At 46.0% G+C, this 60,948-nt stretch overlaps 2 long non-coding RNA genes, 1 other non-coding gene and 1 pseudogene across 5 annotated transcripts; 3 read left to right on the top strand and 1 right to left on the bottom strand.

Annotated features, from left to right (window-relative positions):
* Positions 1-254: 254 nt before the first annotated feature.
* LOC136503638 (uncharacterized) lies at positions 255-2,743 on the top strand (annotated as a pseudogene).
* Positions 2,744-16,208: 13,465 nt separating this feature from the next.
* LOC136506290 (small nucleolar RNA R66) lies at positions 16,209-16,282 on the bottom strand. Its single transcript, XR_010771505.1, has one exon. It is a non-coding gene; the product is annotated as a small nucleolar RNA R66 (small nucleolar RNA).
* Positions 16,283-31,345: 15,063 nt separating this feature from the next.
* Positions 31,346-33,371, top strand: LOC136505393 (uncharacterized). 3 transcript variants are annotated; one of them, XR_010771193.1, is made up of 5 exons: positions 31,346-31,416; positions 31,621-31,705; positions 32,288-32,608; positions 32,866-32,928; positions 33,026-33,371. It is a non-coding gene; the product is annotated as an uncharacterized lncRNA (long non-coding RNA). The 3 variants fall into 3 exon arrangements; XR_010771192.1 differs by lacking the exon at positions 31,346-31,416 and having other exon boundaries at positions 31,455-31,705; XR_010771194.1 differs by lacking the exon at positions 31,346-31,416 and having other exon boundaries at positions 31,455-31,981.
* Positions 33,372-33,753: 382 nt separating this feature from the next.
* LOC136502830 (uncharacterized) lies at positions 33,754-34,456 on the top strand. The gene is made up of 3 exons (XR_010770721.1): positions 33,754-34,118; positions 34,205-34,282; positions 34,373-34,456. It is a non-coding gene; the product is annotated as an uncharacterized lncRNA (long non-coding RNA).
* Positions 34,457-60,948: the final 26,492 nt, after the last annotated feature.

Here is a 60,948-nt window from a genome sequence, read left to right as displayed (position 1 = left end):
TTCGACATGATTCCGTCTTACCAGGAGATGATGTCTATATTGTGGCCCAATAGGCCACGTAAGTTTATTATCTCCCATATGCGTGTCAAACCATAAGGCATCTTAAGGGTTGGGATATTGTGCATAGGGTATCGCCACGTGGTAAAGTGCCTGTCCCAAACGATGAAGATTACAACTTAGACCCAAACACATATGATGGAGAGTTCTTTCAAGAAGAGGGACTAGAAGGGAGGTTTGACATAGACTTAACCGAAATGATCGGAATGAAAGTAGACAATGAAATGGTTATTGAAGAGGATGCTGGAGATGAGGTGCAAAATTTGAAGGACTTACAAATGCTTGAGCGATTACATTTAGACAATGACAACATTACTCATTCGGATAGTGTAGATTATTTCGACATGATTGATAGCGATGATGAGACTTGTGATCCAGCTAATCCCGATCATGAAGATTATTTCTAATACATGTAATACTATGTTATTTTGTAATTACATTTTGTTTATTTTGCATCTATTTCTAAGTACTTCTTGTTTATCTGTGCTTATTGGTTTACTCTTTTTAATTGCAGGTGATGGAACAAAGATGGTGGGCGATGGGATGAGGAAGCTAACGTCCTTGTACCGAAGGACAAGGACCGCTGCACCGAGGGAGAGTAGGAGGAGGAGCAGCCACAGGAGGGAGTCGTCGCCTGCTACCCCGTCGCGTGAGGAGTAGGAGGAGGAGGAGCTGGTGCCCCAGGAGGATGCCGAGGAGGCATAGGAGGATGCGTAGGAGGACGACGAGGAGGCATAGGAGGACGCGCAGGAGGAAGAGGTGGAGGCGTAGGAGGACGCACAGGAGGACGACGAGGACGAGGCGACAGCGGGAGGTTCCGTTTCCTCTAGTTCGTCGAGTGTCTACTTGCGAGGTCCCACAAGCCTCCCTCGGCGACCGATACCTCGTGAGAGACGCCCGCTGATTTGACCCGAGGGGGAAAAGTAAGTAACTATAGATGTTATCACTACTTTATATGATATGTTGAAAATCAAAATAGAAATTAATAATTTTTCTTAATCACTTGGGCAGAAACTGGACGATTGTGGCGAGTGGAGGTGGTCACACACGCCAAGTCAATGGCATCCTCGGTCTTCTGTGCAAGGAGCACTTCCCTAGCCTGGTTAAGTACACCGGAGTGACGGGGCCGGCCTACTCGTTTGACCACTACGCCACCGCCCCCAATGCTGCATATCGGGCCATAGGGTATTCAACAACAAGGCGGAGCGGGTGAAGCAAGAGCTTTGGGTAAGTTTTCCTCGCACTACATTGCTCAATACATTCTTAAAATAACAAATGGATACATCATGTTTGTATGCAGGATTTCTTTAGATGTCAGGACGGACTTGAGGCCAGGGCGGATGCGGTGGCTACCAAATGCTGCAAAAAACTCATCGTGGACATGCATTACGAGACGCGTATCCAGGCCATCGTAACTTACCACGGGACCGTCCTTGGAACGAAGGTCACCAAAAGGGACACAAGATCCATGACGCTGACCCAGGACTAGTACCTGCAGGTAAATACAGAACATTAACACTGATTCCTTTTGAGATTAAGTAGGCTTAATTTCATCTTCTGATATGTCATGTACTTGATGGCGTGTAGATGATTCCTTATTGGTGCGCCGTGCATCCCTAGTGCTGGGAACAGATGTTGGATAGGTGGTGCTCACACGAGTGGGAGGAGACGCACAACTTGTGTCGGGAGCGGCGTTTGATGATGCCAGGTGTAGCACACCATCAAGGCATCCATAGCCTTAGCGGATACGCAGAAACATGGGTATGCAAATTTATTTATTTATTCTAACGCTCAATTCTGCATGATTTCTAATCATCTTGCATTTTTTTCTCACAGTCGGCGTCACATGGTGGCCAGCCTTGCTCCATCTTCAAGGCATTTGCTATGGCCCACAAGGGCAAGGCGACGTCCGACATCAACTACAACCCAGAGGACAGGCCCGAGGCGTACAACAATGCAACCGTCCATTACCACCTCAGTGAGTACACATCGATGGCAAGGGAGGTCCATGGGTCAGAGTATGATCCGAGCACCGAGGACCTTGATGGAGAAGTCGTCATGAGGGTGGGCAGAGTCAAGAAGCATGAGCGGTACTGGATTGGCGACGGCGCAATCGACTTGGCCGCTACTCCCAGTCTCTCCTAGATTCGATCAAGCAGCACGAGCAGGAGCCCGCCCATATGACCTCGGTAGGACACTTCACACCACCGGGTGGAGGTACTCGAGGTTATTCCTGGTTTATTCGTCGTTCATTGGTTTTTTCATACCTTTCCTTTGCATTATTGTAACATTGGGGTGAATATATTGTAGGCCCAGCTGGAACAAAAGAGGAGGATACGGGAGCAGATGTAGGCGAAGATGGAGAGGGTGGAGGCCGAGCGGGAGGCCGAGCAGCGGAGGATGGCGGAGATTCTTCAGTATATGCAAAGTCTTGGCGCCGCTATGGGTGTAGCTCCGCCACCTTCGCTATTCGCTCCACCTCCTCACTATTCTACTACTGTGAGTATAAATGTTTTAGTTTGTATGTTCATGCTTATGGTCAAACCTAGTGGTGTATGAAAGTTTTATTCATGTATGGTATATATTTATCTTGTTTCACACATGCAATCTCTTCTCCTTTGTGCAGAATCAATCGGCGGCATCGAACAATCCTCATGCTCCAGCGAATCCTTCACCAAATCAGTGATGATACTTGTGGTTGTTAATGATACTTCTATTTGCAATTATGGTTGACGATAATGGAGCACTTGGATTACTTGTGAACTTATTTGTGATATATTGTGAGACATGTGATGTTTGTGATATGTATGTGGTGTTGGTGATATATATGTGATGTTGATGATATATATGTGATGTTGGTGATGTTTGTTATATATATCTTCTGTTTGTTTGGATGAGATGTAAAAAACAAATAAAAAAGTCTATTTTCAATCACTTTGCCGAGTGCAATGGCCATGACACTCGGCAAAACTGACCATCTGGGAAATACCTGGAAACATGCTTTGCCGAGTGCAATGGCCATTGCACTCGGCAAACATCATAGGTTTGCCGAGTGCCGCTGACAAGACACTCGGCAAAGGTGGCCACTTTGCCGAGTGTCTTGTCAGCGACACTCGGTAAAGTGGCCACCTTTGCCGAGTGTCTTGTCGGCGACACTCGGCAAAGTGGCCACCTTTGTCGAGTGTCTAAGCCAACGGCGCTCGGCAAATCGGGTACCTTTGCCGAGTGCTTGACCTTGACACTCGGCAAAGCTGCCGTCACGGTGGCGCTCGCCGTCATGGTGGCGCTCGCCGTCACGGTGGTGCTCGCCGTCATGGCTACTTTTCTTTGCCGAGTGTCAGATTGGCACTCGGCAAAGCCTTTGCCGAGTGCCTGATAAAGTGCACTCGGCAAAAAGGTCTTTGTCGATAAAATGTTTACCGAGCGCCCTTTGCCGAGTGTATATCGGCCTTTGCCGAGTGCCTCAGGCACTCGGCAAAGAAGTTGAATCCGGTAGTGGTGAGAGGGTTGGAAGAAAAGGCGAACGAACCACCAACGATCTCCTGGGCGTTGAACCTGCTTGGAACCCCAAGAAGCTCAAATCAAATGGCGAACCTCACTATCTTGAGTAGTTGAGTCCTAGTGTCACTGCATCAGGCTGCGCTCACTGTACTGCGCCCTCAAGGTATATGGAAATCGTCATGCCATATACCTCCTGGCTACTGTCTTTTTACACTAGCATAATAATGCTAGAATGTTTGCGGGTTAAGAGAACATGGATAACACACAGAGTACACGCGCTGGGTGCTTCTTTATCATCAGAGATGGATCAAAGATACTAACAAGATTTATTATTTTGTTTTATCTGTTACCAATTGATCAAATCAAGGTAGAACAATAGGATTATATATTTTGACAGGGACCAGTGGAGCGATAGATGCTCTAATTTCCGTATACTTTAAGGAGAAAATTAATAAATGAAAATTTCTGAAGGAAAAAATGGTCACCACAGGCCATGCTGGCCAAAAGATTAATGAAAACATCAATCACATGACCTACCAAGTCATAAAAAATCGAGTTCAAATAGAGCATGCCATATATCAAATATTCTGTCCTCAACTGGATAATCAGCGAACAATTATGTCTATGCTCTTTTGTGTAGACCTGAAGTGAACAAGATATTATGTTGGAATGTACTCCGTCTCAATTCCAAAATATAAAGACTTTTAACAACCTAGGGGACCAACCTTGTCACTTTATAAATTAATCCAACGCCGCCCCACCTTATCTACTTCATGTATCCCCACCTTGTCTTTATAACCGGTTTATAACCCCTTCATTTAAATGGATGACGTTTGATGATTACTTGTATTGACACTGATGACATATCAAAGTACATTTGTTCTGCACATATTATTTTGAGGCGAGGTACTGATTTATAGAATTGACAACCTACAATAGTGGGACTCATCTTATCCTCCCCAAACCTCCCTCTCCCTGTTGGTGTTTACAATTTATTAGGGGCATCTTTAGATCAGCTAAAACTACAATAATAAGCTCCTGATAGAAGTTGTACGTAGCAGATCTAAACAGGTCAACTTATTTCTCAACTAATAAAAAACAAACAATCTAATTAGCAATGATCTATTAGCTGCCTCCAAGCTAATTAACAATAATCCTATGATGGTTATGTTCCAAGACTATTTTCTTAGCACCCATGCTAATTACGGTATGTTTGGATCTGCCCCAACTTTTTATTAGCCAACTTATTAATTGCTAGATGTATCCTTTCAAAATGAACGTGAACCATTGAGAATCATTGAATCCATGAAAGGCAGAAACAGCAACTCGGGGCAGTTCTTTTTTGTATATATGGAAGTGGTTATCCTGGTCAACTGGAGCAGTTGAATGGCTAGGAATGATGTCATCTGCAGAAATCAATAGCCAACTAAAACTTCTTGTTTATCTTTCTTTAAGCTTGAATTTTCCTAAGTTATATAGAGCAAAAAATATATCTCTTTGATTCTAAACTAGTAAAATTCTTTGTTGAAACTCTTTTTCTTTTTAATATATTTTCAGTGGATTACACTCAGAAGTTCCCCCAGAAGGTTCCTACAGTACAATCAGCAATTAAAACAAGGTGGTTGACTCATTAGTTAACAAAATTGCAAGGCAGGGGCGAGCTTCGGGTACCCACTGAATATGACAGCATTACTGAATCCCTGGTGATTGATCGACAAAAGCAGATTTAATTTGCTTGAAGGCAACCAGAGGCTAGCTTCAGTAGTAGCCTTCAAGGAAATTACACCCGATTAAGTAGTATATTTCCACACCCATCATTGTCTGCATAATTTATACTGATGGTTACACATCCGTGCACTCCAGTGGTAGGTGCATAGTTTAGCTCGAGTGGACCCCCTGAATTTACACGCAATTAAGTGGGTAAACTCATCATTGTGACATCTTCCATTCTGTCTATAAAAAGAGGAGGTGAAACTGTGAAAGGCAGAGGAACATGTTCTCCAAGGTTAACATAAGAGGTATAGATGAACTAAAAATTCTATGACTTTGTCATGAGGTACATAGGCCTAGGAGGCATTGGGAACTCATGTAGGGAAATATTTGGTGGACACTGGTTCCAAATGGCGAGCTGTGGAACTCAGAACCCAATGCGCAGAACAATATTATCTGGTGGCTCCAATTGCACATCCTCTCGGATCTGCTCTCCTTGCCCCCCAATGTGTGGCCCTCTGTCTTACATGGTGGTGCAGACGACCTCTCGCAGGGCCAATGGCAAATGAAGTGGAGGATTGGACAAAGTCGATAGGAGTAGACTAAGTACAAGGGACATGATGAGAAGGAGAAGAATGCATTCGGATGACTATCACTGTGTGCTTTGTCAGCAACCACCGGAGGAAACAGTTATGCATCTCCTGTTCTTCTGCCCCTTTGCCAAGGATTGCTGGGGAATGCTAAACTTTCAGTTTGATGATGACCTCACAATTCCTCAAATCTTTCAAGCATGGATGGCCCTCCTGAATGTTCCTTTTGCTCTGGACATCTTCATTCTTCTTTGCTGGGCCATCTGGATGGTGAGGAACGATGTTATTTTCAGAAACACGAACCCATCTGTGGAAGACTGTAGAAGATATCTTACAGTGGAATCCCTCCTGCTGCTGCACAAGTCGAAAGTTAAATTTACCCTTATGTTAGAATCATGGATACAATCTCAGTTGTAATCTTTTTTATCTTCTTCGTTAAATTTACCTTTCTTCTCTTAGCTTTGTTTAGCATTGTACTTTGCCTGGGTTCCTAGTTTGGAGCTCCTTTTATTTTAAATATATTCCAATAGGAGCCTTTGGATCCTCCTGATTCTTCAAAAAAAAGTGAATGCTGGTGTAGTTCTCAGGTGTGCTGACTTTTTGCCAGCCAACATGGCTGAAAGGTGGGCACTGATGAAGTGGGCATTGAATTGGTAGGGAACTAGGGATGCATGCCCACCAGACTAGATGGGGGCCAAGGTCACCCTGCTCTACTCCAACAACAGCAGCGCTGATCTCAGCAAGATGCCTGTGCTCTTCCTAATCGTCAAACCACCAGTCTGTGAAAGCACCAACTGAAGTCGTTGGAGTGCACACCTCGATACCAACCTTATAGCAACAGATTAATGCAAACTCCGTCACTGTCCAGCATCAATAGGTCAGGATTCGATCAGATTGGTATGTGATGCTTCAGTCTGAACAAACTATGTCATTGGGATGATCATTTTAGACTCCAGTGTAGAATTGGATCATCCTGATCGTGTGTTGCTAGTGTTTAAGTAGTAATCTTATCATAAACATGTAGATCAAACATGTGAACATATGATTTTATTCTTAGCCTAACAAATGATTATTGTTTAATACATAAGTGTGGATAACTAAGTAGATGCCGAACCTGAGTTTGACAAAGATATCAGTGCCTTTAGTGTTGATGTAAAGATTGGCATAATTTGATGTCCTTACTAGTTCTAGCTTTACCAATTTGACCTCTTGAAGCCATCTATTTATCAAGAATATACAGCCAATATTGGCACTAGCTTAGATGGGATGTCATGACAACCTTTATAAGCGCTTCAACGCAATAGTAGATCGGTTAGGGGTTAGTGTCAATCTTATAACAATCTTATATGTTGGCTTGATGCCTAACGCGTGGACCATAAATTATGCATCAATACCATCTCTGCGATTAGACGAGATCACATTTAAACATTACCCCACTTGATTGGTGTATAACTACCGGATACAGGAGCTTTGCCGAGTGCCGACAAAGCCCCAAAAACACTCGTTTGCCGAGTGTTACACTCGGCAAAGCGTTTGCCGAGTGTTACACTCGGCAAAGATTTTATCGACAAAGAGCTAATTGCCGAGTGTCAAACGTCGGGCACTCTGCAAAGACTATGCCGAGTCCAAAAAAAACACTCGGCAAACATTTTTCGGAAAAAAATAAAGAAAAAAACAAGTCCCGCTGCTGCCACCACCACCACCACCACCACAACGCCACGCCACTGGCCACCACCACGCCACCCACTGGCCCGCTCCTCCCTGCCAGATCCGCCATCAGAGGGCACCTCCCCACAGGATCTGCCGCCTCCACGCTGCTGCTCCCCGTCGGATCCACCCGCCGCCGCCATGGATCTGATCACCGGCGAGGGAGAGAGTGAGGGAGATGAAGAGAGGAAAAGAGAGGGAGATGGGGAGAGCTGACCTACCTCGGACCCACGCCGGCCGCTGCAACCTCATCGTCGCCGGATCCAAGCCCCAGTAGCCGCGGATCCGCCACCGTGGAGCTCCCCTTGGCCCTCCTCGCCGGATCCAATGCCACCAGAGCTCGGACCACCCGCCGCGGATCCGTCGGCCTGGAGCTCGCCTTGGCCCTCCACGCCAGCGGGGGAAGAAGGGAGGGAAGGGGCGCCCGCTGGGGAAGAAGAAGGGGGAGGGGAGGGACGCCTGCCGGGGAAGAAGAAGGGGGAGGGGCGGGCCCCGGTGGGGGAAGAAGGGGAGGGGCGGGCCGCCTGCGGGGGAAGAAGGGAGGGGAGGGGCGCCCGCCGAGGAAGAAGAAGGGGGAGGGGAGGGCCGCCCGCCAGGGAAGAAGAAGGGGGAGGGGGAGGGGGAGGGGCGGGCCGCCGGCGGGGGAAGAAGGGAGGGGAGGGGGCGGGCCGCCGGCGGGGGAAGAAGGGAAGGGAGGGGCGCCCACCGGGGAAGAAGAAGGGGGATGGGCGGGCCGCCCACCGGGGAAGATGAAGGGAGGGGAGGGGGCGGGCTGCCAGCGGGGGAAGAAGGGAGGGGAGGGGGCGGGCCGCCAGCGGGGGAAGAAGGGGAGGGGGCGGGCCGCCTGCGGGGGAATCAAGAAGGGGGAGGGGGAGGGGCGTCCGCTGGGCCCGGTTAAAAAAAGGATTTTTTTTTCCTTTGCTGAGTGTCCTAGATCTGGGCACTCGGCAAAGTTTTTTTATTTTTTTTCTTCTCCTTCTTTCCTAGAAAAAAGATTTTTTTTTCTTTGCCGAGTGTCCTAGATCTGGGCACTCGACAAAGTTTTTTTTTCATTTTTCTTTTTCTTCTTCTTTCCCAGAAAAAGATTTTATTGATTTGCCGAATGTAAAAAAAACACTCGGCAAACCCCCTCTTTGCCGAGTGTTTTTTTTTTTGACACTCGGCAAACCTCATCTTTACCGAGTGTTTTTTTTTTTGCCGAGTGTTTTTAGTGCAGCCCACTCGACAAAGAACTTGTTTGCCGAGTGTCCGAGAGAATACACTCGGCAAACATAAAAACACTCGGCAAATTTGACGTTTCCGGTACGTACTTATGTTTTCCTTAGATTTATATTCACACTCTGCACAACAGTAACACTAGATCAATGTGTCATATATACTCGAGGAAATTTTAAGACTAGGTAGATCAATAGTACAGTTGCTTCGTATAGTTTTGATGATACAATCAAAGGTTCTGTTCAAAGCATGCTGTAGGCGAGCTATGCATTGTAGTGTGCCGAGCAAGAAAAGCAGATTGAGTGCAGAACTAGCCGAGGGGCCATAGCCTTCCCTCACGTAAGAACTAGGGATTTCAGGTTGCACGAACACGCATGAGGTACCTTGAAATAGCAACTTCAATCATCCTATTGTAACGCACGGAGATGTTTGCTAGTTAAAACTAAAATGAACTTTGGTTTGTCAGGTTATTGGTGCAGACAGTTCAGTTCAGCCAGAAGTCTTTGTGTTGTGTACCACTGCACATGTACAAATAAAGTGTTAGCATGATCCTTTGTAGTAGTGAAAACATACGTGAATTGGCATGGTGGCTTCCTAACATCTACCACCTCCATCCATGATACTCCACTGAGTCGAGTAGCCAGAGTGATCGCTCCTTTACTATTTCACTAAAATCTAAGCCTCCTCGGCGAGGACCTTCAAGTTCCATGACTGTCGCGATGGTCACCTCTGAACTCTGATCGAAGCCCCATACTAAAAACCATGCATTCATATTTTTTCTCTGGATCTGTCCAAACTATATATAATATATTATACATCCATACACTTCAATGGTAGGTACATTATTTTCTCAATTGTACCCACTGAATAAACTACACGCAGTAAGTAGTACTTCCTCATCCCATCATTCATATGATACAATCTTCCATTATGTCCATAAAAGGAGCAGCTAAAACGCATCAGAACCAGTTCCGCAAGATGTTGGAGATATGGATGGACAAAACTAATAATTATGTGATTTCGCTGTGGGATACATAGGGCTGTGAGGCATTGGGAACTCGTGTGCAAAAATATTTGTGGCATGCCGGCTCCAAATGGCTGGCTCTGGAACTCAATATTCTCTGCTCATGCATGAAACATGTCCACTCTGCTAAGGATGAGATGGGTCATGCTATCTGGTCAGCTCTCCTTACACGCAACATCTTGAGTATGTGGCTTAGCTGCTTCTTTTGCTGCTGCAATCATCATCATCATCACCCATGTGTATGGCAGCACAAGAGAAGACTGTCAGCAGCAGCAGCAGCAGCACGGTGGTGTAGCTCACAAACAGGCCGCCTACTGGAAGGACAACAGAGGTGTTCTGTGGCAGCTGTTGCCAAAGTGTGCACGAAGATGGTGGTGGTCTCATGGTGCGCATGTGTAAGGCAGGGGCCAAGCTTACGATGCTTTACTCCCACAACTAAAACAAAACTAGCCTCAGGCAGATGTATGAACAGAGTGAGGTATTCGTCGAGCTCAGCAGGCACCTCGACCTCAACCACAACCTCATGGGGTATGCATCCATGGTTCACTCCACGCCTACTACATCTCTCTCCACTAAGATTAAGTTGGGATTAAATTCAGAATGGGATTTAATGCTTCAGTCGTCATAATTCTGTGCCCTTGTGAGATGATGATTTCATACTCCACTGATCTTTCTGATCGTGCTGTTGGATCAGATTCTGAGCTACAATAATCTTATCTGAAATCAGAGTGCAGCTCGTGTGAATTTAAGGAAATGTTGGGAAGTTGTGGGCATTTCAGTTATATATTTTTCTTCCTTTAATTTGATTTGATGATAGAATCAAGGTTCTATTGAAATTTGAAAACATGATGTTCAGTTGAATGGGTGAGTAGTAAGTCGAGGTGAGTGTAGCTTTTTTCGCAGAGAAATGTCAGGCCAGGAGCCATAGTCGCATATTCACATGAACATGCATGCATGCAGCTCCGCTTGCACGCAGGCTGCATCGAAGTTTTCTTTCACTCTCTTGTGGCACGTCATGGATCCTTGATGAACATTTTTAACTTGAAGGCAACCAGCCCTTCAAAGTAAACTATGTCCAAGTAATAAGTTGAGATGCCAGTGGGCTAGCACCTTGGTGATGAGCGATTGACAACACGGTGTGCGTGTGACGTGTCTCTTGGCAGGTTGTGGTTGCAGGTGACAGGTGGAGACAAGGTACATGCGGCGACGAGTGAAGAACGAAGATAGGATGCCGCGTCGAAAAACCGCGGGGGCGGAGAAGGGCGGATCGAGGCTTGCGTTCGAGGGACAGGCGATCGTGCGGTGTACGTCTACTGTACCTGGCTACATGGCGGGAGGACGTCGAGGGAGGTTTTCGGATTATGCCACAAAATCCGGGGTTCGCTGGTTGAGCCACAAAGCCATGCATCGTACCGGGACGCCCGTGCGGCAGGCGTTGGCCGAAGATGGAAAATTCTGGCGATCGCGATACGATTTCGGATGGTCGTGCGGAGACATCGCGAGGATCACATCGCGGAGATGGAGGGATCGCGGACATCGCGGAATTTGCCATGGAGGACGTAATTGGAATTTACGCCCCTACGTTGGATTTATTTAGCGTAGGGGGTTATGTGAAAATAGCTCGTGCCACCCTTTGGAGATATAAATATGTGGCACCTAGGGTTGAGAAGGGTGCGGAACGTTTTGGACTCTCGGCGAGTTACTATTCATGTGTGAACAGTACCCGTGAACAGTACTCATGCCCCGGGGTTCCACGGTTCAGTTTTCCTCTCTCCGGTCTAGCCTAGGATTTGAATTCTAGTGAGAGGTTTTTGTTGATCTCTCCGATTAAGAGAGGGAGGATGTTCGGGCGGAGGCTAGATGCACTTTTGTAAGTTCAATTACTCAATTTAATCTTTCATCTATAATGATTGATCTTGTGCATCTCGATTGGTTCTTTACAATTCTCGTCAGCATCTGACATAGTCTGCTTGTTTTATTTTTATCTCAAGATCCGTAAGTCCGATTGACGTGATTCCAGTTGGGTTAGTTTCGTAATTTCATCTAGTTTAATCTGACAAATTTTTAGGTCGATCGGAGTTACGGATTTTCGTCCACATCAGGTTTACTAGGTACACAGAGTTCTGGCCAGATTTGAAAAACGTGATTTAATCAGGTTTTGTGTTTAGGGGAAGGGTTAGAAATTATTTTTGGCTTCCGCGACCATTCACCCCCCCTCTGGTCGCCCGTTTCGATCCTTCATAAGTACTAGTATATATCCTCCTCACCCATCATTGTCTATAGAATTTAGAGAGATGGCTACATTCACATATCCATGCACTCCGCTGGTAGGTGAGGTGCATGAATGTACCCACTGATGAATAAATTACACACAATTAAAGTAGTATGTCCTCAACCATCGTTGTGTTATGGAATCTTCCATTCTATCTATAAAAAGAGAAGATGAAAGGCATAGGAACTAGTCCAGCCCTGAGGTCTACATAGGAGGTATAGATGTGTACTAAAAATTATATGACTTGCTATGTGGTACATGGGCTTGCGAAGCATCGGAAACTAATATGCAGATCTCCATGCATTACTACAGAATGCATGGATGGCACTACTACAGAATGTTACCCTGCTGCCCTGCACCGGAGATGGTCTGGTCAAGGCGAAGGTGCTTGCTTATCATGCCGTGAGAATTCCACCCCTGGATCATTTGCCGAGAGAAAGATAATGCCTGCATATTGCCTGTTAGTGCTGTGGAAAATAGTCTGGAATTTCTATTCCTTGGCCACAAGCTCTCGTGTAAAGATTCTAGCCGAATGCATGAAAAGTCAGGAATTATATATTTATTAGCCCCAAGATCCTCCATACAGTCTCACATCATTTTTCTCAGCAGTTCTTTGACTCAGTGCCATCCTTCCCACGACAGTAATTTCTATGATGTCCTGAGGCCCACCCCATCTTTGACCAACATTGAAAGTGATATTACAGCAAAATCTCCCTCCATCATGGACATTGATTGTCACATGATTAATTCCATGAGCTCCAAGAAACAAGAGTGTATAATGTAGCCACCTAATTGTCTCAATTATCTACTATAAATTATAAAAATGTGTTAGGATGTAAAATAAATCTATGTTAAATTGAGTGTAAGATAAGAATACTTACTATGGTTGAAAATGGGAATTGTGCCGGCTCTGAACTTGGCCTGAATATGGTATAATCCGGGGGACAAATTCTGGTGCCTTAGGGGGAGGTCGGGGACCCTGATGACAGATCATGTATATATAAGTTTCACATGGAATTTGTTGTAGATACATAACGATCAGGAGGCCGATAAGGACATGTTGTGTATTGACATAATCAATGCAATTCTAGGAATGGGTTGTAGATAAATACTAGATCAGGACAATACAAAGGCGTATATTATATCATATCCATATGTCCAAAATAAAACCTTAATTAGGCAAGCCATATCATATGCACCAATCTCAGAAAACATCTTCACTGTAAAGTATTACAATTTAGTGTAAGTTGAAGGAGAATGTAGGTTGGGTGTCTCACGTTAAGCGCGTGAGAAGGAGAGGATGCAGAAGGGTCCGGGCCAGGGACGGCGCTTGGTGGATTTTTACCGAGCCACCTCTACTAAAGTTCTAACGAATGCCACCATTGCTAAAAATTATTTATGTAGTAGTGTTTTTACTCGTGTATGAATGTAAATATTTAAGTGGAAATTTACCTTTTTTTGCAAGACATAATATAGATGTAGACACTCATGTACATGAGCGTATACTCACCCCTATGAACGCATGTATGCAGACCCTACCTCTACAAGAACATCCGAAAAACTGAGTTGGACAGGCAAATATCAAGATTGACAAAATCATAACAGACACCTCATTGTCTACGGGCACATTGCTTACCACTGAAAAATAGTGCCCTTACGCCATTAAATCCCGCAAGAAATCTAGTAAAATGTGAGCATCCGTGTCAAGTAGAGGACTTAAACCACTAGAAACCCAACAGCAGAACCATGCTCAGTTCATGACCAAATTATGGCATCATAATGTTCCATTAGTACCTGATGTTGTAGTAACTGAAGAACCACTACATGGACAGCCATTTTCGTATTTTGTTGTCCCTTCCTCTAGAAGAGTAAAGACTTCTATGATTCAAATTTTTACCATAAAATCAAGGACTTCAAAACCAATACAATGAACGGTCATTACACTACAGGATAAAATAGATTTGCCGAGTGCCCCTAGCACTCGGCAAAGGCCCAAAAACACTCGGCAAACGCTTTGCTGAGTGTAACACTCGGCATACAGCACACGACATTAATTTGTCGGCAAACAGTAGTTTGTTGAGTGTTTTTTATCGGGCAATCCCAAACAGTTTGCCGAGTGTCAATAAACACTCGGTAAAAATAAACTCTCGGCAAAAAAAAATTGACGAGATGGAACGGTGACGTCGATTTTGCCGAGTGCACGACGAAAAAACACTCGGCAAAGTTTCTCAAGTTTGCCGAGTGTCAGGACGAAAACACTCGGCAAATTTTCTCAAATTTACCGAATGTCAACACGAAAACACTCGGCAAAGTTTCTCAAGTTTGCCGAGTGTCCAGACGAAAACACTCGGCAAAGTGAGTGTCAACATGAAAACACTCGGCAAAGTTTCTCAAGTTTGCCGAGTGTCCAGACGAAAACACTCGGCAAAGTGAGTGTCAACACAAAAACACTCGACAAAGTTTCTCAAGTTTGCCGAGTGTCCAGACGAAAACACTCGGCAAAGTTTAGACACTGTGCCGAGTGCCACGCCTAAAACACTCGGCAAACAAGCGAGCAACGGTCAGATTTTATGGTCACTTTGCCGTGTGTCCATTGGAATACACTCGGCAAAGCCAAAATACTCGGCAAAGAAGGTTCCCAGAATGACAGAAAATGGTCTCTTTGCCGAGTGTTTTGCCTTGACACTCGGCAACTCCTCTCTTTGTCGAGTGTTACACTCGGCAAAGAGACCAAGGCTCCCCTTTTTTACTAATCTGTCATATATAACGGACCCCTCTCAATTCACAAAAAACCATGACAATTCACAATAAAACATCATCACAGGCATAATTATATGTCATAGGTAATAAACCATCATCATAATTCACAATAAACCATCATCACATGTCACAATAAACCATCATCACAATTTACAATAAACCATCATCACAAGTCACAACTAAGTCACAATAAGCCACAAATGCAAACACAATCACTGCGGAGGCCCTTGGAACCTCTGCGACAAACACAATAATCATGATCGGGATTAGCTGGATTATAAGTCTCATCATCACTACCACGCGTGTCGATATAATCATCATGATCGGGAATGTCGTCATCACTGTCATTGCCTAAATGTAATCGCTGAAGTAATTCTAAGTCCTTCACATTCTGAACCTTGTCTCCAGCGTCCTCGTCAGCAACCCTTTCATTGTCTACTTCTATTCCGATCGCTTCAGTTAAGTCTATCTCAAAACTCCCTTCAAGCCCATCTTCTTCGAAGAACTCTCCGTCATATGTGTTGGGGTCTATGTTATAATCTTCATTGTTTGGTACAGGTAGTTTACCGTGTGGCGATACCTTGTACACAACATCCCAACCCTTAAGACGGTCATCGGTTTGGCACGGGTATGAGAGATAATAAACTTGCGTGGCCTATTGAGCCACAATATAGACATCGTCTCCTAGTAAGACGGATGATTGTCGAATTTCGACTAGCCCAAGATTAGGGGTCCGTCTCACTACTGATGGATCAAACCAATGGCATTTAAATATGACTGGATTAAGAGGTTTGCAACCATGAAACATGAGTTCATATATTTCTTCAATTCTTCCGTAGTACTCGACCCCATCTAATCCTGGCGTAAAAACTCCAGTATTTGTGGTTCTTCGATTGGGTCGACTCTGCTCGTGGCTTGTTGTGTGAAAGCGATAGCCATTCACGTCATAACCGGTAAACGACTTGACCCTATAGGCACAGCTATCGACAACCTGTCCCTGCGAGCTCTACAGTAAACTAAAACTGAGAGCTCCTGCACAATCTACAGACCAAGATATCCCATGAATTATCTTTTTTTCCTTAGTGTTCTATGGAATAAACATCCCCAGAGTCTGAGGGGTTTAAAGCAGTTTACTGTTCAGCATTATAGTCACTACATGTTCTTCACCCAACAAAAGTTCATATTTATCTCTCCCAGAAAGCAAATAAAGGATCATAGCTCCTCAGCTGAGCAATACAACTGACTCTAGCCACGGCAATGCAGTAGAATTTCACTGCTCGGAGCCCAGTGCATTTCATCATCCACAACCAGATCAATTGAAACTAGGCTCTAAATACAAAAGCGTAAGAAAAGGTGATCGATCTCATCTGTGGCCCTCAGGAATCATGCTTTTGATATTCATCAAGGAAGAAAATCTCAGGTCTCAAAGATTGTGCCATCATGGGGCTCACACAACCGGATCGAGCACAAAAAACAAAACAAAACAAAACAAAAATAAACGAACAGAAATCTGGAAGAACTTTTTTGCGGGCAAATTTGGGAGAATGTTATTCACTGCGCCTCACGGTGGTCAGTAGGTGAAGCGACTCAAGATCTCCGGAAATCTCGCCCCACTGAAAACTCGAGCCCCGGAGAGAAATATCTGAGGGATCGACTCATCAAGGGGCTCGAGTCTCGTTGGATTTCTCATCACGAAATCAAGCACCAATCAAACACGAAAATTCTGTTTTCCCTGGAAGCCACATTACCAGCTCTTCCGGAAAAAACAGAGAACACAAATGAATCAACGATCATGTTTTTCCTTAATGAAAAGGGAAGGATAGCGAACAGCTACTATAATATGTCCAGTACTGCAACGACTTTAGTGACTAGTTTGGCAGCCCCTGCACTGCCAAAGCTGGCTGGAACCTTTTGCAGACAAGACAATCAGCAATGCAATGCAATGATATGGGTGCAGCTGACTGAAGTGGTATTTTTCATTGTTATCAACTGTAATTGATTTTGAAAAAGACCGATGAACATACAGAAAGCTAAATGTACAGAACTACAGAGCTACAAATCCTGCTGATCATTTCGAAATAGCTAGGAACATTCAAATCAAAGGAGATCAATGAATGCAGAACCGCATGCTGAAATGAAAATAGATCAGATCCGAATACAAATTCACAAAGCATAAAGGGAAGAGAAGGGGTAGGCATACCTGTTGGGTGGCCGACGAAGACCTCAAGAAGGGCCGACGAAGACCTGCTGCCCTGCTGGCTTACTGCCGAAGAAGACGCCGGGGGCCGACGCACCGTGCGAGAGGCGGCGCTGGAGCCGGTGCCTCCGGACGGAGGCTCTAGAAATATTTCGTGGACACTGGCTCTGCTCCCGATGTGTGCCACAAGGTCATAGTGCCATCCATGCATTTGACGTCATGGCGCCATTGACATGTTCAGGGTTGGAAATTATATCAGCGGCAGCAGCAGGGTTCATGCATGCTGAGTTGTTGTAGGGTCGATGTGGCAGCATGGTGTCTGCAGAAGATGTGGGCATGCCAAGTGGTACGATGAACATCCTCTTGGCGAAGATGTGCAGGCTCTTTGTCGAGCTTAGCATTGTGGCAGGACATATTTTTAGAACCTGCGGAGCATATTGATCTATTATCTTAATGAAAGTGTTAAAAGGAGGTCATCATACTTGCTGACTGGATCTATAAATTACCATGTTAACTACGAAAATGATAAGAGCTACATGTATTTTTTATTCTGTGATCATTTAAAAAACAGTCTATATTAAACCAGTCCTAATAAAAATAGGATTTTGTTAACTAGGAAAACAAGAAGTCAATCGGCGGGAAAGGGAAACACGTAACTTCTCAGGATTTCTAGTAGCTAGAAAAAACATGATCAGTTGTATATTAATCTAAGGAGAGATCTACACCGATCTGGCTTCCCATGTCTCGGTAATGCCTGAAGACACCAAGAGAAAAATGTTGTCATTACGTAAAGACGATTACACATCTGTGCGCTGCAGTGGTAGGTGCATGGTTTAGTTAAACTGTACCCAAATAATTAATAATACCACATGCAGTTAAGTGTGTAGTACATCGATCCTTATCTAACATTGAAACATCTTCCATTCTGTCTATAAAAGCTAGCAGCTAAAAGGCAGCAGAACTACTTCTGCAAGGTCCAGGAGAGATATGGATAGACAAAACTAAAAATTCAGACTTGGCTATGTGATACATAGGGCTGTGAGGCATTGGGAACTCATGTGCAAAAATGTTTAGTATACGCTGACTCCAAATGGTGGGCAGTGCAACTCTGCATGCTCTGCTATTCGCTGCTGTTGCTGACACTACAGAAGGTCCAATGGTACATGCTGTCGGGTCGGCTCTCCTGACACGCAACATCTTGTGGTGTGCATCTCTGCTGCCTAGTCTGCCGTTGCAATCGTCGTCGTCTTCATCATGCATTGCTGCCACCTTGTCCACCTAGCTCTACAGTTCCGTCATTGTCTCCTTTGAGAGACCATTCCTATACATACGATATGGTTTGTCATCGATCATAAGTGATGAGATGAGCTAGCCTGCTGCTTCACCTATGAAGTATGATTTGGAGCCAATATCAGGATCTGATGTCGACGCTACCTTGACTACCACTGCTGCATAGTATGTTCACTGTTCTGCCCAGTCGTCAAGTGGTGCACTAGATAATGTGGCAGTTGGTCCTAACATATAAAAGAGAGTTTTAAGGGAAATCATGACCCAACACTCTCCTAATAAGGGAAGAGAATGTGCCAGCTATGCTAACAAGCTTCTCAAGAGCGTCATCGACGACCAACATATCAGAGGTCTCGATCTATTGCTTCATCATTTCTAATCCACTATAGAAGGCATCACCGAAGCTCCTGCATCAAGCTGGAAAAGGATTTTTTTATCCTTAAGGGCATCTTCAATCTGGTAATGTCAACTAATTGGCCAGTTGTTCCTATGGACTTATCCTATTAAGGACTGGCATTGACCACAATTAGGTAGATAATATAAGAAACAAAGTATTCATAACACAAACAATCAAATCTTGACGAGTTCCAGGTGTCGCACTGGATCATGACAAAATATGGCCTCACTCAAAAAGGGTCTGGGGTTTGAGAAATCAAAACAAAATAGAAAAAAAGAAAACATAAGTCGTTGATAGGAGGGGTGCTATATCATATGAAAATAGGCGCTAATATGGTCTATTACTGGACTTCTAGGGCTTTAGGTAATTATTGGAGACCCTATTTCGGCTTTGAGGGCTATACAATTGGGTTTTTGTTGGAGACTGTAACACCCTAAAATTTGCTTCTCTTGAAATAGAGCTAAAATAATTTAATTTTGTATTTTTATGGTCATGAAAAAATAAGAAAATAATATTTTTTTATTAAATTAAAATTTATCTTAAGGTAGAAACATGTTTGTTGCATTCATGCCGGTCGCACCTTATTTCTATGTGCAAAATATTTTTTTAAATATGTTTAGGAGACGAATATCAATCTCTAGAAATTTTCCAGCTTCTTTCTGGAATTTAATTCCTACCTTCTTGACCATAATCTTTATGTTTCAAGTTCCCAACAATCTTTTCTTGAGCTCCAAATATTTTGTCTGAGTTCCTCGTCTTTCAATTTATCACTTGGATTTTTCCAGGGATTTTTCTAAGCTTCCGAGAATTTTTCGTGATATAAATGGTAATTCTAGACTTTCTAGAATTATTTTTATTTCATGATATTAATTAATTTCGAAATTAAAAAAATCCGAGCCCAACTTTCCACCGACTCTCAAAGGCCCATGCCTTTATTTACTAATGGGCTTAAATGATTATTTAGGTCTATTAGTAGAGGTGGATGATGCAACATCAATTAGTACCATGTTGCTAATTGATGTGAAGGTGTAGAGTTTTTCTCTCTATATATATGTATCAACCCCTTGGACAAAATACATCAGAACTATCATAACGGAAGCCCCTAGTTTGAGAATCCCTAGGTAGTAAACTAGATTAGCACCATACTTATGTTCCAACCCTTTGGATAAAACACATCAGGACTAATATAATGTGAGCCCCTAGTTTGAGAATCCCTAGGAAGTAAACTAGATTTCCTCCTTTCTCTTTTACTACGCCATCTCCAAAGTCTCGCTTGCGCCCTTGCGTCAGTGTCGCTGATCCACCGTCATCCAGGCCGAGCGCGGCTAGCTGCTACCTTCGTCGACAACTCACGTAGTCGCATCGCGATCTGCTACTGGAGAAGCTGTTCACGAGAAACCTGATCTCGCCACCCTCTACGTCAACCACGGCCGGCCGGTCATCCTCGCTGCTTCTCAGCCGTTAGTAAGCGCCCCACGCAACACTCTCGTTCCATTATCTCCTATGTTTCTCCAGCAAGCCTCTTAGCCGCCGCTTCTTTCTGTCCAACCACTACTAGAGAACAGACTTTAGAACGATGTCCCAATTTGGTATTAGCCTCGGCATTTTTTGCCCTCGAGACTAGAGAGGCCTTTAGTCCCGGTTGGTATCTTCAACCGGGACTAAAGGTCCCTGTCCAACGGCTACTGCACTCGGCACAGTGGCAGGGGACCTTTAGTGCCGGTTTGAGACACCAACCGGGACTAAAGGTGGACCTTTACTCCCGGTTGGAGCCACCAACCGGGACTAAAGGTCCTCCAACCTTTAGTCCCGGTTGGTAATACCAACTCGGACTAAAGGTAGACCCTTTAGTCCAGGTTGATAACACCAACCGGGACTAAAGGTCCCCCGATGGGTTAGTTCAAAAGGAAAGCATCACATCCATTGTTAGATGTGTTGTTTAGGTGGGGTGGTAAGCTACGCGCGAGGCAGTGCATGAGGTCTTGTGTTCGAATCTCACGGGGCGCAACGGTGGGAGACATTATTTTTTTTTTAAAGTTGAGAGGATCTTTAGTCCCGATTGTGGTAAACCGGGACTAAAGAACAACACCTTTAGTCCCGGATTGCTAGTCCCGGTTGGGAAACCAGGAGTAGAGCTAGTTCCCAACCGGGACTAGATCTTATTTCTGTAGTAGTGAACTGTCAAGTTACGCTACGTATTCACATGCCCCTATACATCAGTACATGCCAACCATGTTCTATACCGCATACACAAGCAACCTCGCCACCATCTCACCTGTTGCAAGTTAAGTGCCGTTCCCCATGCATATTTTGGTTAAGCTCTTGATGCCGTGCACCGTGAGTGCTCTTTGTCCTGCTCTAATTCGTAGCTGTTCCGATTCCTAGCTTGATGACATCACATGACGTCATGTATACATTTTGTGGCTGTTTTCCTTTAAAAACAATTCTAGAAATACAATGGAAATACACATATACATCCAATCATCCTGAGCCATCCATCATTTAATATATGGCCCAGATCTGGCCATACATTGTCGGCCACATCTTTTTCAAAAGAGCCTCTGCACTTTTCTGTTTTCAAACCCATAGTCCATTGAGATTTAAAATCCTAATTTTCTTTTAATTGGAAAACGAGTTGGACTTATTTTCAATTTTGCCACTGATCTTGTTTTAGCCATAAAATCTTCGTTTTAGCTCCGATTCGATCCATTCAAGTTACGTTAGATTCATAATGACATAATCTGCACGTTCGTAACAGAGTTTACCATGTAACTGGATCTGGAATTTCATGGGTTAAATCATAACTTGAATAATGATTATGCAACACGATTTATAAATAAAATATGGATTAATTGTACTTTAGTTTTCTAGCTCAAATATAAATTTGACTTAATTCAATCTAGATATTTCTCTGAAGTATCTTATACATGTATTATATAATTAAAATAAACAAAGCCTATAGTTTTCCTTTTTGCTCTATAAAATAATCTTACGATAGTTGTTTCTTTTGCACCGTAGCTTCGATTAGCGTGCTTTTCACGTCTGTGTGCTCATAGCAATGCGTAGATTAGTTTTCAAACCTTTTTATTGATTGATATACTATTCTAATCTAGTCATATTTGTATGTTATATGCATGTCTGTTCGGATGCTTGTGTGGTACTTTATATTCATGTCCAGTTGGTGAGCTCTGCATTGATGATCAAGAAGCAATCCTTTGGAGGTTAAGAGTCAGCAGAAGATCAGAGTTAAGGCAAGTATAGCATGGGATCATCCTTGTCACCTATTCACTATTAATCATTTAAATCATATTGCATGTGTCTACCTTGACTACCACTAAGGATTTACTAGTACTTTGTTACCATGTACCTTGATTCCTATGGGTTTATGCATTGGGTAGTATGATGCTAGTGCTCAATTAAAGACCATGATCCTATAACTTGATTAATGGAATATGCAATAAACACTAAAAGATGTTTTTTAGCAACAAGGAACAAGAGGGCTAGAGCATAGTTTTTGTGATGCTCTAGATTCCTCTCCTTAAGGATTTATCTATAAGTGGTCAACCGGGTCTTACAGTACAACCATTAGTGCTATATGGCTTTGGCTTTAGTCAAGTATGAGGACCTTTTCAAACTTACTAGTGGTTACCTTTATGGCGTAAGAGGGGCTTGACGAGACGGGTATAGGACAACCTCTATTCCTATGTGTATAGCCATGAAGGAATTGTGCATTTCAAAAAGGGGTTCCTACATCCGCTTGCCAATTAGAAACCTAGCGGCCCTAACTTGTTAAACAAACCTTTGAAAGGCTTCATAGTAAACCCTACCGACCTTCCTTGGTTGTGGGTCAAGAGGTTGGCCGCCTCGGGCGAAAGGGTAAATCACAGCTCATGGTGAAAGTATACAACCTCTGCAGAGTGTAAAACTGGTATACTAGCCGTGCTCACGGTCACGAGCGGCCATTGAACTCTTACGGAATAGCCGATCACTATTGATTAATTGTTTATGCTATTTATTATTCATGTTTACCTGATCATGTGTTTATGTGGGTGACGAGATCGTAACATACATGTATGTTAAGCCTTAGGTCTAGTGGTTCTCGAATGAAGAAGAGCCCCCGATAGACCCCTTCAGGATCGTCCGAGGGCTCAGGGGCTATGCCAATCGGGCATGCTTGTGCTAGCCCTTTGGCAAAGAGACCAAGCCAAGCCTAACTCGACCGCAGCTTCCGCCTGGGGCTCGGGGACTTCCTCGAGCCTTGGGCTCCTAATCTACGGTGCGACCAAGCCCGGTCCTTGGCTCCTGCTCGGCTAACGATGCCAACCAAGGCCTGAGCACAAGAAGACAAGCCCCAGGCTACCGATGCCTGGGGGCTCTCTGGCATCACCCCCAAGGTGTGCCCCTGCCAATTGCTCCTCTGACAGAGTCACGTCTAGGGCGTGACATAAGAAGACAAAACTTCCCATGGCCTCCGGGGGCGGGGGCTTCTAGGCCCGCGCGTCAGTCCCTGGACCCGACCTCTTTCGCCACCAAGAAGACTCTAGAAGGTCTCACCCGGGGGAGGCCAGTCCAAGCTGACACCCTATGACACGCAGAGTGTTAGAATAGAGAAGCCAGACGACGCCCAGGCTTCTTTGGCTCCAAGACACCTCGACGGTCCACGGTGCACCGCTGCAAGCCCCTCCTGGGCTCTGGCGCATGTAGACCATAGACTAGAACCCCCAAACCATCTTGTACCCGATCGACCTATCACTAGACACTCCATTCCATTCCATCTACCTCTGCTCTATACCGAGAGCAAGGCAACCTAGAGAGAGGCACCAAGAGCCCCTCCTCCATCGCATCCCGATGTCTCCTTCGTCTTTAAGCCACCGGAGACCCCATACTCTGACACCGACTCGAACAACATGCTTGCCACGGTTTTAACCCCACGATAGCTAGCGCGCCAAGTATGGGGCAGCATCAAGTGCAATTCTAGCTCTACGGTGGCCAGAGCCACCCGCCTTGTTGCTAGAGCAAGCGGCACCACCCCAAATGGTGGTGTTCGCTTCCCTGGCGAGTTCTCCGTCATGGCCGGTGCCTTCGCTCTAGGCTAGGTCCACAACTTTGGGAGCCTGGCCTACATCGCCGACTGCGATGGTGAGCTATCTTCGCCCTGGGAAGGACCCTTCCATGTCTCATGGGTGATCTGGTCGGGAGCCTACAAGATCAGCACCATGTCAGGGCAGGAGTACAACAATGCCTAGAACATCAAACAGCTACGTTGATTCTATCCATAGCTCGTTCCTTCTTGTCTTTCATTTATCGTACCTCTAACCCCCTAGTAGCAGCCCGCCCCTCAGTGGGGTGGAAGCGACATCCCCCTAGAAGGGGAGCACCACTGGGGGTTCAAGGCCGGCTCCCCTGAGCTTCAAGTTCGCCTCAAGAATGATTCCAAAGTGCGAGGGACACTCGGGAGATGAGCCCATGTGGTTGTAGCTAGGATGCTCAGAAGCATCCCGACCGTCAGACAAGTGATGTCCGAGTATAGGCCTCAAGTTGCTTGTGGTGACCCAACAAGCGAGGCAGCAAGCCCCTGAGCACCGATAGACAGGCTCAGGAACTATATGAGTGGCTCGGTCGAGAAGCCAAGAATCTCCCCCTAGAGGACATGACCAAGGCATGGAAACATCGTAAACTTGGGGTTTTCATGGACTTACCCGCTAGTAGCACGAGCATGGCAATCTTGGCCAACAAGGCTACTGTCATGGAAGCCCAACCCACCGAGGGAACATCAGCCCTGAGCTGAAGGCTCGACAGAGCCCATGAAGACTTTGAGGTCACAATGGCCTCGAGGGCAACGTTGGCTCCCTAGACGGAGCAGCCCAACCCCCCGATCAACAGGTGCTTGGGTGGCGCATCCCCCAAAAACCAACCAACTCCCCAGAGTTAGGTCAGGAGCTGCTAAGTAGTGGGTCCAACAAGGGCCTTCGTCTGAGCCTCGGCCCGCTCCCACTTCCCCGATCTATGGCTATAGAGGGTCAGCCCTAGAAGGCCAGCTTGAGAGGATCAGGACCTATTATCATAGCCTCAGAAGGGCATGGAGCTCCAGATGATCAGATGGCCTCAAGCCATAGCCCAGCGCTCTTGATCACCCAGCCCATGGTAGGCTCTAATCAGAAAGGAGGGCGCCCTCGGGCCTATAGTCGGTGACTCCTAGATGAGTCCACCGAGCTCTCGCTCAAGTTAAAGACCCATGCGACATGGACTCGTGGAGGGATTAGCATCATCTTTGCTTAGCCTCGATAGCTGAGCACCATCCGTCACACCGGAGAAGAAGGCCCCAAGCAAGGCACATCACTCTCGCCAGCGGAAGTCAGTTCGATCACTAGAAGATCGAATTCATCCCTTCGTCGGCATCACGTCAGGTGAGACCACGAAGGGCTCGGGGGCTCCTGATGAGATCCTAACATATAGGTATGTTAAGCCTCGGGTCCAATAATTCCCGAACGAAGAAGATCCCCTAATCAACCATTTCAGGATCGCCCGGGGGCTCGGGGGCTATGCCCATCGGGCACTCTCATGCGCACCCACTGTCAAAGAGAACCAACCAAGCCTGACTCGACTGCAGCTTCCACCTAGGGCTCAAGGGCTTCCCCGAGCCTTGGGCTCTCGATCTATGGCGCGACCAAGCCCGGTCCTTGGCTCCTGCCCGACTAACGATGTCAGCCAAGGCCTAGGCATAAGACAAGCCCTAGGCTACCGATGCTCGGGGGCTCCTAGGCGTCGCTCCCAAGGCATGCCTCTATCAACTACTCCTCCGATAGGGTCATGTCCGGGGCATGACACAAGAAGACAAAACTTCCCACGGCCTCCAAGGGCTTAGGGGCTTTTGGGCATGCGCGTCAGCCCCTGGACCTGACCTCCTTCGCCACCAAGAAGACTCCAGAAGGTATCACCTAGGGAAGGCCGGTCCAAGCCAACACCCTCTAACATGCAGAGTGTCAGAACAGAGTAGTTGAACGATGCACAGGCTTCTTCGGCTTTAGGACACCTCGACGGTCCATGGTGCACTGCTGCAAGCCCCTCCTAGACTCTGACGCACATAGACCATAGACTAGAACCCCCAAACTGCTTTGTACCCGACCTATCTCATTATATAAGGGATAAGGTCGGACCTATAGGGGGGAGGATCTCGATTCGATCACTATACACTCCATTCCATTTCATCTACCTCCACTCTGCACTGAGAGCAAGGCAACCCGGAGAGGGGCACTGAGAGCCCCTCCTCCATCACATCCCGCCATCTCCTTCCTCTCCGACGAGGGGGAGACTCCACCGACGGCGAGGCAACCTTTGGATTAGCAGCGAGCTAACCCCCCTACCAAACTTCCTTCATTTACACTCTGTTATAACACCTCAGATTTTGGGTGCTCTTGAGTATAAGGATCATCAGCTGCTGGATGTAGGGACTGAATTAGCGCGAACCAAGATAAATTGTTGCGTTTTCTCTACGTGATTCTTGCATTTCTGTGTCCACCCGAGCCACCGGAGGCCCCGTACTCTAACACCAACTCGAACAACATGCTTATTGTGGTTTCAACCCTGCGATAATGGGCTTGTGATAAACTTGTCGCTACTCGATTGCTTAAAACTGTGACATATTAAAAGCTAACCGTAGTAAACCAGTGTCATCCTTTTGAGCTTCATGAACCCCATGTTATATTTGTTGAGTACAACATGTACTTACACTTGCTTTACTTTTCAATACTTTGGAAAAATCCTGGATGGGTACAAGATTGCTATAGTTTGGAGGAGTTAGTCTTGTGATCAACCAGTCAGTTGTCCGTCTTGAGTGGAGTCTTCACCCAAAGATCGGAGTTGTCTTTCCGCTATTTGGTGTCTAAGGTTATATTTTTTATACTAAATACGTTATATAATAAAGCATTGTCTTTTGATATTACCCTTATTTGTAGCCATATGTGTGATTTGACTTCTTGGGCTCACATATGGTGTGTATCTGGTTTTGTCCTTAAAATCGTGTGCTACAGAAACTCTAGCATGGGATGTCAAATCAAGGTCTTACTTTTGATTTGAGAGCTCGCTATAATTTTGAGGTCCAGTTTTCTAGGCTTAACTATAGCAAGGACCTTATGACATGTATGACCCATCCATCATTGATAGCTTTTTTCTCTTTTTATTTAGTTTGTTTTCTCTATCCACATCTCCATTTATCTAGCTACCCCCATGTTTGTTTGTTTGCTCTCGCCTCCATCAACCTGGTTGGTGGCGGAGCTCTAGAATGGTGAACTTCACAAGGTCGAGGTGGCGGTGCTTGTCCTCAGGGACCACCGCCTTGTAAGGTGGCATGGTAGAGACAGACACACATACTTGGCTCCCATGAGGTTGAGCAAGGTGAACCTCGTGAGGCTTACGGTTAGGCATGAACTGTGGTTCCAGGCCGACCTTGAGAAACCAGTGCCTAGGCCAAGCATGACAGAGCGAGGGATTAGGGTTGAACCACTGGAGCCACACACGGTAGCATAGGTGGCATCAACAAGGATGGACCCCTGATTCTTCATGGTCGACACACATGAGCTGAACATCAGTGGAAGGATTTGGAGGTTATGGTGGTGCAATAATAGGTGGGCTATGGTCCATGCAAGAACACATGGAAGCAGATGGTAAATTGCCATAACAGAAATTTCAAATATAATGTAGGTTCTCTTATGAGTGCTCCAAGGAATGGGGGATTGTGAGGATTTTTATCATATTACTATTGAGGGCTTGTAGTGTAGGGTCCCTAGCCGGATTTACTAGAGCTAGGTTTATTTTCTATCCCTTGGCCCTAAAAAAATGATAGATGCCCAAGTAGGAGCCTTGGTGGAGTATCTCTTAAACAATAATCGCAAAGCTAGGGACTCCCATTTCTTACAGATGCGCACTATGAAAGTAGCCAAGGAACTTCATTGCAAGCCAGAGGTCAACCATAGCCAAGTCTTCTAATAAACCGAGGAATGCCACTTATTCTTTGTTCAGAGGCTATAAGCAGGCTAAATGCTGATGTGGATGAGAGATGAGATGTGAGAGAGGAGAAGCGGTATGTAAGCTTATAGCCGGCTTATGCACAAGAACCGAGAAACTCTGTGAGATAGACAAATAGGCCATATATTAATAGTAAATAGCTAACTACTATATAGGTGGGCTGAGAGAAGACTGTAGAGAATCCTTACAGCCAGCAGTCAGCTGTATTATTATTAGCCTTGCTCTTGCCACTCATGCAGATGCCTTGCCTTGGTCCTTCGTTTGCCTTAAATTAGGTCCTGTTTGGTTGAGTTGTGGCTTTTAAAAAAGTTGTTGTGAGCTGTAGGCTGTGAAAAAACAGCTATGGAAAAAGTAGAAGGCCGTTTAGTTAGAGTAGCTGTAAAACTGTAGGCTGTGGAAGAACTACCTGTAATGCCCCTGAAGGCATGTGGGACTGTTTATACATGCAAATTGCATGTAAAAAACTAATATGTTGCCGCCTCACAGCCTCCGATAGTCTAGAAGGACGATGCAACCGTGGACGAAACAATTGTGGAAGTGGAGGCGGAGGAGGCCGACGACCCTGCGCAGGATGTCCTGCACGATAGCACTACTAAATTTTGACCCTATTGCATCATGTCCCCTTGCATCAAACAAAAATCTAATGCAATAGGTGGCTGCTATTGCATCAATTTTTGGAATCTGATGCAATATGTGGTCGTTATTACATCGAAAAAGAGTTGGATTCGATAGTAATTCATGTCGATGTAATAGGTATGATCTATCGCATCATTTGGAACAAGGGATGCAATAGGTACAAATTATTGCATCAGACACATTTGGTTGCGTTAGTATTTAATTTTTGATGCAATATGTAGGTGGTATTGCACCGGATTAGAATATGGATGCAATTAGGAAGTACTATTGCAACGGATTTGTGTTTGATGCAACCGGTATTTTTTGAAAGAAAATTGACTAACGTGAAAACACCTTGTGGCTACCTAATAAGTGAGATAGACAGGCGCCACGCTCGTGCCTCTCAGCTCGCAAATCGCGTGCCTGTCAGCTTTCCTCTCTGGGCTGGGCTGTGAGGCTACAATATTTGGCCCAACCTCCTAGGGCCAGCCCAGAGAACAACATATACTATAAAGGGTTCTTTGGGCCACGCCTAGGGCCGTGACCCTAGTGGCCCTAGGCCCAAATCCGCCCCTGGTTCTAGTTCAGTCTGTGCGGCAACCCTTCCTTTTCGCAAATCGTGACTCCACGGCATCGCATGATGTCGTGCTGCTGCGCCGCTACGCGGCCGTTCCGCGCATGGTTTCGGATCGGAGTTCCCAATTCCAGTAAGCTAATCTCGTGATCCCAAAGCACGGACGCTAGGCGCAACACGGTCACTGCAGATCGATCTAATCCCTCCGTCCCTGACTCGCACTACCGTAGCCCAGTTCTTCCCTGTCGGTGTGAGGCATTCGCTACGGCTCCACTGCCCTAGTTAGGAAAGCTGAATCGTTCCTGACGTGCTCAGACCAACCGACCGGGAATCCAGCTGACTGACGGAGAAGCTTGTTTCGGGGCAAGCGCGCGCGCTGGCAAGAGGCTTTGGCGCGTGGGTAGATATTTTCGCGAGCGTCTGATCCACACGACAGAGAGGGCTGGAAGGAAAAAAAAGGCGCGGACAGAGGGCGCCATGCGGGCCAGAAGCCTCAAAATTTCGCTCCCTCATCCGGCATCCGTGACTTATCCCCTCCCTTGCCTTCCCCCAAATCTTGCTCTTTCTATTCCTTCTCTTGCAAACTCCAATCGCGGTGGCGTAGGCGAGCGCCCCACCCCGACGCGGCGGTGCGGCGGCGCGGGCGAGCGACACACACCAGCTCAGCGGTGCGGGGCGGGCGCGCACCTCGGCTCAGCGGTGCGGCGGCGTGGCGGCAGGGGCGCCCCCTGGCTCGGCGCGGCGTTGCGGGGCGAGCGCGCCCCTAGATCGGCGGTGCGGCGTCGCAGGTGGGCGCGGGCTTGGACGTCGGTCGGCGCGATGGGGTGCTCCGACGTGTGCTTCACCGACCCCGCGTCCGGGCTTCTTCTACCTCATGCTTCCCTCTCCTCTCCAGCTCTCTCTCTCTCACCGACTTCCCTTTTCTCTGTGCTCCACCGTGTGCTCCGGTAACTCCATGACCAGATCGGGTGCCTCCATGACTGGATTTGTCCTCCCCACCATTGGAGCGTCCGGATCCAGTGCCCCTGCGTCTGGATCCGTCCATCCCCTCACCGGATATCTTTGTTCTGGGTAAGCTCTCACTGATGGACATGTATTTTTTCCACGTATGTGCAATACTGTGTTGGCCTTGTTTTTTTTCGTTGGAGCACCACTATGTTTGTCCCATGTATAAAGCTGAAACTTCTACACGTAAGGTTCTCAATTTATTATGTAAAAGTAGTGCACAATAAATCATAGGTCTGGTACCGTGTATAATTTCTATTTCTACATAGCTACTTACTAATGTCAGATTACTACAAGTAATGTCTGTTCAGGGTTTATTGATGCCTTGGACATCCTCTTTTTGTTACTGCATGGAAAAAGTCTACTTAACCCCCAACCTTTCATACTTCTACTTCACCCCCAACTATGAAACCGTCTGTTTTATCCCTTGAGCTTTCCAAAATCGTCTATTTCACCCCCGAGCGGTTTTCAGCGATGGTTTGCTACAGTAACAGCGGGTTGCTACACTGACGGTGGGTTGCTACAGTGTCGGTGGTTTTGAATTTTTTTACTTATTTTCGGTGAATTTTTGAAAAATCATAGAAAAATCATAAAATGAAAAATCTAATTTTATTGGACTCCACATGAGTAGATTTACACATTGAATATATAATACGGTATGCTTTATTACAAAATTTTTCTGTAGCCTTAGATTAATTGGAAAATCTAATTTTGTCTGTAATTAATTGGAATAATTTATAGCTGCAGCTTCTATGGTCCAATTGTGGTGAAATTTTTATGGTACGCTAATTATTGTATGTTTGAACTATAGTAAAAATTTCGTACTCATTGGACTATGTATAACTTAGTTATAGATAAATTCTAATTAATTACAGACAAAATTGGATTTTCCAATTAATCTAAAGCTAAAAAAAATTTGTACTAAAGCATACCGTATTATATATTCACTGTGTAGATCTACTCATGCGGAGTCCAATAAAATTAGATTTTTCATTTTATGATTTTTCTATGATTTACTATGATTTTTCAAAAATTTACCGAAAATAAATAAAAAAAAGGAAATTCAAAACCACTGGCACTGTAGCAACCCACGGCTACTTAGTAGACCCGCAGTTACTGTAGTAGACCGCCGCTGAAAACCGCCCGGGGGGTAAAATAGACGGTTTTGGAAAGTTCAGGGGGGCGGTTTCATAATTGAAGGGTGAAGTAGACCAAGTATAAAAGGTGGGGGGTTAAGTAGACTTTTTCCTTACTGCATTGCTAGATTGAAGTTTGAGAGCACAAAAGTGCCTCCAGGATTGATTTTTCTATAAAATCCATCTAGCATTTTTTTGCCATCCTATTAGTGTTTGAAAATTTTAGTAGTTTCTATTTTTCTATCCTATTGATTCGATTTTTATGTTATGCCCAGGTGTACAGTGATGCTGAAGCTAAGACAATTAATTTTCTCCATGTTGGGAACCTGGTGAAGGCTTATCAAGGTGATTACACTCTTAGTTCAATGCTTTTGAAAATGCTATGATCAGATGCACAACTACTGATGCTGAAGGTGCCATATCAGGCTAGGAATCTCTCATCGTAGATGTTTGTCCCACTCTAGAGGCAGGACCATTTTATAACATGTGCATTTCTATGGCTACCAAATAATAGAGCAATTGAGCATTCACAATATTCTGATTTTGCAGAGATGGACCACTAAAGTGCGAAAAATACCTGCACTTTTCTCCTTGCATCGCCACCTTCATCTAATTATTGCTGGAGTTCAATCATGTGAGTAAAATACCTGATTCTTCTGTGCACCTGTGAGTACATTTGTGCAGGACAATAGTTGTTCATGTGTCATCTTTAGTTAATCTCAGTTCTGAACCTGAGACTATGATCCTTATCTGAAACTTTGCAGTGACATGTTCTATCTCTGTTCATTTTGGTCCTTGTCTGTGTGACTGTGTGCATATTCTATCTTTGTCCATTTTCTCAATCCTTGCATGCAGTGTGAATCTACAGAGGTGCTGCTTGTGTTTTACAGATGCTCAAGTGTTCATAAAGGTCACATTATTTACATCTTGGATGGACTCTTTGATTAATTTTGGCGATTTCAAGTTACTGTTGAATTATCTTATCTTGTTTGCACTTGCTGAACACTAGGATAATATACAGATGTAGTCAGTATTATAGATCGAGGATTCAAGAGTTGAGGCGTGTTCTTCTCTACATATAAGCAAAATTTATAGTCAAAATGAAATATTTCAAACCTAGTTACATTCTGATCTGAAAAATCACAATGTTTCAGTCAGTAGGCAAACATAGTACTTAGTCAGTAGGCATGCTGACAATGAATTTTGGCATTTCCAGGCAGGCTGACAGTGCTTGAAGGCAGTGGTGATTTGCGGCAATCATGTGATCTACCTTTTTTTGTGAGGATGTGAACTACCTAAGGGTGCGTGTCTGCAAACTCTTTGTTCAAGAATACTTCTAGTAGTTGGTCATCTTATTACTCGATTGGCAAACAGCTATATTGGATAAAATGTTGGTTGATTATTTCAGAGAAGGTAGGGATCAATGAAAGTAAAAAAAGAACAATGCTAATATCATATATAAAGAACAATGCTATTTCCCTTGAGCTAGCTTCCTGGGTCGACCTCAGCATTTTCCCACTGCTGCTGCTAATGTCAGGTTACTCTATTACTGCTAATATCGAAACTATCATTGCTTTAGATGGTGTATAAAAATTTTGTTACAGTTGCCATCAGGTTCCTCTGCCCTATAGAATGCTAGAACATTGAATTTGAACTAGGCAATGAATCTTATTGGGCACCAGCATTTTTTCACTCATTTGGTGAACTGACATGTACTTTTGTTTGTTCTCACTCACTGAGCTGTGCCTTATTACAAACTAAGTATTTTGTTTGTTGTTACTTAATTTTTTGCAGGTCATTGCTGACAAAAAAAAAGAGATACAACCTGACATGCTTAAGGAAGAATAAAGTTACATGGTAAGATTATCCTGTGCACTTCATTTTTGCTCTTTGTTGACCTTTACAAGATCTGATGCTCATGCAGTTTTGTTTCTCTGGTTTAAATGTCTACTAGGTGCAATCTTAAATTTGTCTTTGAGTCAACAATATGTAGGGCAGTGATAGAACACACTACTCTGTTGCTCTGATATTCCAAGTTGAAAGAATTTCACATATTCCAAGTTCAAGTAGTACAGCTTAATTGTTGTATCTGCTCATCTGCAAATTTATAAGACACATTTTCATTTATTCAAATATTAGTAGATAATGGATTTTCATTTGTGTGTACACTACCAGATTTAGTAGTTATTTCAGAACACTCTTCCAGTGTGATCTTGTAGCAATAATATTAGCTAAGATGAGAACTTTGTGAGGACTGTCTTATGTGATTTACTATAATTTGAATTGTTAAATTAGTTTTCCTTGATATGAGTCAACTCAGGTCCAGTGATGTATGTTCTCATAACATGTTTTATTCATATATCTCCAATGTCATACATATCTCTGAAATGCTAGAGTTCAACTGTCCATTGCTTTTTACTTCTCAACATGCTTTGCTAGGAATCATATTTGCATGATTAACATGGACTTGGATTTTTTGAGGAAGTAATCAGTACATGAATCTAACTGATACAGTTTGATTTCCAAAGTATCCATTTTACCTAATTCTTATTATACTTGAACTGGAACTGCTGTTGCTACTTGCTAAAGTTGAAAACACTAAATGTGTTCTTAAATTTAGGAAAGCGCCTTCTCCAAAATTGCAGAGAGAATTGAGTTGGAAGCTTCTGTGATTTCAAAAGAACAAGAAAGGCACATTCTTCATGAAACCTACAAGGAAACCACTGGATACAGGAGCAGGAAAGGTCCTAGACATGGATACTTGGCAAAGTATCCGACCCGAAGCCAACTTATGAACGAACGAATTGAAGAGCAAGCTCGTGCATCTGCATTAGCAGCAGCAGCCCAACAGAAGAATAGTGAGATGCAAGCTGAGGTAGAGAAGTTAAAAGAAAAGCTTACCGTTCAAGCCGCTTAGAGGGAGAGCGACAAGGAAAAAATTTAGCAGCTGCAACATCAACTGGAGAGTACAAGTAGCAAGATTAGAGAAGAACTAAGGCAAAAGTTTTTTTTCACTAATCAAACAACACAATCAAGCACCGCCTTTGGTAATAATACTACTTAATTGTTACCAACATCATTGATTTTAGTAAAGCTTGATTGCTAATGTTTCTCCTTATAACTCCAATGCAAGAATGCTGCACCAACCACAACAGCCCCTCAGCCTGCAGAAAATATGGTTAGTGGAAATGAAGGTGTAGATTTAGCACAGGTATTATTTTTTGATAAATGCAAACTGCGATATAATGGATACCTACATTTAATATGACATAATGTGTGAATCTTTTTTTAAAATATGAAGGCTGGTACAGAATCTGCCCTGCCCACACATAATGAACCTGCTGTTGTTCCGACTCCCATCCAAGGATCAGAACATGTGCAATAGGTAATATACTTCAAAATTATCACCTACAGTTGAACAGATTCTTAGAATTGCTAAGTGGTGATTGCTCCTTCAAATCTTATGGTTTTTACAGACTGTACCAGATAGTGTATTGTTGAGCAAACATAAGAGTATCCAACCTAGTCGCCTCACTCGCAGCGCCAACAGATCACTTTTCCTAAATGATAAAGATTGTAATGAGACAGTGACATTTATTACATCACAAACACTGAGGAATACTGCTGCAAATAAAAAGCTACAATGCAGAAAGAAAGGAGGAAAGGTATGAGCAATCAGGTGTCATTTTAAGTTGTTGTCCAGATTATTAACATGAACTTTGTTCACTTATACATGTATGTTTGTTCACTTAACATGAGCAATCAGGAGTTCATGCCTTATGTGTTTATAGTTCGGCTTCAGTATCCATTCTATTTGTTAAACCCAAAAATATTGTTGTCTATCATGTGTTGTCTATGTTTGATTCCAACTGTGTGATCAACTATATATATTACTAATGCATGTCATTTTGACTTTTTCAGGAAGATCAACCTTGAGGGAGTCTTGGCAAGCTGAAATGAAGCAAATATTGAGCAACGAGAAAGATGTCATGTTGATCTGTGCTAAGAGACATGTATTTTTGTTTATGATTGCCTATTTGTAGCATAAGTTAGTGGTTTGTAATGCAGTTCAACTTTGCAATTACCTATTTGGAAATAGGAAGGCATTTGACTTCCTTACATTGTACAAACTATTGAATGCTTATGATCCAAGTTATTAATATGATTGCCTTTTTGTATCATTGAATTTTGTAATTTTATGAATTTCTGTGCAATGAATTTGATGCAATAATTGGTTGCCCTTCAAATCTCATGTCGATGCAATAGTTTGTATTGCATCCAAGCTCATGTCGATGTGATAGTTTGTATTGCATCTAACCTCATGTCGATGCAATAGTTCGAATTGCATCGAACATAACGTCGATGCAATAGTTCCTATTGCATCGAACCAAAATGATGATGCAATAGAACCTCTTGCATCGAATCAAAATGGTGATGCAATAGATTATATAGCATCGAACCTAATATGGATGCAATATAGTCTATTGTATCGAACAATAGCCATTGCAATAGATGTATTGCATCAACATGATTTGGATGCAATAAGCTATTGCATCTCTCAATTTTGATGCAAGAGACAACGGATAGACGATGCAATAGCTGCTTCTCGCATCAACCACAAGTAACCGATGCGAAAGGCTATTGCATCAAGACCACTTGCATCGGCTGGCATCAAACGAGAAATTGATGCGAAACCGAACTATTGCATCTATTTTAGACCTATAACATCAAAAATTGACCAGTGCAACAGGGTCAAAATTTAGTAGTGTAGGGACAGCCGGATTGGGGCCACGCTCGGCGGTGGCCTGGTCAGCAGGTCGGGGGACGTGGTTTCTAGGGTCGCATGGGGACGGCTAGCTGGCCTCGAGCGGCGCCAGCGAGACTGGTGGCCGGTGGCCGGAACCCTAGACGAGGCAACGGCCGGCAAAAGGAACGTGCGACTCGTGATGCTACGGACAGGAACGATCACACAGATCGGAAACAGAAGAAAAAACGAACCGTCTTTTTCATAAACAGCGACATGTGAGTAATTTCTTTAAATTTGTCCACCTCCAAAGTAGGTGAAAGCAGAGGGCAACCTGCTTTTGGATTTATACCACAGAGAAAGCAGCTTTTAGACAAAAAAAAACATATATGGCTTTTAGGACCCTGCTTGTCGAGGCTGACGGCCTCCTTTGGTAGCAACCCACTTGCTAATAATTAGTAGATCTGTTTGATCCACTAATACTAGCTAATTCTAACTACTAATTTTTAATGCTAATAGATCCCAACAAAACCTGCTTTAGATTCCATCAAATATATGTAGCTTTCAGTTTTTATCCATGAGATCGAGACCAAGAAACACCCATTATTATTTCAAAGCACCATTACTAAATGTTCTTAAAAAAATTACACATGTACTACATCCGCTACAAATTATAAATCATTTTGGCTTCTCTAGCTACAAATTATAAGTCGTTTTGACTTCTCTAGGTACATAGTTTTGTATGTATCTAAACAAGCCAAAATGACTTATAATTATTTGAAAAAGAAAGAGTACAGATAAACCAAAATGACTTATAATTATTTAGAACAGAGAGAGTAGGATCCATAAATACCACACTTTTTTTAGGAGGCGGGTGTTTTGGAATAACAAAGACGGACAAACCATCTGTCTCTGTCTTAATTCAGACCTACGAAGGCAGGCCTAAGTTAATATATTAACCGCGACAATCAGCTTAATGCAACCGTATCAGTTAATATGTATTAACCGAGGTGGTCACACCCTTAGTGGTAAGCCTCCGTTAATATGTTAACCAAGATGGTCGTCCTTAACACGTCTGCCACTGTTAATATGTTAACGGCCTTCGTTAATATGTTAACCGAGACGATTGGCATAAGGCTCCCACCTCCATTAACTGATTAGAAAAAGCTCCAGCTAGAGCCAGCTCAACTTCTGGAGCTGCCATCGCCGGAACCGTCCGGAACGTCCATGCCAGCTCCCGTAGGCACTGCTAGAGCCGCCCATCCATCCGCCATCGTCCACCGTCTCGCCGCCGCCGCCATCCGTGCTAGCTCCAGATCTGCAAATGGAGGGAGGGAAGAGTGAAGGAGATGAAGAGAGAAAGAGTGAGGAAGATGGGGAGAGCTGTACCAGCTCCAACGGCGCCGCTGATGCTGACCTCCACCGGATCCGGCCCACGCCCACCGGATCTGTGAGCGGGCGCTTGTCTCCTCGCCTCTATGCCAGAGAGGGAGGTGTCTGGCGGCGGTGTAGACGGCGACGGTGACAGCTCGCAGAAGAGATGCCAGTTCACGCTCCTCTTCATGGGGCTTCGAGCTCGGGGATGACTGCACAGCGGCCTCCGGGGCACCAGCTCCTCTAGTGGTGGCGGCCGGCAGCCAGCGGCCTGCGGCAGTGAGGACGTATGAAAGAAATGTGTGAGAGGGTCTCTGCGTGCTATGAACATGGCCACTCCGCAACGGCCAGATAACAATAGGCTCAGTCAACAGCCACGTCGCAGCAGCCAATCACGAAGTGACACGTCGCCCAAGGGGGCCCACGTGTCACCGACGCGGTGGACAAACCGCGAGCGCAGCTGGTTCTTCCGAAAACCACTAGTCGTGGGGCCAGAGGTCAGCCTAACAGCAGGTTGGGCGCGTGGTGCAAATGGCGGCATGAGCTTCGAGGGAGGCGGGCCTACTCATTGGCGCTTCCAAAACATTGGAACGGGCGGCGCGGGACAACAGGTGCGAGGGCGTGCTGACATCAGGTGGGGCTAGGATGTCATCGGCTCTGAGAAAACACAAATCGCATGAACGGTGGAGATGGATCCGCGTGGCCTCCGATCCAGCCGTTCAGGATGTCCACGTCAGCGATCCATAGCGAGCCGGTCTGGAGGTGAGCCATGAACATAGAAATGTTCATGGGTGTGGTCGTTGTCGCTGCTTGTATTATGACCACATTCCTGGTGAATTGCAACTCATTACCCTACACGTACTTCACATATACTAAATTCGTCCTAAATTATAAGACGTTTTGGCTTCTAGATGTATTGCTTTTACCATGTATCTAGACATAGTGTATATCTATGTGCACAGCAAATGTAACGTATCTAGAAAAGTCAAAATGTTTTATAATTTGGAACGGAGGGAGTATATCTCAACAAATGTTTATAGAGATTTTGTGGGTTGAGTCGCATTTAACAAAAAGTTGGCTTGAGTCACAAGTTGTTCTTATGTAATTACTTAGCAACGAACTTTGTGGGTGATCTTTGTGAGACTAGTCTTGTAAGGATCGGGTTGGTGTTGGTACGTCTAGGCTTACTGGAACTTTACGTTGTATCTTTCTCTTCTTTAATAAAAGACATGCTTAGGCACGGTCAGGAAAAACAAAAAGTTTCTAGAGACGCACTACCGGAGACGGCTTCTTTGTCGAGTGTCCCAGACTTTGTCGAGTGCTTTTTATCGGGCACTCAGTAAAGAGTCTGTTTGCCGAGTGCCAGAGAGAAAGCACTCAGCAAACAAATGGCACTCGGCAAAAAGGTGGTTTGCCGAGTGTCGAACACTCGGCAAAGAATAACACTTGGCAAAGACCAGGTTTACCGAGTGTCAAACAATAACACTCGGCAAAGGGCCGCCGCAGTTAATGGCCGGCAGCCGCCGTTAATCCTTTACCGAGTGTCTTCTCCTGGCACTCGGCAAAGAGACTCCTTTGCCAAGTGTTATTTTTTGACACTCGACAAACCATTTTTTCACTTTTGACCTCCAAACTTTTTCTGTAGTCCTCAGACAATACATGGTACTCCATGTGCCAATGTGCCACATTTCTCGGACTTTTTCTATATTTTTTTAATTTATTTCATTTAATTGAATTTTCTTGGATAATTCAAATTATAACTGCTAGTCATTCGAATAATGAAAAAATGAATGGAAAAATGATATTCATGTTATTTAGTATAATGTGAGGCCGTATCCAGGAACAGACCACCAATTTCGAACATCTTATTCATGAAACATGACCACGAACTTGCGGTCGAGTTGTTTTTAAATTCTATAAAAAGCAAACGAAGTCCAAAAATTATGAAACTAGTCAAGATGTCAAGATATCATATGTAGAGGCTGTGATAAAAAAATTGAGGAGGTTTCGCGCAAGTTGTCACGTACGATGCTTGCAAACCGCGCCAGCGCCGCTGCCGCCCCCGCTCGCGCCCGCGCCATCCCTAGCGCTTCCCCAGCCATCGCCTTATCCACCGGCGCCCTGGCCCCTTCGCCACCGCCACCCTACGACGCCCACTAGGTATGCCCTACCGTCGTCGTCGTCATAGTATTACTAGTAGTTGCGGTAGTAGTAGTGGTAGAGTAGCAGCGGTGGTAGTCGTAGGAGTGGTTGTGACATTGTTATATATATGTGGTTGGATATAATCTTGTGTATGTCGGCCATCGTGGCGTTCATATATATGTGCATGTTGGCCATCGTGCCATTGGTTTTTTTACAAGTTTTGGAAACCTCACCGTGCAGGGGAGGTGCTGCCAAAATTTTGTATTGACAGTTTTTTGTTTCTTTTGTTGTAGAGAAGAGCCCGTTGGAGCGGAGCCGGAGTACCTCGGCGACCCCGATTGCCTTCCTCGCCGCTGCGGGTCTGCCTGCACCGCATCGCCTTGCCACTGCACCGACTCGCCACGGCCCCGCTAGCCTGACTCCACCGCCACCCTAGGTATAACCCCTCTTTTCATATCGTGGTCGTAGATCACGTAACCCAGTTAGGCGTCTCCCGTTCGAAAGAGATACAGTTGGAAATATGCAGATATTTCCATATCTAAAACCGTATCTGTTTTGAATTATCCATGTTTTTTGGACAGCCCGCGGATGCATAGGTGGGGTTAGTTTCCATGGTCTGCTCCGATCCGAGACAGAGTTTCAGCATCATCTCCCTATTGTTCTCCAGATACACACTCTCCCTGGCAGGACGTGTATTTGGAGAACAGCGGGGAGGTGCTATCGAAATTTTGTCTCGGATAGGAGTAGAGCATGGAAACTAACCCCACATACGCATCCTCGCATGGGATTAGGACCTATCCTCACCTATTAGATAGTAGGAATGTCGTGTAGATGCAATTTATGTTTATGTTACTCGTCGCTATATATGTTAGAGGATGGAGGACCATGAGCGGATGTACACAGGCCACGCAAGTCAGGGTCAGGTCACCAATGAATGGATCGACAAGATCGATGCTTTCTTGGAACGGGCATTTGGCGTGGCTGCTAAAGGAGCGAGTAAAATTTATTGTCCCTGCAGCAAATGTGCAAACAAGAAAAGACAAACGAAGAAGGTCATGGCGGAACATCTTTGGAAGAATGGATTTACGGCAGACTATACCCGGTGGGTCTACCATGGTGAAGCCGATCGTATGAGAGAGGATGTGGTGAGACCATGTGTCGAGGATTATGATGCTGATGCCAGGGTAGCAGACATGATAAATGACTATCAAGAGGCACAGTTCACTGAAGGACATAGGATGAGGAGCCAGAGGCAACCGCAAAGGCGTTCTACGACATGTTTGCCACGGCACAGAAACCCCTTCATGGGCAGACAAAGGTTTCTCAACTGGATGTCATTGGACGCATAATGGCGTTAAAGTCCCAGTATAGCCTGAGTCAAGACGCCTTCGATGGTATGTTGACAGTTGTTGGCAGCCTGCTTCCAGAGGGTCACCTTCTGCCAAAGAGCATGCACTTAAGATGTCGTATGAGCAGATACATGCTTGCTCAATGGTGTGCGTCCTATTTAGGAAAGAATACGTGGAAGCAAAGTACTGTCCAAAGTATAAATCCTCTAGGTTCCTAGAGATAGATTCTAGTGATGGCCAGAAGAGGCAGCTTGACATTGCCGTGACAATCCTACAGCACCTTCCGTTCATACTGAGGATCCAACGACTATACATGACCGAGGAATCCGCGAAATAGATGACATGGCAGAAAAATGGCAAATAATACAATCCTGACAGGATGGTACATGCATCCGATGGTGAAGCATGGACCCACTTTAATGGCATTCATCATGAGAAAGCTAAAAAGGCTCGTAATGTACGTGTTGCACTTGTAACAAATGGGTTCAATCCTTATGGAATGATAGCTGCCCCATACATATGTTGGCCCGTGTTCATTACCCCCTCAATCTCCCCCCCAGCGTATGCTTTCAACGACAGAATGTATTCTTATCGTTGATTATTCCTGGACACCTAGGGAATAATATGGGCATGTTCATGGAGCCTATGATTGATGAATTGGTCCGTGCTTGGGAGGAAGGGGTATGGACATACGACCGAGCTACAAAGAAAAACTTCAAAATGCATGTTTGGTACCACTACTCCCTGCATGACTTCCTGGCGTATGGGATATTCTGCGCCTGGTGTGTTCACGGGAAGTTTCCATGTCCAGTATGCAAGGAAGGTCTGAGGTTCATTTGGTTGCAGAAGGGTGGTAAGTATTCATCGTTCGACAAACATCACCAATTCCTCTCTCTTGACCATGCATTCAGACAAGACATCAAGAACTTTACGAAAGGTGTCATAGTGATAGACCCTGCACCACCAATAATGACTGGTGCCGCGGTTCGTGAACAGATAGATGGTCTCATGGTTAATCCAGAAGGTGGTTTTGTGGGATATGGAGAGCAACATATGTGGACTCATAAGTCGGGCTTGACTCGGCTCCCCTATTTTGATGACCTTCTCCTTCCACACAACATTGATGTAATGCACACTGAAAAGAATGTCGCTGAGGCACTTTGGGCAACAATCATGGACATTCCTGACAAGTCAAAGGACAACATTAAGGCTAGAGTGGATCTGACAATGTTATACGATAGACCAAACCAACATATGAAACCAACATATGAAGCCTCCTAGTCGCGGCAAGCCCCAAAGGAGGGAAGTACTAGAATGGATGCAGACGTTAATGTTCCCTGATGGGTATGCAACTAATCTGAGGAGGGGAGTGAACTTATCTACTATATGAGTCTTAGGGATGAAGAGTCATGACTACCACATATGGATTGAGCGGCTTCTTCCGGCGATGGTTCGAGGCTATGTCCCTGAGCATGTCTGGCTAGTGCTAGCAGAGTTGAGCTATTTCTTTCGCCAGCTTTGTGACAAGGAGTTATCTCAGACCATGATTGCTGACTTGGAAAGAATGGCACCTGTGTTGCTCTGTAAGTTGGAGAAGATCTTTCCACCCGGCTTCTTCAATCCGATGCAGCATTTGATTTTGCACCTCCCGTATGAGGCACGAATGGGGGGGCCCGTGCAGGGCCGTTGGTGCTATCCAATCGAGAGATGTCTAAAGGTTCTTTGAAAGAAATGTAGAAATAAATGAAAAATTGAGGCTTCCATTGCAGGGGCATACATTCTGGAGGAGGTGGCGAACTTCACAACAACATACTATGGTGACAACCTCCCTAGCGTGCATAATCCACCCCCTCATTACAATGCTGGCGAAAATGAATCGAACCTCAGCCTTTTTCGAGGGCAACTTGGAAGCGCAAGTGCATCGACCCCCAAGACCTTGAATCATGAAGAGTGGTGCCATATCATGCTATACGTGTTGACCAACCTTGAGGAAGTGGCGCCGTACATGCAGTAAGTTCTCAACGAACTTGTTAAATGTGCCGTCACTATTCTGCATCCACCCCCTTATTTCTCGTTGGTACAGGGAATTTCTTCATGAATTTTGGCATCAATCAAGGGATCCTACCCTGCAGCAGGTAGATACCCTTCTTAGACAGGGTGCGGGAAATGGAATGTCTGATTTCATTTCATGGTTCAAATGGAAGGTACCGTCCAATTTAGCTTGTACTTAGTTTGACATTCCAAGTTAATCGTACATGCGAATAATATAACGATGTATCCTACTTGAGCTTGCAAGGCCAGAGGGATGCGTCTATGTGTGCTGAGTTGAGACAGGTTGCCGATGGCTTTGCCTATATGGTCAGGTCATTTTCTGGTTATGACGTGAATCAATATCGCTTTCGCACAACAAGCTACGAGCAGAGTCGGCCCAATCGAAGAACCACAAGTTCTAGAGTTTTTACACCCAGCGTTGATGAGGTGGAGTATTATGGAAGAATTGAAGAAATATACGAACTCAAGTTTTATGGTTCCAAACCTTTTAATCCCGTCATATTCAAATGCCATTGGTTTGATCCTAAAGTAACGAGATGGACATATTCTAATCTTGCGCTAGTCGAAATTCGACATGATTCCATCTTACCAGGAGACGATGTCTATATTGTGGCCCAACAGACCACGCAAGTTTATTATCTCCCATATGCGTGTCAAACCATAAGGCATCTTAAGGGTTGGGATATTGTGCACAGGTTATCGCCACACGGTAAAGTGCCTGTCTCAAACGATGAAGATTACAACTTAGACCCAAACACATATGACAGAGAGTTCTTTCAAGAAGAGGGACTAGAAGGGAGGTTTGAGATAGACTTAACCAAAACGATCGGAATGGAAGTAGACAATGAAACGATTATTAAAGAGGACGCTGGAGATGAGGTGCAAAATGTGGAGGACTTACAAATGCTTGAGTGATTACATTTAGACAATGATAATGACAACATTGCTCATTCGGATAGTGTTGATTATTTCGACATGATTGATAGTGATGATGAGACTTATGATCCAGCTAATCCCGATCATGAAGATTATTTCTAATACATGTAATACTATGTTATTTTGTAATTATGTTTTGTTTATTTTGCATCTATTTCTAAGTACTTCTTGTTTATCTGTGCTTATTGGTTTACTCTTTTTAATTGCAGGTGATTGAACAAAGATGGTGGGTGGTGGGATGAGGAAGCTAACGTCCTTGTACCGAAGGACAAGGACCGCTGCACCAGGGGAGAGTAGGAGGAGGAGCAGCCATAGGAGGGAGTCATCGCCTACCGCCCCGTCGCATGAGGAGGAGGAGGAGGAGCAGGTGCCCTAGGAGGACGCCGAGGAGGCGCAGGAGGGTGCATAGGAGGACGACAAGGACGAGGCAATAGCGTGGGGTTCTGCTTCCTCTAGTTCATTGAGCGTCTACTTGCGAGGTCCCGCGAGCCTCCCTCAGTGACTGATACCTCGTGAGAGACGCCCGCTGATTCGACCCGAGGGGGAAAAGTAAGTAACTTTAGATGTTATCACTACTTTATATGATATGTTGAAAATCAAAATAGAAATTAATAATTTTTCTTAATCACTTAGGCAGGAACTGAACGATTGTGGCGAGTGGAGGTGGTCACACACGCCAAGTCAATGGCATCCTCGGTCTTCTGTGCAAGGAGCAGTTCCCTGGCCTAGTTGAGTACGTCGGAGTGATGGGGCTGGCCTACTCGTTTGACCTCTACGCCGTCGCCCCCGATGCTGCAGATCAGGCCCGCAGGGTATTCAACAACAAGGCGGAGCGGGTGAAGCAGGAGCTATGGGTAAGTCTTCCTCGCACTACATTGCTCAATACATTCTTGAAATAATGAATGGATACATCATGTTTGTATGCATGATTTCTTTAGATGCCAGGACGGACATGAGGCCAGGGCAGATGCAGTGGCTACCAAATGCTACAAAAAACTCGTCGTGGACATGCATTACGAGGCGCGTATCTAGGCCGTCGTAACTTACCACGGGACCGTCCTTGGAACGAAGGTCACCAAAAGGGACGCAAGATCCATGACGCTGACCCGGGACCAGTACCTATAGGTAAATATATAACATTAATACTGATTCCTTTTGAGATTAAGTAGGCTTAATTTCATCTTCTGATATGTCATGTACTTGATGGCCTGTAGATGATTCCTTATTAGTGCGCCGCGCATCCCCAGTGCTGGGAACAGATGGTGGACAGGTGGTGCTCACGCGAGTGGGAGGAGATGCACAACTTGTGCCGGGAGCGGCGTTTGATGATGCCAGGTGTAGCACACCATCAAGGCAGCCACAGCCTTAGCGGATACGCAGAAACATGGGTACGTAAATTCATTTATTTATTCTAACACTCAATTTTGCATGATTTCTAATCATCTTGCATTTTTTCTCGCAGTCGGCGTCACATGGTGGCCAGCCTTGCTCCATCTTCAAGGCATTTGCTATGGCCCACAAGGGCAAGGCGACGTCCGATGTCGACTACAACCCGGAGGACGGGCCCAAGGCATACAACAATGCGACCGTCCACAACCGCCTCAGTGAGTACACATCGATGGCAAGGGAGGTCCATGGGTCAGAGTACAATCCGAGCACCGAGGACCTTGATGGAGAAGTTGTCATGAGGGTGAAAGGAGGCAAGAAGCATGGGCGGTACTAGATTGGCGACAGCGCAATCGACTTAGCCGCTACTCCCAGTCTCTCCCAGATTCGAGCAAGCAGCACGAGCAGGAGCCCGCCCATACGACCTCGGCAGGACACTTCACACCACCGGATGGAGGCACTTGAGGTTATTCCTGGTTTATTCGTCGTTCATTGGTTTTTTCATACCTTTCCTTTGCATTATTGTAACATTGGGGTGAATATATTGTAGGCCTAGCTGGAACAAGAGAGGAGGATACGGGAGCAGATACAGGCGAAGATGGAGAGGGTGGAGGCCGAGCGGGACGCCGAGCAGTGGAGGATGGCGGAGATTCTTCAGTACATGTAAAGTCTTGGCGCTGCTACGGGTGTAGCTCCGTCACTTTCGCTATTCGCTCCACCTCCTCACTATTCTACTCCTGTGAGTATAAATGTTTTAGTTTGTATGTTCATGCTTACGGTCAAACCTAGTGGAGTATGAAAGTTTTATTCATGTATGGTATATATTTATCTTGTCTCACACATGCAATCTCTTCTCCTTTGTGTAGAATCAATCGGCGGCATCGAACGATCCTCATGCTTCAGCGAATCCTTCACCAAATCAGTGATGATACTTGTGGTTGTTAATGATACTTCTATTTGCAATTGTGGTTGACGATGATGGAGCACTTGGATTGCTTGTGAACTTATTTATGATATATTGTGAGACATGTGACGTTTGTGATATATATATGTGACGTTTGTGATATATATGTGGTGTTGGTGATATATATGTGGTGTTGGTGATATATATGTGATGTTGGTGATGTTTGTTATATATATCTTCTGTTTGTTTGGATGGGATGTAAAAAACAAATAAAAAGGCTGTTTCAGTCACTTTGCCGAATACAATGGCCATGACACTTGGCAAAGTGACCATCTGTGAACAACCTAGGAACATGCTTTGCCGAGTGCAATGGCCATTGCACTCGGCAAACATCACAGATTTGTCGAGTGCCACGGGCCAGGCACTCGGCAAAGGTCGCCACTTTGCCGAGTGTCTTGTCGGCGACACTCGGCAAAGTGGCCACATTTGCCGAGTGTCTAAGTCAACGGCGCTCGGCAAAGCGGGTACCTTTGCCGAGTGCTTGACCTTGACACCCGGCAAAGCCGCCGTCACGGTGGCGCTCGCCGTCACGGCCACTTTTCTTTGCGGAGTGTCGGATTGACACTCGGCAAAGCCTTTGCTGAGTGCCCGATAAAGTGCACTCGACAAAGAGGTCTTTGTCGATAAACTGTTTACCGAGCGCCCTTTACCGAGTGTAACACTCGACAAAGGCTTTGCCGAGTGTATATCGGCCTTTGCCGAGTGCCTCAGGCACTCTGCAAAGAAACCGCCTCCGGTAGTGACGACATATGCTACAGTTTGTAGCCGTCCCATAAAATTTGACACAAGCGAACGAAGAAGGGAAAGTAAAATGTTCACAGCATATATACACTACTTCGTCTCCCGACGTTTCAGAACATCTAAAAAATTTGCAAAGATGGGGAATGCAATATGCAAGGATTCTGAAATTTAATTTGTATTTCCTTGTTGACTGGACATAACTTATAACTTGGGTTGGGTTTTCATAGCCTTATTCAAATCCAGTTTGTAGAGGCTTGATGAGAGAAAACCCAGCCAAAGTCGGAAAAGAAAAGGTGGAGGCGGTTTGGGGTTTGTGCCTGCACAGGATTACATGGTTCGAGAGGTGCCACATGTAGCTGGACAGCCAGGCGGCAAGGCAGAGCAACACTGCTGTGAACATCGTAGTGCTGGAGGTCCCAATGTCTCCTATGCTTATTGTTGTAGTACGTAGCAAGAAAAATTGTTGCCACGGACTTCATGAATCACTCAATCATCCCTCTCAGCCTAACATATACCCCTACTTTTTTATTGATCAAAGAAGAAATCACAGTATCCTGTGTGGGCATCCAAAATATATACAATACATCAAGTTATAGCAGCATCTATTGCTCATCAATTCATTGAGTGCACCAACCGTTACATCAGCATGTAATGAGTTGGTCACATTCATTCGGTTACGTACAACTGGCAATTAAGCGGCATGCGACCGAACTGCAATAGCACTCACTCGTTCTTCCAATGCCATACTCTGGCAGCGGCGAAACGGAAGGAAGGGACATCGCCCAGTTAGCTTCGGTGAAAAATTATGCCTGAAAGTATTGTTCGCTGATTCGTTGTGAGAGAAAAACACTGTTTGTTTGCTGAAATAGTACGACTCATAAGACAAGGGCATAGTTATACCTAACATGTAGGCCCCCACTGTATATCAGCAAAATCACATAAAAACTACTTTGAAATGGTTAAGAGGGTTTTTTGTTTTGAAAATTAAGATGTGTATGTTATTGTTTGGTGTTTGAGTTTGGGTGGGGTTTTTTCAATCAACTGGTACTTATAGTGTATGTTTTTACTGATATAGAAGAAAATATAAGCAAGTAACCCTGTGAGGCTATCTACACGAAAAATATGACAATAATAATAAAAACTTTAACTCAGTGGCCGGTCAGGTAAACTACAGCACGCATAATCGTGCACCACAAGCCATCAGAACTCTAAACCACCACAAGATACCCAAATAGTAGAAGAGTTGAAATGGAATTCACTCTTAAAAAGATGCTTACTAATTCTTCAAGGTAAGTGGCACACTTTCCCATAAATGATTTGGCGCATGCTGAGCTTATCTCCACTAATTATGAGCCTATTCGCTGGTTGGTTTCTGGGCTGATAAGCCCGGCTGGTGCTAGTTTGTTGTGAGAGAAAAACACTGTTGGCTGACTGATAAGCCCTGGCTAAAACCAACAAGCGAACAGGCTGTATTAATCGTTAAAGGGACACTTCTAGAGGTTGCAGACTACAATTCCAATTGCAGTTACGCCTATATTTTCTCCATTCAATTGAAACTCGGAAGTCAGAAGAAGATTCGATGAGATCAGAACTAACGTTCAATGGTGTGCGTTTGTGTAGGCACACGTGAGAGAAGAACCCAGTGAACATGTGAAATTATGCATGCAAGTACTGAAAATTTTTTACAAGGGCAGCGCTTCATACTTTCATATTGAAACGAGACCTCCCACGACCTTGGACGCCTACATCTTCAGGGAGTGAGTGAGCCACCGCAAATTGTATATCTTAGACCGTTTTCAACAACCGCGACCTAAAATACAAGACACATTCGTCCTTTAGATAACGCTACAGGCAAAGGGTTCAATACTTATTTTTAGTCTTCTCCAACAACAAGACCCAAAAGACAACCCTTTCTGCAAATACCTATTTAGGTTATGCCTCAGATTTAGGTTATGCCTCTTCCGGCACCCAAAATAGGTCTTCCATATAGGTACTCTGTTGGAGGCTATATGTATTGTGTTGGAGACCCATTTTGGGTTTGGGTTTCGCAATAGGTCTCCCGTTGGAGACAGCCTTATAGTGTAAAGAGCCTTCCTGACGCCTTCCTAGCCTACAACTACAGAGCAATTGCCGCAGCGAACACGCCTCGTCCCTCTTTTTTGCCAAAAACAAAACAGTTATCTCAATCTTTCTTGTTGCAGCACAGTATCGTGCTCCTTCAACTGCTCCAGTGCTCCTTTATTTATGGACTAAAAGAGAGGGCAATATCACACAAGAACGTAGGTACTGGAATTTGATTTCAATTAGGTTATTCAGTGCCTGCAAATTCATTGAATGGGCACCCACAAACCAGACAACACCACTGATGTTCCATGATAAACTGCTCAGTCAGTTGGCACTCGGTATTGTCAGACTTGGGAGATGGTCAAAACTTCTAGGCCAATCTCATCGAGCATGCACTACAACAGAAAGGATGATCACTGCCGGTTCATAGGCTGAGGGGCCGCTGAAGGGTGACTTACTGGCGGTGACGAATGTTTTCACCGCCGGTTTCGATGTATAACCCGGCGGTGAACACAGTGCCGGTTTTCGCCACCTTATCATACGTCGAACCGGCGTTGAAAACTTTTAGCACCACGCAGCAGCCAAAGCACAACGCACATACAAATTGGAAGGCCGAAGTGTCCGTTAGAGCCAGCGGTGAAAATCAATATCACCATCTGACGAGAGTTAAACATAGGGGTATGTCAAGTTCCCGGGAGATAGACTCCCGATCGAGAGTCAAGAGACCCCCGACCGACCCCTCCAGGATTGCTCGAGGGCTATATCCATCGGGTACGCTCGCGCATACCCTCCGGCTAAGGAGCAGGCAGAGCCCGAGCACACCCTTCACCTCTGCTCGGGGCTCGGGGGCTCGCCAAGGCCCTAGGATCCTTCAACAGCTCAATCCGGTGCTCCCTTATTTATGGAGTAAAAGACATGGCACTATCACACAAGAATTGCAGGTTGGTACTAGCATTTGATGTTAGGTATTGGGCCATGGGCCGTAGTTGTTGTGGGCTTGGCCGTTGCAGCCTGTACCGTTCCCAGCGCGAATATAAGCTGGAGAGCGAGGCGTGCGTTGTAATGAAGAACATAATTCATTCTCGTAATTGAAAACGGCCTTCTTTGCCGGTTCCTCACCCACTGGTTCCTGCGGTGTTCTTCCTACCTCAACTCTGTTCTTGCTATTTCTACCCCAAATACTGCTATTCCCAGCCTCAATTCCTTCCAGCTACCCAGTCCCATAACATTTGAATTGCATCAGGTTATTCATTGCCTGTAATTTAATTGAATAGGCACCCGCCAGAGGCCACCACTGATGTTCCACTTATCTGTAAATTAAAGGGGACACTTCTAGAAGCTGCTGACTGCACCAATTACAGTTACGTCTATATTTTCTCCATTCAAAGTTCCAAACTCAAAAGTCAGAACAAAATTCGGTGAGATCAGAACAAACGACCAATGGTGTGCAACTGTGTATTTGTGTACACACATGCGAGTGGAGAACCCAGTGAACTTGTGAAATTATTATGCATGCGTGTATCTAAAAAATATTACCAGGGCGCTTCATACACTAGTTCTGATCTCGCCGAATTGGGCAGCATTATGCTTTAGGTTGCAATAAGTGCCCTGTTCGCTTGAGCTTATTCAGAACAACTTTTCAGCCATGAGTATTTTCCTCTCACAACATTTTAGCATAAGCATCAGCATAAGCCAAATTTTAGCATCAGCGAACAGGGTGAAGACTTCTGGGCCTTCTGGCAGGATCTCCAACTCCAAATCACTAGCTGCTGCAGATGGACCCTAAGAAACATGATGATGGCGCAAATGGAGCATGATTCAAGCCTGGAAGGATCTGGGAGCTCCATGTATCCACGACGGCGTTTCTGTGTGGACTTGACTTTTAGAATGTCTATGGGGTGTCTTAAATGATGGCTGTAATGGTGTAGCGTTTTAGCAAACTGTCGCTTTCTTTCCCCTGGTTAAGTCTGGAGGTCTGAAACAGATCTTCGGCTTTTACAAGGGGTGACAAGCACTTTCGTCTACTCTGGTTGTTTTCCCTGAACTTGCTGCAAACTCTGTACTCCCGTTTTGATAATTGAAGTGGAGCCTGCCTCATGTCAAAAAAAAAAGATATTTGAAACGGGAGCTTCTACTGCCTTTTGGAGGCCAACAACTACAAGGAGATTCTACCCAAAGAGTGCAAAGAGAACTCCTGACGCCTTCCAAGCCTACAACTACAGAGCAATTGGCTGGGCGAACATCTCGTCTCGCTTTTCAACAAAAAAAAACGGTCATCTCTCTCATGTTGCAGCAAAAGCATTGAAGGCTGGCACATATGGTCACCGTTCTGATTTGACCCGGTGCTACTCGTACTTGCTCAAGGCGTGTAAACGAGGTTACGACTTTGCCTGGCCATATCACAACGTACTTGCTCAAGGCGACAGGCTCTGGTGGACCAACCTCTCGTATGGCCTATTGTCCTGCGACACATTCGCCTACAAGCCCGACCTCGTTTACACGCCGTTTCCGGCGCCTGCTCACCAGCCACCCCATTCAATCAGGTCAACCTTGACAAAAGTCGGTGCGTGGGAACCAGCAATGAGCTGGTAACAAGCTCAGGTAATCAGGTATGTGATGATCGACGACGATGGAGATGTCCCAACTGTCTGGGTTGTGAATGCCACTGGTAAGCCACCGCAAGGCCTCACCCAGAGACTGTGAAGAGACCTCCTGACGCCATCCTATAGAAATGGAGCCAACAGTTCTATCGTGTTGATCTCATGAATGTTTATACAATTACATGTGTGTTGCGGTTGGCAGTCCACGCAGGGAAGCCAGTACCGCCTCTACCGCGCCTGAGCGCAAGTCTAGCCCGTCGTGGGCGACATGGGCGCGAGAGCGCCCGTGGTGACCAGAGCCGGTCCAGCCATGGTGACCAGAGCCAGTCCAGAGGTTGTATCTTCAACACCCTCCTGCAGTCTGACGGTGGATCGGGACAACGCACAGACTAGATTGAAAAGCTAATGTCGCCGTCGGGAGTCCCTTGGTCATCACATCAGTGAATTGTTCGGCACTGGGAACATGTAGAACGCGGAGCTCGCCAAGCTGAACGCGTTCCCGGACGAAGTGGATGTCCAGTTCGATGTGCTTCGTTCCCTTGTGATAAACAGGGTTAGACGACATGTAGACGGCGGAGATGTTGTCGCAGTACGCCACGGTGGCCTTGGAGATGTTGCAGTGGAGCTCGCCGAGGAGTTGCCGCAGCCATATGCATTCGGCTGCCGCGTTCGCCACCGCACGATACTCAGCTTCCGCGCTCGTATGGCTGACAGTCGGCTGACGTTTCGATGACCACGCCACCAGAGAGTCACCGAGGAACACGCAGAACCCCCGATGTCGACCGGCGAGTGTCCGGGCATCCAGCCCAGTCGGCGTCGGAGTACGCCGTCACGGTGAGGTCGTTGGAGGCATGCAGATGAAGACCAAGCGACGTCGTGTCGCCGACGTAGCGGAGTATGCGCTTCAGTAGCGTCAGGTGCGGAGCTCTTGGGTCGTGCATATGGAGACAAGCCTATTGAACAGCGAACGCGATGTCGGGGCGGGTCACTGTCAAGTACTGCAGTGCCCCGGCCAGACTACTGTAAGACTTGGCGTCGTCGATGGCGTCGCCGTCGGTAGGAAGTTTCCCCTTGCAATCGATCGCAGTAGAGACAGGATGGCAGTTGCTCATACCAGCACGTTCGAGGATGTCGATGGCGTAGCACTCCTGCGACAGGTAGAAGCCATCCGCGATCCGCTTGACGTCGATGCCGAGGAAGAAGTGCAGGTCACCCATGTCCTTGACGGCGAACTCGGCTTGGAGTTGATCGACGACATGTTGTAGCAGTTGTGCACTGGAGCCGGTTAGGACAATGTGGTCGACGCAGAGTAGGAGATAGACGATGTCCTGGCCGTGGAGGGGGACGAGCACGGTGATCGCGGTCACCGGCGTCGGCACGCTGAGCGGTTGCGCTGCGAGAGCGAGCAGAAGGAAGGGGAACCTAAGCAAGCTGATACCATGTAGAAATGGAGCCGACAGTTCTATCGTGTTGATCTCATGAATGTTTATACAATTACATGTGTGTTGAGGTTGGCAGTCCACGCAGGGAAGCCAGTACCGCCTCTACCGCGCCTGAGCGCAAGGCTAGCCCGTCGTGGGCGACGTGGGCGCGCGGGCGCCTGTGGTGACCAGAGCCGGTCCAGCCGTGGTGACCCGTGGTGACCAGAGCCAGTCCACATGTTGTATCCTCAACACGTCGAAACCTACAACTATAGAGCAACTATCTCGGCAGACGTGTACACTTCGTCTCTCTTTTCACCAGAAACAAAAGGGTCATCTCTTTCATGTGTGTCGTGCTCTTTCCACCGCTACAGTGCTCATTTATTTATCATGGAGTAGTAAAAGACATGGCACTATATATATCACACAAGAATTGTAGGTAGGTACTAGCATTTGATTTGCATCAGGGTGTATTCAGTGCCTGTGATTTCATTTCATTGAATGGACACGTACCCACCAGAGGCCACCACTGATGTTCCTTGATAAACTGCTCAGTCAGTTGGGAACTCAGTTTCTTCAGAGTTGAGAGATGGTGAAGCTTTCGAGGCCAATCTCATCAAGCATGGTATTGCGGAATCCAGAAAGCCTATGCCTCCACAACGTTATCCAGAATCCTAGCCTCACACAGAAAGGCACCAAAGTTATCCAGAATCCAGATAGCCTATGCCTCCACAACGTTTATGCCCATTCACCTCTGCTTTTATTATGTCAAGATGGGTGTGCCGTTTGATTTCATATACTCGAATATTATTGAGCATCTGAAGTCTATCGTAACTTGATTTTTGGCAGCTGATACTTTCATGTTAATTCAGTTGTATGATATTCATAGCCGATGAACTGTCTTCCCGTTCATTGTGTGATATTCGTTCAGTTGGGAGCAGCTGACAGTTCATGTTTGTTTATTCAGTTGTTTAGTTCAGACCAAGGTTCATATATTGCTTTTTGGTTAGCCCTTTCTCTCTGTTTTCATGCTTGTACTTATCAACGCATTTCAAAAGAAACCTGTCTTGACATCCATAACTCTGTTCGTTTTTATGTGAATTTTAAATATATCTCATCTATGCTTTATTACTAATACATATCGTCTTTTGGTTGTTTAGTTTACATTATTAAATGTCACCGTAGCGTTAGCACGGGCAGTATACTAGCCTCTTTAAAGGGGCACTTCTAGAGGCTTCACTAATATAATAATGCCAATTACAGTTACACCTATATTTTCTTCATTGAATTGAAACTCAGAAGAAAATTGGTTGAGATCAGAACTAATGATCAATGCTATGCGTTTGTGTATGCACAAGCGAGTGAAGAACCCAGTGAACTTGTGATTTTTTTTTTTGAGAATTACACAGTACAACACAAACGCCCACAACACGCACGCACACTCACCCCTATAAACACACGTATGCAAATCCTACCCTTATGAGCACCTCCGAATGACTGAGCTGGCAGATCTCGAGATTTACGAAGTCACCACAGGCGCCTAAAATTATGCATGCTGGTATTGAAAAAGATTACAAGGGCAGCACTTCGGCACTCCTACATCTACAGTAAGCGTGTGAGCCCAGCTAGTGCAAATGGTCACTCCTAGTGTGTAAACAACCCTCCCGACGCCTTCCAAGCCTACAAACTACAGAGCAATTGCCTCAGTGAACATGCCTCGTCCCTCTTTTTGCCAAAAACAAAACGGTCATCTCGATCTCTCATGTTGCAGCATAGTATCGTGCTCCTTCAACTGCTCTAGTGCTCATTTATGGAGTAAAAGAGAGGGCAATATCAAACAAGAATTGTAGGTACTGGCATTTGATTTGCATAAGGTTATTCAGTGCCTGTAATTTCACTGAATGGGCACCCACCAGACTACCAGATGCCAATACTGAAGTTCCATGGTAAAATGCTATCTGTTGGGTACTCAGTAGTGTCTTCAGAGTTGGGAGATGGTGAAGCCTTCTAGGCCAATCTCATCAAGCATGGAAGGGCTGAGGTCAAGTGATAACTCTAAACAAATCTCATCAAGCATTGTAGCGGTGAGACGAACTAGTTGCGCAAAAGGCTTCATAGCCGTTTATGTACAATCCGTAGTCAAGTTCAATGTCGTAGCACCAACCATTGTATGATATTCGTTCAGTTGGGAGCAGCATATATTGCTTCTGCCATTCTAAGCCTCCTGAGGGCTAACAGTGAGCTTGGTTTGGGCTGGACGAAAATCTCGTAGCTCCCTCGGCTCGGTTCTTAACTCAGCTTGACTCGATTTACCTCATTTACTTTTCTTAACATGCCCAACTAACATTTTAGCTTGCTAAGTTATTGAGCTAGCTCGCGTGATAAACAAGCAAGTATTTCATAGTCCAGCAACCTAAATTAGTAAAATTAGGCTTGATTTTTATGTTACATGCATGAGATTAATATCTAGAATTGATATATGCTACCTGTTACACTTATTTATTTATTTGTCTTATTATTTGCATAGAATAAATTAGTAGCTATTGGTTTATACATTAGTTGCCGCCGCTAATGAGCCAGCTGGCAAGCCAAACGAGCCGTCTTGCTAGCTAAATGAGGCGAGCCAAGTTAGAATTTTAATTTGTTTACTGAACAAGCCGAGCAAAGTCAGTTCATTATCCTCTTGAGCCGAGCCGGCTCGTTATCCAACCCTAAGTTTAACTGGTTAACCATTGACAGGGAAAGAATTTCCTTTTATTTCTCAAGTTTCTGATTTTCTAGCAGAAGGTAATAGCTCAAATAAATCTAGATCAGATTTTGCGAAATAATTTAAAATAATAACCTAAAAAATGGAGCCGCCTTCCTTTCCCTGTATGCATAGGGGGCATCGACGCTGTATCCCAGCGGCACACAGTACGGAATCGGGCGTTGACTTTATTTAACAATTTCTATTGATGGATAACGTGTACGTACTTGGCATTTATCCATTGATACACGGTTAATTTTACTAACTGACAGATTAAAAAACACACTATACAATCTTATATTCAAACTTGATTTTTTACAGGCTGCTTTTGTACTATGCAAGTCCAATGGAGATCCCTAATGTTAACGTAACGTTGATGCATCAAAAGGAGTGTTGATGCAACGGTGCTTTTGATCTCCAGAACGTCTTCTTTTGAAAGTACCGAAGCTAATGCAATGGAGATCTCTAGAACCAAAGGTGATTTTGATGCATGTAACAATTCGTACACATTAGTGATAATCGCAAAATTCGTACGCATTAGTGTGACACCTCCTCAAAGAACAATTCCATGCACATAAAGTATACGTTAATTACATGCCTCAAAAAGATTTGTCATGTCAAAGGACAAGAGCAGATGTAGCCAACCCCAACATCATAGGTACTTGCACAGTAGTCTTGCCTCTTCACTGATGTCTTAACGAAGGCTACCCATTCACAGTGAAACAAGCACCGCTCCTCATGCTTTCCAAGCCTACAACTACACTAAGCCATTGCAATTACCTCAGACGAACATCGCATCTCTCTTTTTGCTGAAAACAAACGTACATCTCTGCAATTACTTCAGACGAACATCACATCTCTCTTTTTGCCAAAAACAAGCGTTCATCTCTGCCCTCATGTTGCAACACCGTGTCTTGGCTCCTTCAACTTGTTTTATATTGAGTAAAAGAGATGGCAATATCACACAAAAAATATATGTACTAGCATTTGATTGTTAGCCCACAGGATCACCGACTCAGGTGAGTGAACCACTCACTAGTCTTACCGAGCACCCACTAGCTAAGCCGATCACGAACAAGCATTGTACGTCCGCACACACTATGGCTAGATGTTGAAGAAGAGGGAGAACAGAGCATACACACACAGTACAAGACACAAGCGTTGGCCGAAGCCCTGTATGGGAGATGGCAAATATGAACTCTCTTTACTGAGTTGTCGTGGTAGTCTATTTATACAACTCTATCCATCTAGTCCTAGTACAGCGCAAATGCTGCAACAGTAACTAGATAACACAGCAGGGCTGACTCTGCGCCGGCCTCTACATGTGGCTACAGTGCTGCAGGTGAGCCGTTTGATGCCTGCACCTGCAGCGGCTACAGTATCACAGCAGGGAGCCTTTTCGGTGCCGCCTTCCCCTTGTTGTGTGTTCACACAAGGAAGCAATAGTTTATTCTAACAATTCTTCCCTTAACCCTACTGCTATCCCTTGTACCCCCTCCATGCCGATCATCTCTTTCAGCTCCGTGAGTCGAAGACGTCCGAGCGGCTTGGTGAGGACGCCCGCGAGTTGCCAACCAGTTTCGACGAACTCGATGACAATCTGTCCATCGACACATTCCCTGAGGAAGTGGAACTTCACATCGATGTGTTTGCTCCGGTCATGCAGAACCGGATTCTTCGCGAGGGCGATGGCGGGCTGGTTGTCCACCATCAGTGCTGGTGGGTGAGCTTCCACGCCGGTCAGCTCGCCCAGCAGCCGCCATAGCTAGACAACTTGGCACGCCGTTGTGGCCGCCACTACGTACTCTGCCTCGCACGTAGACAATGCCACCACCTTTTGTTTCAGCGGCAGCCATGAAATTAGAGTCGACCCGAGGAAGACGAGCACGCCAGAGGTGCTCCGTCGTCCGTCGATGTCCCCCGCCATGTCTGCATCGTTGAACATAGTGAGCTGCAGCCTACTCCCGCCGGTCTTGGGAAAGATAATCCCTTGATCTACCGCCCCCTTGACGTAGCGCAGTAGCCGCTTCACCGTAGCCCAGTGATCCTCTCTGGGATCCTCCATGAAGCGACTGACGTAGCCCACGGCGAACGCAATGTCCGGCCTCATGTGGACTAGGTAGCGCAGACTGCCGACGATGCTCCGGTAGAGTGTTGCATCCACCTTCACCGCGGTGCTGGCCTTCGTCAGCTTCAGTCGCTCCTCCATCGGAGTTACGCATGGCTTGCACTCAGCCATGCCGCTCCACTCCAATAGCTTAGAACCATACGCGCTCTGACCGAGCATGAGTTCCTCCTTTCCCTATCTCACCTCGATGCCGAGGTAGTAGGAGAGTGCATCGAGATCGCTCATTCAAAAACGAGCCACCATCTCGCGCTTGAAGCTGTTGATGTCCTCTGTGCGCGCGTCGGTGACGATTAGGTCGTCCACATACACGCCGACGACGAGCTCCTCCTTCCCCTATCATTGCGTGTAGAGCGCGTGCTCGGTTGCGCACCACTGAAACCCAAGCTCGCCCAGCGTGGCGTCAAGCTTGGCATTCCATGCTCGTGGGGTCTGCCGCAGCCCGTAGAGCGCCTTGCGTAGTCGGAGCACCCTATGCTCCTCTCCCTTGACAGTGAAACCTGGAGGTTGCCTGACGAAGACCGTCTTCGCCAGCTCGCCGTTGAGGAAGGCCGATTTAACGTCCAAGTGATGGACGCGCCAGTCCTTTGCTGCTGCCAAGGCTAGTAGCAAACGGACTAACTCCATGCGCGCTACCGGAGCAAAGACCTCCTCGAAGTCTATGCCCTTGCGCTGAACAAAGCCCCGGGCGATGAGGCATGCCTTGTGCTTGACAATGGCACCGAGCTCGTCCCTCTTGACCTTGTACACCCACTTCAGGCTGATCGGACGACATCCTGGAGGTGGATCGACGAGTTGCCATGTTTCGTTTTCCTCGATCGCCTTCATTTCCTCCAGCTTTGCCCATCGCCAGTTTCCGTCCCGCTCGGCTAGCGCGAACGTGGGTGGTTCCTCTGCACTGACGAGCAGCAGCTCTACGTCATTGAGCAGCCTACCCACCAGGCCTGAGGGCCCTGTGCCACCGACAATGTCATCTAGCCTGCGGAGCCGCACCTCCTCACCTTCGTGGAAGGCATCCATGAACTCAGTGATGTCACATGGAGGTGAGGCGAACTCAATCAGTGTTGATGGAGTTCCATGTTCTGCCTGAGTGCTCGACACAGCACCTGGAGTGCTCGGCACCCTGGATGCAGTGCTCGGCACTACTCCTGGACAGCTCATCTCAACTCCTGTAGTGCTCGGCACCATTGTAGGAGTGCTCAGCCTCAGTCTTGGTGTGGTCGGGACCACTGCAAGACGTCTTGTCTCCACCACAGGAGTGCTCGGCACCCATCCTGGAGTGGTCGCCACCACTGCAGAACCTCCCGGCACCACTCCTGGCGTGCTCGGCATCCCTCTAGGAGTGCTCGGCACTCCTCTCGGACTGCTCGACATCCCTCCTGAAGTGCTCGGCACTGCCCCAGGAGTGCTTGGCTCTGCCACTGGAGTGCTCGGCACCCCTTCCGGAGTGCTCGGCACCTCTTCCCCAGCGTCTCCACCACCGTGGATGACCAGGTGCTCAACGACGAAGGTGCTGGTGAAGCCACCAGCTTCTCCCGTGCTTGGACTGCTCCAGTCCCAAGCCACCTTCTCATCGAACACGACGTCGCGCGAGACAAGTACCTTGTCTCCGCGTGGGTCATAAAGCCGGTACGCCTTGGTACTCTCCGCGTAGCCTAAGAACACCATCAGTGTGCTCCTGTCCTCCAGCTTGGTGAGGTTCGGCTTCATCTTCCTGGCGTAGCTGATGCAGCCGAATGTCCGAACGAAGGACACGCTCGGCTTGCGCCCATACCAAGCTTCGAACGACGTCTTGCCCGTCAGGGCTTTGGTCGGAGTGTGGTTGAGGATGAACACCGCCGTAGTCACTACCTCACCCCAGAACCTTGCCGGTATGCCTTTGGCCTTCATCATGGATTGGGCCATGCCGACCACCGTCTGGTTTCGCCTCTCCACCATGCCATTCTGGTGTGGCGAGTACGACGCGGTGTAGTCTCGCACCACACCCTGATCCGCGTAGTATGCAGTGAACTCCACCGAAGTGAATTTGCCGCCATGATCAGTCCTCAGCACGCGGAGCTTCTTGTTGCTCTTGGCCTCCGCGCGCGTCTTGAACTTCTTGATCGCCGCCATCGCTTCGTCCTTGCTCTTCAGGAGTTGCAGCCACATGTAGCGACTGCAATCGTCCACGAGCAGGAGGAAGTACCGCCGACCACCATTTGTAGTAGGCGTGATCGGCCTGCAGAGGTCGCCGTGGACGAGCTCGAGAGCGTCCTTTGCGTGATACTTGGCCATCTTTGGGAATGGTAGCCTCCTCTGCTTCTCGGCCAGGCAGCTATCACACAGCTCGCCTCCGTGCTTGATGTGGGGTAGCCCTTGGACCATCTTCCCTAGCCGACCAAGCGTGTCAAAGCTGAGATGTCCGAACCGGGCATGCCACATCCACGGTTCCTCGATGTGCCTTACCGCTAGGCACACCGGCTGCTCTACCTTCAGGTCAAGCAGGTACAACTGGTTCAGGGACCTCTTCACCTTGGCGAGAAAGTCGCTGCTCCTCGTCCCTAATCCTAAGGACTCCGTCCTTGATCAGTACCTCGCTACCGTGCTCATCCAGCTGACCAATGCTGATGATGCTGGAACGCAGCTGTGGGATGTAATATACATCCGTTAGCGCGTGGTGCTCCCCGTTCTGGCACCTAAAGATGATGGTGCCACCCATGAGCCATCACCAAACTTCACCATACCAGTAACATCGTCGTCGAGCTCAGAGAAGGATGCCTTGGAGCCCGTCATGTAGTTGCTGGCACCAGAGTTCAGATACCACCGCTGCTCCTGGTCGGCGCCCACACGTCCGAGGTGGACTTGGGCGCGTGGTTCGTCGAGGTTGACAGTCTTTAGGGCCTTCTCAAGTCCTTCCACCGTCGTCGCCTCTTCCCTCTCCTCAGCCTCGATGTCGTGCAGTGCATAGAACATCGCCATCAGGATAGTGGCCTCATCCTCATCATCAGCTTGCGCCAGATGAGCCTGAGCCTTCTTCTCTTGCTTGCGATTTGGGTACTCCCGTGCCCAATGGCCCATCTCCCCGCAGCGCCGATAGGCATTGGGGTCGACCTGCTTCTTCTTCTCCGAAGAAGCCTTGCCGCGGCGCTTGCCATCGCCACCGCGGCTGGAGGAGGCTGCCCTCCAGGAGTTCCTCCGAGCAGCCCACTCCTCTTCCATCAGCAGCAGTTTGCCGCTGTCCTTCGTTGCTGTCG

Source organism: Miscanthus floridulus, chromosome 14, assembly GCF_019320115.1.
Source record: "Miscanthus floridulus cultivar M001 chromosome 14, ASM1932011v1, whole genome shotgun sequence".
Classification (NCBI taxonomy): Eukaryota; Viridiplantae; Streptophyta; class Magnoliopsida; order Poales; family Poaceae; genus Miscanthus; species Miscanthus floridulus.
This window is presented reverse-complemented; position numbering and strand designations above follow the sequence as displayed.